Source organism: Sapajus apella, unplaced genomic scaffold (assembly GCF_009761245.1).
Source record: "Sapajus apella isolate SASKATOON/1434 unplaced genomic scaffold, GSC_monkey_1.0 scaffold6, whole genome shotgun sequence".
Classification (NCBI taxonomy): Eukaryota; Metazoa; Chordata; class Mammalia; order Primates; family Cebidae; genus Sapajus; species Sapajus apella.
In genome coordinates this window covers 39,230,040-39,302,128 of record NW_022436946.1, presented here as the reverse complement: position 1 = coordinate 39,302,128, position 72,089 = coordinate 39,230,040, and the positions used below count along the sequence as shown (strand labels likewise).

At 42.8% G+C, this 72,089-nt stretch overlaps 2 protein-coding genes across 6 annotated transcripts in view; both read right to left on the bottom strand.

Annotated features, from left to right (window-relative positions):
- The window catches only part of DDO (D-aspartate oxidase), a 26,451-nt gene extending 20,656 nt beyond the window's left edge, over positions 1-5,795 (bottom strand). The window contains exons 1-2 of one of the 5 annotated variants that reach the window (XM_032275040.1): positions 5,581-5,795; positions 2,926-3,101 (exon numbers count right to left, since the gene is read on the bottom strand). In XM_032275040.1, the coding sequence (XP_032130931.1) occupies positions 2,926-3,101; positions 5,581-5,747 (343 nt within the window). In that variant the 5' untranslated portion in view covers positions 5,748-5,795. Of the gene's footprint in view, positions 1-63; positions 120-2,925; positions 3,102-5,422; positions 5,528-5,580 lie in introns of those variants that run through there. The other 4 variants (XM_032275041.1, XM_032275043.1, XM_032275044.1 and 1 more) reach the window with 4 other exon arrangements.
- An 8,796-nt stretch (positions 5,796-14,591) lies between these two features.
- On the bottom strand, positions 14,592-63,488 carry SLC22A16 (solute carrier family 22 member 16). Its single transcript, XM_032275039.1, has 8 exons — positions 63,372-63,488; positions 47,288-47,767; positions 38,299-38,416; positions 33,628-34,159; positions 30,099-30,226; positions 26,983-27,092; positions 21,442-21,541; positions 14,592-14,983 (listed from the first exon to the last, which is right to left on the bottom strand). Exons 1-8 carry the CDS (start codon positions 63,422-63,424, stop codon positions 14,771-14,773), a joined length of 1,734 nt encoding a protein of 577 aa, XP_032130930.1. The 5' UTR covers positions 63,425-63,488; the 3' UTR covers positions 14,592-14,770.
- Between the last annotated feature and the right edge of the window lie 8,601 nt (positions 63,489-72,089).

The following is a 72,089-nucleotide window of genomic DNA, read 5'->3' as shown; positions in this document are numbered from 1 at the left end:
TGAGAATTGGGTGGGGACACAGCCAAACTATATCAGCTGGCATCTGGTGGACATACCAGGTACCTGTGTTTGTTTCCCGGGATGCAGTTCCCAGGAGTTGACCAGCCAAGTTCCTGGACCTGCAATGCAAAGGCCACTGCCATTACCACCCTAACAAAAGATGTGTCTATTCTTTTTTAGGGGTCTTTGGGCTGGAAAACACTAAGAACCAGCAAAGGTAGAGATGCCATGCTGAAAACAGGAGGGTTAAGGAAACCCATGCAAACTGGATGCTAGGACCCCAGCCTCTCCCCACTCACCTTCTGGAATGCCAGCTGGCATCTGGGCCTTCACTCTCCCCAGGCAGGACATGGAAGCCTCTTCCCTGGGAAACATGACCCACTCAAGAAGAAAAACTTAAACTGAATGACATCACAGATGTCTCCAAATAAATGGCCCTGCCCTCTTACTCCAGCAAGCTCACTGGCAACAAGCCCTATGCAAACACTCAGAAATTCCTATCTGCTGTTCAGGGTCCCACTTATAAACATCAGTAGATGGGTAAAGAATACCACACGGCCAAGAAAAACCTCTGTCATGAAAAAGGAGAACCTCATAAAACAAAAAGCCCCCACAATTTGGAGATGACAGAAACTCAGACACTACTCAGGGAGAAAGTTTTTAAAAACTATTATTAGGGCCGGGCGCGGTGGCTCAAGCCTGTAATCCCAGCACTTTGGGAGGCCGAGGCGGGTGGATCACGAGGTCAAGAGATCGAGACCATCCTGGTCAACATGGTGAAACCCCATCTCTACTAAAAATACAAAAAATTAACTGGGCATGGTGGTGCGTGCCTGTAATCCCAGCTACTCAGGAGGCTGAGGCAGGAGAATTGCCTGAACCCAGGAGGCAGAGGTTGCGGTGAGCCGAGATCGCACCATTGCACTCCAGCCTGGGTAACATGAGTGAAACTCCGACTCAAAAAAAAAAAAAAAAAAATTATTATTAGTATCTTCATGAAGATAAGGGACGACATTGCAACCCTCTAACACAAAGATGTTATAACAAAGGAAAATTCAGAGAACAAAAAAGAGCTTTGGAATATTAGAAATATTATAGTAGAAATAAAAAATTCAATAGCAAGATAAAAGAAAATTGAGAAAGTCTCTCAGAAAGTAACATAAAGAAAGATAAATAGGAGGAGGAAAAAGCTAAAAGAACTGGAGGACCAGTCTGGGAGGTCCAGCATATTAACATTTCCAGAAAGAGGGAAAAGGACTTCAGAAGGGGGGAAGTTAACAACTGAGTAACTCCAAGACTGCTTCTCAAATTGAAGAACATGTGTTTCCAGATTAAAAGGACAGGGCAATTTTTATATTCCAGATTGCTGGGGTTTGTAATCAATGGTGTAAACTCTTTGATCGTTTAAACTTTGGACATATATAACTTTGATAAAAAATAAAATTAAAGAGGAAAATGACAATAGAAATGAGAAAATGGGGACAGTGAGTATAAACCTCATTTCTGCAGTGTGATTTTTGTATCTATTTAATGCTATTTTCTTCCTCTTCTCATTTCAAGTGGAAAATGCAGAAAGGAAATGATGCATGGACTTGTTCAAAAATCAATGCACTGGCGGGGCATAGTGGCTCACGTCTGTGATCCCAGCACTTTGAGGCCAGGAGTTCGAAACCAGCCTGATCAACATGGCGAAACCAGCCTGATCAACATGGCGAAACCTTGTCTCTACTCAAAATACAAAACTTAGCTGGTTGTGGTGGCATATGCCTTTAGTCCCAGCTACTCAGGAGGCTGAGGCACAAGAATTGCTTAAACCCCAGAGGTGGAGGTTGCAGTGAGCCAGTGAGTCAGGATCATGCCACCGCGCTCCAGCCTGAGTGACAGAGCAAACTCTGTCTCAAAAAAAAAAAAAAAAAAAAATCCATGCATCTTCAGGTTTTAATACATATTGACTAACTATGATCGACTAATTACAAACATATTGATAATTATTTTATACAGGCTTAGAAGTCAGGATAATTTTAGTTCCACTACAAGTAATTTCTGACTTGATGGTCATTACTGAGCGTCAGTGGAAAGGCAGAGCCACCAATCATGTAATCGTCAGTGCTGTTCATCACATGCTTTTGCTATACATTTTCTAGGAACTATAGAGTCACACTTGCTAGCCTCCTGCTGAGGGTGGGGACATGTGGCCTGCTCTGCCAAAGAGTTATCATTGGAAGTGTTAAAAGTTGCTTCCTGTCCAGAGTGTTTAATCATAAAAGTGAGACCCTCAGAGATCCCTGCCCCTGGGCACATGCGCTGATGACAATCAGGATGACAGCTGCCCCATCGTCTTAGGTCCCTGGATGACAAGCTGGCCCCTTGCTGATGCTCAACCCACATGTAGTGTGAGCACGAACAAACCTTTGCCTTTTAAGCTGCTAAGATTTGGAGGTTGTTTTTGTCCTGCAGCATAACTGAGGCTGTCCTAAGAGATGAACCAACAGGATGTGAAAACCACACATCATGGCTAAGCACGGTGGCTGTAATCCACCGAGGCCGAGGCAGGTGGATCGCTTGAGGCCAGGAGTTGGAGACCAGCCTGGGCAACATGGCAAGACCTCATCTCTACAAAAATACAAAAATTAGCCAGGTATGAAAGTATACACCTGTAGTCCCAGCTACTCAAGGGGCTGAGGTAAGAGGATCGCTTGAGCCTGGGAGATTGAGGCTGCAATGAGCCAAGATCACACGACTGTGCTTTAGCCTGGATGACAGAGTGAAGCCCTATCTCAAAAAAAAAAAAAAAGAAAAGAAAAAGAAAAAAAAAAACAGGTATTACCCTTACACCTACAGCCAGCCATCTTTGTCGACAGAATTCCACTAACATCATTCCATCAGACATCTACTGTGTCTGACACAGGAGCTGAAGTCTCTCACCTGGATAAGTGTGAGGGATGAGCATTCCGGCTGCCACATCACTAGTGGTATCTGGAGTAAACTTGTCTGAAATGACGGTAACAGAGCATCGGGGCACCAGTTTGGAGATGCATACAGCTGTAGAGAGCCCCACCACACCTGCCCCCACAACTGCAATCCGTGCTGTGTCCATGGGCCTGTAAAGAGGGAAATATACACCTTATTTTAAGGATTATTCCATCCAGACAAAGTTTGGCCTTGACAGTCTTTGTCTTAGGTCTTCAGCCACTCAGAAGGAAACTTAGTCTATTGGTGTTTCTTGTGGGATAAAGAGGATATCCCTATAAGCTCACTTCCCATTAATTAACGGGGTATGGGCAGCAAGGACTCTACGGGTTTTTAGAGAGTAGCACAAAACCGGCTTGGATTTGCCTTTAGAACACACAGCCAGTAAACAGTTCTGCATTTGGAGGGACTTTTCTACCCATTCTTCCCCATTTCCTTTTTTCTTTTTTTTCCTGCAAGATGGTGTCTTGCTCTGTCGACCAGGCTGGAGTGCAGTGGCGAAATCTCAGCTCACTGTAACCTCTACCTCCTAGGTTCATGCAATTCTCCTGCCAAAGTTTCCCAAACAGCTGGGATAACAGGTGCCTACCACCACACCCAGTTAATTTTTGTATTTTTAGTAGAGATGGAGTTTTAGCATGTTGGCCAGGCTGGTCTCGAACTCCTGACTTCATGATCCACTCGCCTCAGCCTCTCAAAGTCCTGGGATTACAGGAGTGAGCCACCACACCAGGCCTCTTCCCCCTTTCCAAAACCATTTTCCTTATGGTTACAACCTAGGGAAGGCTGATGAAAAACCACAGAGCTGTAGTCTCTGCTCCCAGGAACCACCTGAGGAGCGGTGGTGAGGGTCATGACCCATGAGCAACTCGAAACTCAACTCTGTCTACAAACTTGTTTCTAATAAGAAGGACGTCACAGAAAGTTTCAGCAGCTGAACTCAATCTCCTCTGTCATCTGCCTCTGACACCGGCCCCTTCCCGGTCCTGGACTGGTCCTGTAACCTCAGGAGTAGCTTTTGGTCTCCTTGCCTCTACTCCCTCATCCGTAACACAGAACGGACAGATGACTTGCTCCTTTGGGTGGTAAACAAGAGAGACCCAGTGAGGTGGCCTCATAAAGGGGGCTCCTTGGGACAGTCTGAATGGAAATGCAGGGGGCAGATTGTTGAGAAACATTAAATTTACCCTGCCCCCATGGCTCCCTTGTGGAGAATACCTTTTAGTTTGTGATTAGTGGTAGGTGGGTAACAGCTGCCTGCTTGGAATATTTTTGAGTTATAAGTGAATACAGGACACCTGTTTATTAATAATAATCACGTGTTAAGAGAGAATACATGGATCAGCATCTGCTCAGGGCCTTCAGCCTGGAATGCTGTCAGCTCCTGAGGCTCTCAGCTCACTGGCACCCCGGATAGACCCACTTTGTTGTTCTACCTGGGTGTCTGCTTCTCATTGCCTTCAGCGCCGCCTGGGTGGAGGTCTTCCGACCGAGCTGGAACTCGGTAGCAGACATCCAGGAGCCCAAGCTGGGCATCCTGGGGCTGGCACCCAGTGTCCCACCCCTCACCCACGGAGCCTTGGTCCACTGTCAGCATCCCCGTCTGCCTTTGTTTCCCTGTTTTTGGCTTTCCCCATCCGTTCCTGCTCTAACTCTCTCTCAGGTTTAAACTCCAGACAGAGAAAATGCAATTGTCCCACCTGGTCATTGCCACCTCTGTTGGACAAAATTCTAGCACCAGGCAAGCTTGCTGGGCTAAGCCAGCCTCTGAATCTGCCCTTGTCATAGTTGCCCTTCTCTGTCCACAGCACAGTGGTCAGGGCACTGGGCCACATGGTACAAACCATGACCTCCCACACACAGGTTCACCTTTCCTCCAGAGGGAATGGGCGGCTTCCTCAGCAAGGGCTGTTGGCAGGACAAACGTGGGCTTGGCTGTTAATGGTCTCTGCTTTCTCTTTCAGCTCTGAAGATTCTCACACTATGAGACTTTAAAGCTCTCCAATGAGGTTTAGTGTGTTATTCCCATTCCTTGAGCAGTCTATGCATTTCTGTGTTAATTTGACTGCAGTACAGTGGGCTGTCAGCTGAGAGGGAGCAGGCCTGCCAGGGCCGAGGGAAGACAAGGGAAGGGACCCGGGCCGGAGCAGCCTGGTGGGGGCAGGCTTGAGGATGGCAGCCCTGCAGCCACCGATGCCCTAACTGGCTTTGCTGTTGCACGTCGGCCTCCCGTGTCCAGCAACTCTCTCAAAACAGCTCTAATAAACTAGGTTGAAAGGGCAAGCAATCTGTGCTTAGAATAACCAGCTGTCAGGGAGGGGGAGTGAGCCAGCAGCGCAGTATGTCCTGGCACGATGGCCCGTCACTGTCCCCTGACCCTATTCAGACACACCCCCGCACTCCCAGAGCATGGATGGAACGACCACTGAGCTGAGAGCAGGAATTCAAGTACCTGTCTCTGAAAAAGCAGTCTTGGAAGCCACCAAAGTCTCTGGCACCAAAACTTGTTTCCCGGTGCTTAGCTGATCTCGTGCCCTGAGAGACAGAGGGAAAGCGAAACTGCTTCCCATTGGTGACCTATTCAGGACATTTCCCCCTGGTCTTACTTACCATTGGCTTGTACGGCTGTCTCTGTCACCCATTGCCCTGGAGAAAGGAGCAAGTGACCTCAACCTGCCGTCTCCGTGGCACTGTCTCTGCCAAGCCCTTTCCTTTCTGGTCTGCAAACCCTCCCTCTGGCCGCCAGCCTGGGCTTTCTCCAGCTTATTTGTAGGCATGGTGAATAATGGGTAAGCCTGTCCAACTTCCGACCTTGTTTGGCTGCCCACAGCCAGCTGCCTGGCTCTGCTGGGTCAGCCGGTGGGGAAGCAGGAAGGAGGGCGTGAGGGCTGAGTAATGTTGTTGATTGATTGGAGCTGGAAACATAATTCAGGAGATAATCTAGGATAGAACCACATGATTCTTTTGCCCAGCCATCCCCAGCCTTTTAGGCACCAGGAGCTGGTTTCGTGGAAGACAATTTTTCTACGGACTGGGGATGGGGTGATGGTTTCAGGATGATTCAAGTGTATTACATTTATTGTGTACTTTTTTTATTGTTACGTTGTAATATATAATGAACTAATTATACAACACAACATAGAATTAGTGGGACCCCTGAGCTTATTTTCCTGCAACTACATGTTTTTCTCTGGGAGTAATGGGAGACAGTGACACATCATCAGGCATTAGATTCCCATAAAGAGCACGCAACCTAGATCCCTCATGTAAGCAGCTTACAGTAGGGCTTGCGCCCCTCTAAGAATCTAGTGCTGCAGCTGATCTGACAGGAGGTGGAGCTCAGGCGGTAATGCAAATGATAGGGAGCGACTGTAAACACAGGTGAAGCTTCGCTCACTCACCCACGACTCACCTCCAGCTGTGAGGCCCAGTTCCTAACAGGCTGTGGGCAGGTAGTGGTCTGTGGCCTAGGAATTTGGGATCCCTGCTTTAACCCACATATTCAAAGAAGGGATTCAGTATTTGATGGATGTCTACTGTGCTCTAGGCATGAAGCATTTTACAGTTAACAAGTTTGTTTCCAGGGAGGCAGTGTGATGTGTCAAAATAGTGACAATAGTATTTCCAATAATGTATATTTAGCATTAACCGTGAGCTTAGGCACATGTATGACACCACATATCACAACCGCCCTATGAAGCGAGTACCATTATCACTAACCCCATTCTAGAGATGAGTACATGGAGGCCCTAAGACAACAAGGAAGGACACAGGGTCTCTTAAGAGGTAAAACCAAGTCTGGGTATCTGATATCAAGGCTCAGGCTCTTAACCAAAGCACAAACTTTGGTCTCAAGAGACCTGCCTTTTTACCTGAGCAAATCACCTAACTTCTGAGTTTGATTGCCCATCTGAAAACTGAGAATGAACTAAGAATGCCTTGCCATGTTGCCCAACTCCTTGAGGCCAGTTGGAGACCAGCCTGGGCAACATGGCAAGACCTCGTTTCTACAAAAATACAAAATTAGCCAGGTATGAAGGTATGCACCTGTAGCCCCAGCTACTCAAGAGGCTGAGGTAGGAGGATCACTTGATCCTGGGAGATTGAGGCAGCAGTGAGCCAAGATCGCACCACTGCACTCTAGCCTGGACGACAGAGTAAAACCCTATCTCAAAAAAAAAAAAAAAAAAAAAGAAAACAAAAGAATGCCTGTGGCCACTTTGATGCCATGTTGTTGTAGGTCTCTGATAAATTAAGATCTGTACAATTCTGTAAGGTCTGAGGGCAGGGGGAGGAAGACGCTTTTTCTCCTGCTATGTTGAATATTGCCACAGTCACTGAATACAAAACACTTCCTGTAACTGGGTGGTGAGTGTTGTCTCCCTACACACCAAGCATCCCGTTCTGTAGCTTCCCTAGCAGACGCTCCAGCTGTGTGTCCTCTGATTCAATTCAGTTCTGACACCAGCTACCTGGAGATAGTGTCAGATCCCACAGGTTGAGGGCTCAGTCCCACAAGACTTCCCTCACTTCAGATGCCAATCGCAAGCTGCAGGTTATGGGTTTCTGACTGATGGGCTATAAATTGTGGTCTCCACAAGCCTCTTTTCAGGTTCAATTAATAATGGTTCAATTTGCTAGAGTGGCTCCAGAACTCAGGAGACCACTTTGCTTACCTTTACCCATTTACTGATATGGATGTTACAAAGGATACAGATGAAGAGCCACGGGGCAGAGAGGGCCAAGGCCAGGCATGTGGGAAGGGGCAAGGCGCTCCTGTGCCCTCTCTGGGGGCACCACCTCCAGGAAGCTCCATGTATTCAGCCATCTGGAAGCTCCCCAAACAGTGTCTTGTGTTTTTCTTTTTTTAATGAAAGCTTTAGCATGTAGGCATGATGGTTAAAACATTGGCCACCAGCGGCCAATTTAACCTTCCACCCCTTCTCCCCAGAGGTTGGGGATAGGGCTGAAAGGCCCCACTCTCTGATCTGGTCTTGTCCTTTCTAGATGATCAGCCCCCATCCTAAAGCTTACTAGAGGGTCCCAGCCACTAGACATCTCATTAGCATACAAAAGACACTCATCACTCTGGAGATTCCAACGTTTTAGGATCTGTATGTCAGGAAATGGGAATGAAAACTGAATACTTATTTCCCAGTATCACAAGTGGTATACATATTTTATTAGGCACCTACTATAAAAATCAATCAACAAACATTTAAAGAGCAGTCACTTTGTCCAAGACATACTGCAAGTGCGATAAGATATTTAAGGACTTCTGAGATGTTTTCTCCCTCAAGAAAGGAAACAAGGCAGAATAAGACTGCCCTCTAACCAACAGCACAGACTGCAGCTGCTGTGAAGGCTCAGGAGACAGAGGAGTATGGTGGACCCAAGTGGCCAGTCCAGGGGCATCAATGGGAAGTGAGGAAGGCCCCAAACAATCAATGGGATTTCAATGGACAAAGAAGAGGAGGGAGAAAAGTCTCAGGATATGGAAAGCCACAGAGGCAGGAAGTTCAAAATGAGCTGAGGAAAGAGTGAGGAGTTCACGGGGAGGTTTGCACAAGACCACAGTGTGAAAGTGCTGGAGATCCGGCTAGGATGCAAGAATGTCCTCAAAAAGTAATGGGAGCCATGGAAGAGATCTGAGAAGGCTCCTTCCCCTGGCCCAGGTTAGGACTCTTGTTTTCCTGAAAAGCAAGAAGAGGGGGAAATACTTAGAAATGAAACCCAGAAAGAAAGCTTCTCTGTAGTACTAAGAGTCTAAACATAAGATTAATAAATCCTTTATTTATTTTTTTGCACAGAGCTGTAGCACTACGACTTGAGTGAAGGGTCCTTCAGAAAAAGGATAGGAAAATTGATTTAGATATCACTGAGAGTAACTTCTAATAGGGACCTCAGGAACATCCTGGGGAGAATCAGTGTTACTGCTTTCCAGGTGAGTGGTTGAGGCCCGAAGAGCTGACGTCACCTTCCTGAGACTGCAGGGGAGCTGGGCTTCATAATCTTCCCAACGCTTCTTCAGAAACTTTGAAACTTGGGCGGCAGAGGTCCCAGGGCCTCACTTCTGCTGCATATTTAGGGTCTCCGTAGCCACCCTGCCACTCCTGCTGTGCTCTTCACGGGTGTTCCTGGTTTGCAGGGTGTTAGCCTTGCTGGTATGCCCATGGCCAGTAAATGCAGGACCTCAGCTTACATTCTTCAGAAGACTATTGAAGATACCAGGCTTAGGGGTCAGGGATTCCCACGTGTACAACAGTCTGGGGCAGGGAAGAAGGGCAGTGAAATTGCCCTCACAGGGTTAATGAGATTATAAGCCAGGCTTTAGGGAGAATTCTAGTTAGACAATGACCAGGGTGGGTTGGTGCACTTTTTGATCCGCTTCCCTGAAACTGTTAACTAATCAAGAATGAAGTAGCATGCTGACCACCTGCCCCCCCAAGGTCTTGTTCCTACAGATGAAATCTCTGACAGTGGATCTTTTTCCCAAGAATTGCTTGAGGTGTTCTTCAGAGCTGCAGTTTCAGCAGAATGGCTGACCCAGCTGGCACGGGTGAGCCCAGAGAGAGGCTGGGAATTTAAAAATTTAATTTACTTAGAGCGAGCAGTTGCCAGTGAAATGTTGGTGCACTGTAGACTTCAGACATAAAAACAGCACCATCAGTGACTTCTGGAAAATTCAGGTAAAACAGCAAGCATCCAAACTTTCAGGCATTCTCTTGGGGGAAGTTGCCAAAGAGGTTGTCTGCCATAGTCAGCTTTATCAGCTTCGATAAGAAAATACTCCTCTTCACCACGTACAAGAATTTATTAAGTGCCCCTTTGCCTGCACCGTTTGCATTTAGTATGTTTTCAGTACATAGTTGGTAGGAGAGAAAGGGCACAGGTGTGCCCCTCGGAGCAGAGCATCCAATTGAGTACATTCGGAGCATATTTTGAGTGTGAGCCTCCCTGACAACACATCTTTTAGCAGTGATTCAGGGGACAGATTCAGCTTTTGTGGGGTCTTGAAGTTTATACAGTTTCAAGGGCCCTCTTTAGAGGAAAAGAAATACAAAATCATGAAAGAAAAGAATGCCTGTGACCACTCTGATGCCATATGACAGAGGGGGAATGTGATAGAAAACCAAGTGGAAAAAGCCAGGGGTCACAGCTGATTGTAGTGAATAGATCTTACTTTTGCAAATTTACAAAATTTTACGAAAGCTTGTGTCCAAGTGGACCCATTATTAAACTCCATCACGGGAGCCTGTGCAATTCAAGGAGCCTGAAGTTTATGCATCATTAGTTTCACAGTGAGTCTTCCCTGCAGCTATCATGGACCGAAATTAACCATCAGGGCACAATGGAGACCGCAGAAGTACCTCCAGGTAGCTAACCTGCAGAGTCCACAAGGGAGGACAGCAGCATGCAGTAGGCACAGTCGGACAGTGACAGCATGTGGAGTCCTGACAGGAGGGGCCCCCATGCCCACGGGCCAAGGCCAAGACTGGGCAGGACACTCAACGAGGGTGGAGTCGCATACAGAGAACAGAGAAATAGGTTTATGAAATATCAGGGCTGTACAGAGAGGCATTAAATGATGTCGCTATATTATTTCTTTTAATATTGCCATTTCCAGAGGGACAGTGTATTATCATCCTGAATTTCCAAATGAGAAGATTGAGGTAAAGAGAGATTGGTTTGCTTAAGTGGGAAGGCTTATAGCCAGGGCTTTTTTATTGTCCTTTACACTTCGTGGCCTGTCAAAGTCAAGTTAGTGCGTGAACCTCGGTTACACAGAACTGAGACACAATGTCACCTATCTGAAGTTTACCTACTTGTATGTGGTTTGTTCTCTGATCACTCCAATGCTATGGCAAAGTACTTCTTGAAATATTTGCAATCAGAGACAGATTGGATGCATTATGACTAGGTTCCAACGATTATTGATACACATCTATACAAAACATTGATTATAGATATATCTATACAAAACATCACCATTTTCCAAGTATAAAATCAGAAGGCTACACATATTAAGAAATGCTGAAGGAACAAAAGTATGTTTGACTTCCTGCATGATAAACATTTGTAAATTTTTACAACAAAAAGCCTAATTTTTCTTCCCATGAAGAAAAAAAAAATTTTTTTTTTTTTTTTTTTTTTGTAGACCGAGTTGCCCAGGCTGGAGTGCAATGGTGCAATCTTGGCTCACTGCAACCTCCACCTCCCAGGTTCAAGCAATTCTCCTACCTCAGTCTCCTGAGTATCTGGGATTATAGGTGTACACCACCATGCCTGGCTAATTTTTTTGTATTTTTATTAGAGATGGGATTTCACCATGTTTGGCCAGCCTGGTCTTGAACTCCTGGCCTCAGGTGATCCACCTGCCTCATCCTCCCAAAATGCTGGAATTATAGGGATAAGCCACTGCACCCAGCCCCAATAAAGAATTTTTTTCCTTTTGAATTAAAATACTTTAATCAAGGTTTACGGATACAAAATCAACATATAAAATCAATCACTTTCTTTTATGCCAGCAATATACAGCCAGAAAATATAATTATTAGAAAGTTCTCATTTCTAATTATAATGGAAATTTATATATAAGAATATAACAAAAATGTATACAACCTTTATGGAGAAAATCATACTTTAGTAAAAGATATTAATGGTGGCCCAAGTAAATGGAGAGAGATAACTCATGATAATGGATAGAGGAGTCAACACCAGAAAAAAGAGTGAATTTCTGCTAACTTAGTCTAAAAATTCAACTCATTCCAGTTGAAAGCATAATAGGCAGGTTAGGTAGAATCAGAGGGGGTATGGGCTTCTAGGTTTCTGGTCAGAAGCAGAAATGTGGTTCCTGCCTGAGCAGTGGAAGCAGAAAGTGTAGGCTTGTGGGCTCCCAATCCAGCTGTGTTAGTACTGGCTTCCTGATCGCTAGGTAACTTCTCCATTTTGTTTTTCCTACACTTTCATAGCTAACTGTGCATGAAATTCCTCTCTGTTTGAATTATCTCCAGTGGCTTCTGTTTTCCTGACTAGACATTGATATAGTGATACATATGTAAATGTCATGATCTGAATGTGTCCCCTGAAAATTCATATGTGGAAGCCCTACCCCCATCAATGTGATGGTATTGGAAGATGGGGCTTTGGGGAGGTAATTAGGGTTAGACGAGGGCCTGAGGGTGGGGTCCTTGATGGGATTAGTGCCCTCAATGATGAGAGACACAAGAGAGCTTGCTCTCTCTCCACACCTGTGCACACAAAGAAATGGTCCTGTTCGCACACAGTGAGATGTCAGCCACCTACAAGTCAAGAGAAAAAGCCTCAGAATGAAACCTACCTTCCTGGCACTTAAATCTTGGACTTCCCAGCCTCCAGAACTGAAAGAAATACATTTCTGTTGTTCAAGCTGCCCAGTTGGTGGTATTTTTTGAATAGCAGCCCAAGCTGACAAAGACAGTGGGCAATAAAAATGTAAAGAAATGCCTCGACATTCATATGTTGAAATCCCAACCTTTAGCATGCAACCATATATGGAGATGAGGCCTTCAACTAGTGATTAAGTTAAAATGAGGTCATTGGAGTGGAGCCCTAATCCAACATGACTGCTGGCTGTAAAAGAAGAGGGAAAGATACCAGCCAGAGGTGTGTACGCACAAGGGGAGAAGAGGGAAAGATACCAGCCAGAGGTGTGTACGCACAAGGGGAGAAGAGGGAAAGATACCAGCCAGGGGTGTGTACGCACAAGGGGAGAAGAGGGAAAGATACCAGCCAGAGGTGTGTATGCACAAGGGGAGAAGAGGGAAAGATACCAGCCAAGGGTATGTATGCACAAGGGGATGACCGTGTTAAGAGACAGCAAGAGGGCAACCAGCTGTTAGCCAGAGAGGCATCAGAAAACCAGCTGTGCTGGCACTATGATCTGGAACTTCCAGCCTCCAGAACTCTGAGGAAATAATTTCTCTTGTTTAAGCCACTCAGTCTGTGGTATTCTGCTATGATCACCTTAGCAAATGAATAGAATATAAAAGTCAAGTCAAGAAAGTATTGCCAGGCGTGGTGGCTCACACCTGCAATCCCAGCACTTTGGGAGGCCAAGACGGGTGGATTGCATGAGCTCAGGAGTTTGAGACTAGCCTGGACAACATGGTGAAATCCTGTCAAAAAATACAAAAAATACAAATATGAAAAATACCAAAATTAGCTGGGTATGATGGCGGACACCTGCAATCCTGAGGTGGGAGGATCGCTTGAGCCCAAGAGGCGGAAGTTGCAGTGAGCCCACTGCATTCCAGCCTCGGGGATAGAGCCAGACCTTGTCTCAAAAAAAGAAAGAAAGAATAAAATGTTAACTAAGATGAAAAATTTTGATGGCAGTAGAAAAACAGCCTGAAGGAAAAGAAAAAAGAGACAAAATAAGAAATGAGAGAAAGATTCAAGAAATGTCTTCTTCCTTTTTTTTCCCATAAACTCCTATATATTTTATTTTCTTTTATAAAGGGAGAAAAAATATTGGCTTTATTTTTACTTTGTTAATGGAAAGTCCAAGTGAAGAACTAAGCAATTACCCAGGGAACTAAACTCATATACAAAGTCGATAATTCAGGTTAAATTCCTCCTTTTTTTTCCCCTTGGAAATGCTTTGTAAACTCACAACATCTATATAACTGCCTTCTTCTACTTGCCTCTGCAGTTAACAGTAATATTTCACCAATTCAAATGCAGGATGTAAGACATACCTAACAGCAAAATCTCAAGAGCAAAGAAAAAAATAATGAACTTATGATGAAACCACAGTAAAGAAAAACCCAAAACCTATGGGAAACTGACTGTAAATCTGAAATGCATTCTTCCACAGACAAATGAGGACATAATTTGCAGTTGAAATGTTCAGGATATTAATGTTTTTGGAAGACTATGGTTTTAAGTAGAGTTGGGAAAAAATGTATATTAAAAGAGAGTAAAATCTTCATGTAAGTTATTTTTTTAAAGGCAAAATTACTTACAAACGTTTTTACATTGGCCACAAATCCAGATGATACTTAAAGTCAGTTTCCTGGATGATCTGCAAACTGAAAAAGTCTGCAATGCACTAAAATGTCACAGCCTCTCTGGGCTGTGAAGGAGACTTACAGGGAGAATTTGGTAAATTTGGGAAAAATGAGAATGCCAGACTAGAAAGCTCACTCTTGGACCCCAGCAGGTGCGTGTCCCTTATCTGGACCAAACAAAAGCGCAACTGTCTGTACATCAAGCCTTCTTGCCTCAAAGTTCTGGAAAGCAAAATCATTTTTGTAGCTCTGATTTTTTACGGTTTAATTGTGAAGACAGGCATTTTTTGACAGGGCATTTCTGAATGAGACTTGTATTTAGAGCTATGATTCTCATAAGAGGGGAAAAATAACAGAAATAGAATCTGCAAGGAGGTTTGTCTAGAGAAACATACTCTCACATGCCTCCTTCTTTTCGGAAGCCGTGACGGGTGGCTCTGGTGTGGATAGAAATAGGTGAACCCCCTCGGGCATGCGTGGTGGGGTGGTGGTGGGGGAAGGCTGGGAATCAGCAACATAGAAAAACAAATGTGGAAAAATGCTTTGCAGCAATGAGAAAGCAGTTTTTAAAAATGAGAATTTTCATCTTAGTTTTTATTTCTTTTATAACACATTTGCTTTAAAACTTTCTTACAAAATTTATTAAAAAGACATACAAACAACATGTGGAAGATGAGAATAAGGTTTCTCGAATACAAAAGCAGTAAGGTAAATAATATTTCAGGTGCGAGACAGCACGCACAGCATATTTATTCACCAAGACCAGAATCCCTGGGGGTTATTGCTTCTGTTTTTTCCAGCCCAATATTATTAGTTGTGGGAAGTAATTTGCTTGAATTTCTTTCATTCTCTGACTCCAGTTTTGCAGCTTCCTCCCAAGTAGATGCCAGTCGCTTCCCAAGGGTTTCTGGAAGCTTCAGTGTTAACACTCCACTGAGGAAGGCCATAGTTCCAACAAACACCTAGAAGGAATTAAAAATAATGATGAGTGACACATCAAGAAACGCATCCATCAAATAATAGAATTTCCTGTTTTCAGAGCATAATGAAATTGAATTTGACATAACAGTTGTCATTGTGATTACTCGGTGAGACCTTTGGTTACTTGTGCTGGACTTCGAGTTCTTTTCCTCATCAATGAGACTTAATCTCATCACTCACACATTCATTCATTCATTCATGACCCACCGTGAAGCGCCTACTCAATTGCCAGCTGCTGCCTGCATTATTACTCCTGGAGGCGCTGTCCTAGAAGCTGTGGTCTCAAAGGAAAAAGACCCTTGCCCCATCTTTCCAGACCCCAGAGTCTTGTGGAGGAGACAAGCAACTGAGCCCTGGGCTAGGACACATCAAGCAGGGACTGTCTTAGTCAAGCCTGTCCCTGACCCAATAATCAGTACACTATTAGAGTTCAGGAAATGATAGGGAATGAATGAATGAATGAATGAATGAATGAATGAATGAATACAGGTTTCAATAAACCAGAATTTGGGGGAAGCTAAGGCAGTGAAAACAAATGGTTACTTTATGGGGGAGGGATCCATGTGATTTCCTATATAGTTCGGTATGATTCCTTTATTTTCCAGATTTTGACACATAAAAGGCAACCTTTTAGACTAGCGCGAAGGCGTTTGCTTTTAAAAATGTAGGTCACATTAAAAATTAAAGTCTGCATATCTATTCTCTGTTTATCATTATGAAGATGCTAGGTGGTTTTTATTAACAGAACTAAATCTCTATACAATCTGTAAAAACACAATCCATCCTTACTTAATTTAAACTCCTTTAGCAAAATATATTTGCTAGAAAGACCCTATAAAAATAAATTAAGGTATGACTTTTCTGATAAATCTTCACACTTGGTATGTTTATAGCCTCTGAGAATGAGAGTCATAAAATACATAGAGCAAGTGTGAAGTGATGCCAGACCACATCCATAACAGATGAGAACTGGGAAGGCAGTTTTTTATTTTGTTTTGCAGAGCGCTGATAACCTAATTCTAAGAAATATATGAGTAAGCTTAACCGGGAAGCAGTAGCAGAATTTCAAGTGACATTCTAAAGGAATTTTAAAGGCATTTTCTGATCACTCAAGACATGGCAAGTACATCCAGTGATCTAGAAACCCCAGGAGGGCCCTATGTCAGGGTCTGAAAAACACTGAGTAAGTCTAAAAGCAAAATAGAATCAAATGGAAGATCCAGAACAGAATGGAATTTTTCTTCTTACCTTGGTAGTAAAAACAGGTAGTAAACGAATCATACATCTCCATCTCCTCCTTACTCCCGCTCCCCTGGCCAGCTCCCCACAATCCCACAAACACCAAACCAAACATTGAAACAAGCCCCCACTTCCCCACCCTTCCCTCCTTCTGGTCAGGTGGATCCTTTTACGCTCTCCAGACCCCATCACCTCTCACCTCCTCCTCAGAGATCTCCCTCCATCAATGGTCCAACCTCCTTCTCACACGCTTTTGACCTTTTCCTTTCTGCCAGTTATTTTCCCTCAGCAAAAAGAAAAGTTCTCAGAGGGCTGGATATGGTGGCTCACACCCATAGTTCCAGCATTTTGGGAGGCTAAGGCAGGTGGATCACCTGAGGTCAGGAGTTCGAGACCAGCCTGGCCAACATAGTGAAACTCCGCCTCTACTAAAATTACAAAATTAGCTAGACATGGTGGCACATGCCTGTAATCCCAGCTACTTGGGAGCCTGAGACATGAGGATCTCTTGAACCCAGGAGGAAGGGGTTGTGGTGAGCCAAGATTGTGCCACTGCACTCCAGCCTAGGCGACAAGAGCAAAACTCCGTCTCAAAAAAAAAGGTTCTCAAAGGTTGGGTGTGGTGGTTCACACTTATAATGCCAGCACTTTGGGAGGCTAAGTCTGGTGGATCATTTGACATCAGGAGTTTGAGACCAGTCTGGGCAATATGGCGAAACTCTGTCTCTATGAAAAATACAAAAATTAGCCAGGTGTGTGTGGCATATGCCTGTGGTCCCAGCTACTTGGGAGGCTGAGGTGGAAGAATAGCTTGAGCCCAGGTTGCAATGAGCTGAGATCGCCCCACTGCATTCCAATCTCAGTGACAGAATGAGACCCAGTCAAAAAAAAAAAAAAAAAAAAAAAGACATGTTCTTGACTCTTTTATAATCTCCATGCCCACATTGCCTGAGTATTTGCCACCTGCTACCTGTGTGGCCTTGGACAAGTTGCTTAACCTCTCTGCTCCTCAGTTCCCTTTTCTGTAAAATAGATGAAACGGCAGTATCTGTCACAAAGTACTGTTGAGTGGAATTAAATATTACACAAAAGGCACCTGGAACAGTGCCTGGCTGCGGTAAGCAGCCAATACATGTAAGCTGTCATTACTGCCATTACATATTGAAAAACAAGATGTTTCTTAATGTATCATCCCTACTGCTGTTATATCTTTTAAATCACCACACCTGGCGTTTCCCCACCCCAGCCCTTCTCTCCGGGGCTGGTGACGGTTTGCTCTCCTGCCCTTTCCACCAGAATGGACGTCTCTCAAGACAGTCTGTTTCTTGCATCTCTGCTCCTTGGCACCTAGCAGGGTGGCTAGTTCAAAATCAACCCTCTGTCAATGTTTGCCAAATGAGTTAATGAACACACAAAAAGTTAATTACGTGTCCACATTTTTTAGATTATTAGAAAATAATGGCATCAGAATGAGTGACTTTTCATGTGCCTCTTTTCAGAAAAGAAAATATAAACATCTTTCAGATCAGAGTTTTCACTTCTCAAATCCCATCTCTGTCACGTTTAAGGTGTGTGACCCTGGGCTAATGATTATTTTCTGTCCATCAGTCTCCTCATCTGTAAAATGAGGAGAACAACAATATCTGCATTATATTAAGACTAATTTTTATAAAGCACTTTAAAAAGAGCTTGTTTAGGCAAGGCGTGGTGGTTCATGCCTGTAATCCCAGCACTTTGGGAGGCTGAGGTGGGCGGATCACCTGAGGTCAGGAGTACAAGACCAGTCTGGCCAACATAGTGAAATCCCATCTCTACTAAAAAATACAAAAAAAATTAGCCAAGCTTGGTGGCGCATGCCTGTAGTCTCAGCTAATTGGGAGGCTAAGGCAGGAGAATCACTTGAACCCAGGAGGTGGCGGTTGCAGTGATCTGGGATCAGACCACTGTACTCCAGCCCGGTTGACAGAGTGAGACTCTGTCTCAGAAAAACAATAAAAATAAAAAGAGTTTGTTTAAATATCAGTTAAATAAAATTAGAGATCCCATTTAAGTCCATAGTCCTTAATTGAGCCTTACAGATATTCATTTAAAAAAATCTTTATTTGGTTTTAGTCTATTTATAGTAATTTGCTTTTATAAATTTATCTATTTCATTTTTGCATGTTCAACTTGTTTTAATAAATACTTTTCCATTTTATCTTTTCTTAAAACAAAATAAGGAAAATAAGTGCTAGCACAAAGGAGATGCTTCTGGAAAAGTCCATGGCCTAAAAAGGGTGATAGACTCCCCAAAAACACCTCCCACACAGCCCATATGGTTTCTTAACCTGAGTCAGCCTGAGATAGAGGCTGGGATCTAACACCGCAATGACACATCCAAGCACTTTACTGAGCACCTGCTCCTGGGACATGGGAGACACTCATGCCAAGCCAGCAGTTCCTGAAGAGCATTATGGGTGCCCGCTGTGTGTACAAGGGGACTCCGGGGGGCACCAAGCACTGTTTTATTACTTGTGAGATTATGTTAGTGTCTTTTAGAAAAACACATAACTAGTATAACACCCATGATCTCACTGATGTTATTGTTTAGGACAAAGCTAATTTCCAAAAGGCAGTCTATTTGATTTTAAAATAGTAAGTGAATGACAGCATGGGTGGCACACAAGCTGAAGGAAACACTGCTGGTCCTAGCTGTGGGGATGCAAACTGCCCTGCTCTGCAAAGCACAGCAGCCTGACTGAGGCGACAAAGACACACGTGCAAATGATAAAACCACACTGCGAACAGAGACTGCAAAGAGGCACCTGACAAATGCTGTACAGACATGCTTGAGAAAAGGAGAGGCGGGGTCACTGGATCTGGGTGGCCTCCTGGAAAGAGGATACCTGGACCGCTACTTAACAGATACATAAGAGAGGAGCGTTCTCTTTGGAGGGGCCATTGGGGCAGTGGCATGGAAGGGGAGGGGGTGGGGTGAGGACAGGGAGGAGATGGGAAGCACGCACATAATTCAAGACGGTTCAAGGCAAGAAAAGGGGCTGAGCATGGTGGCTGAGTGTGGAGAAGGGGGGAAGCTGCATGAGGAACAGGATAGGGGAGACGGGCAGGGGGGTCTATCGGGAAAGGCCCTGGGTATTGGCTGAGTTTGGATCTTTATTCTGAAGCTGACTGGGGCACTAGGTCATGGCCGTGGTGCCGTCTATGCTACCCTGATGAGGGGAGGATTGTTAGAGACAGATGCTTGTTCTTAGGTACTGCAAGGAAAAATTAGCATTCAGACAAAATGTTTTCTTAGCAAGGCAATTTTACTTACTACAGAAAGGGTGCTCTGGTTAGCTATCTTGCTATGAGAATACAATGAACAAAGGAAAGGCAGGCATATTTATTCTTTATGCGTTGGGTCTTTACTGCTGTGTCTGATCTCTGTTGGTTGGAGCTAGACTTCACAATTTAAACTGAACTTGATAGGCTAACAACTTAAAACTTTTCTCAGTAGGTAAAGGCAATAGAGAACAAAGGAAAAGAGGAAGTCTAAATGAGGAAGGGGCATAGGCCGAGAGCTGGGACATCCCTGTGAGCACGTCCAGCACAGATATCCTGGTTAAAGTACAAGGACATAGAATGTACTACATGCTTGTGAGCATGTGTAACATCTACATAGGATAGGGCTTAACAAAGAGTTATTAGCAAAAGTAAGAAGGCTTTGAAGAAAGTTAGTCTTTAAAACAAACTATTATTTCCAGCGTTCATTATTATTATTCTTTAACAAGAAGAGAAATTTTAAAGAGGAACTTTTAACTTTCTTTTCTTTTCTTTTTGAGACAGTCTCACTCTGTTGCTCAGGCTGGAGTAAAGTGGCACAATCTCAGCCCACTGCAACCTCCACCACCCAGGTTCAAGCGATTCTCCTGCCTCAGCCTCTGAGTAGCTGGGACTACAGGTACACACCACCATGCTCGGCTAATTTTTGTAATTTTAGTAGAGACAGGGTTTCACCATGTTGGTCAGGCTTGTCTCGAACCCCTGACATCATGATCCACCCGCCTCGGCCTCCCAAAGTGCTGGGATTACAGGCGTGAGCCACTGTACCCAGCCGGAACTTTTTACTTTCTACAGGGAGAAGACAGGGAGTCACTGGAGGCTGGCTGCAGGCGCAGTTTTGAAAGAGAATGTGAGGATTCAGTGATGAATGGGTTAGAAGGGTAGGAGAAAGAAAAGGATCAATAAGAAGCAGATGCCACCATGTCATGCTTGAGGCTACTGACTTATCCTTAACTAAAAATGGGAGACAGATGTCACTGGTCAGTTCTGCTTGGGAGACATTGAGTTTGTGGGGAGACATTGAGTTTGTGGTAAGACGTCCAGGGAGAATGCCCATGAGGCTGGAGGAAACGCGTGCCTGCAGCCGGGAGGAGAGGTCACACAGTCAGGGGGCAGGGAGGAGGCCAGGAGGGAATCCTGCAGCCTGAGTCTATCAAAAGCGCAATCAGAAAAAAGAAAGGAGGCACTGGAGGGGAGAGAGGGGGAGGAGCTGAGGTCCCGGAAGTCATCCCTGCTCTCCGCTCGTCCAGCATCTTCTTCCTGAGTAGAAGAGTCCACTAAAGCCAGGTGCAGCGGTGCTCACGTGCCTTCCCAGCCTCTCAGCCCCTACCTGAGGATCTGCAAACTAAGTGTCCCTGCACTTACTCTTTGAAACCAGGCAAATAGATCACACTGCTGGAGCCCCTCAGGTTCAGGTCAGCTGAGAACCATGGGTTGCTAATGCGCTCCATTAGGCACCACAGAATCTTTTGGGAGCAGGCTGCCTCCAGAATTCACCTTGCCCAGCAGGCATTCAGTGGAAACACAGAGGCAAGGGCCGGGCCAGAGGGTAGGGACAGTTGCCCTGGGGAGGACAGAGACCAGAGCTCTCCCTTCCCTAGGCCTGGCTTCCAAGGAAGAGTGAGGACACACGCTTCTGTGGCAGGCAGAGTTGTAATGCACAGCTCAGCAGTGGTGGAAGGTCACCAATGGCCAGTCGCACAGCAGTCACCACCCTACTCACCAACTGATGAGCTGTGGATAATGGGGCTGTTTCTGCAAACCCCGTTAGGAAATTATGAACTGGCTTTCAATAAATAACAGTAGAGAAGTCGCTAATAAGCAATTAGAAACTGTGCCTCCCTGCCACCTTGGGAAGGGTCTGCAAACTGAAGCGAACCTGTGGTATGAAGATCCAAATGCTCCTGAGGTCCACGGAGAACGGTGCCAGGATGCTGGCCAGGCGGCACACCATGCTGCCGCTTCCGACAGCCAGCGACCTGGAAACAGAGGAGAGAGGCCGAGACAAGTAAGGCACAAGTGACGTGGGGAGTGAGGGACCTGCTTCCTGCAGCTCCTCTTCCACCCTCCCCAGCGAGGATAAGGGTGTTCAGGCACCGCATTGCAACGTTTCGCTCAACCTCGACGGCCCCGTAAGATTATAATAGCACATTTTAACTCGACTTTTTCTATCTTCCAATATGTGTAGGTACACAGATGCTTACCATTGTTATGACTGCCTGCAGTGTTCAGTGCAGTTACATGGTGTGGAGGATCACAGCTGAGGAGCAAGCAACACTCTGTACCACACAGCCTGGGTAGTAGGCTAGGCCATCTACGTTTGTATAAGTTCACTCTGTGATGTTCTGACAACCACAAATCACCAAAGGATGCATTTCTCAAAACATATGCCCATCATTAGGCAACACGTGACCGTAAAAAATATGTAAGCTTGAAAATAATTTTACTTAGTTTTCAAGAATCACAATACCTACATTGTGTGAAACAGTGGTGTATACAAGCATGCACATAATTCAAGATAATTCAAGACATAAAAAGGGGCTGGGTGTGGTGGCTACACCTGTAATCCCAGCACTTTGGGAGGCCAAGGCGGGCGGATCTGGCCTACATGGTAAAACCCTGTTTCTACCCAAAATACAAAAGTTAGCCGGGTGTGGTGGTACGTGCCTATAACCCCAGCTACCTGGGAGGCTGAGGCAGGAGAATCGCTCAAACTCGGGAGGCAGAGGTTACAGTGACCTGAGATCAAGCCATTGTACTCCAGTCTGGGTAACAAGAGTGAAATTCTGTCTCAAAAAAAAAAAAAAAAGTCAAAAAAAGGTAGGGGTGTGGAGGTAAGCCATCCTTCATCTGCTGTGCAGATCAGACCCTTATGTGTATTGGTCCAGGCTAATATTGAGAATAATAAGGAATTTGTTTCAGGTAGGGAGTGGGAATAAGGAATTTGTTTCAGGTAGGGAGAGAACAAAGTATCTGTATACCTGTGGAATATTCTATTTCAACTTTGTAGAGTCAAGAAATATCTTTTTTTTTTTTTGAGACAGAATCTTGCTTTGTCACCAGGTGCCAGGCTGGAGTGCAGTGGCACAATCTTGGCTCATTGCAACCTCCGCCTCCCGGGTTCAAGCAATTCTCCTGCCTCAGCCTCCCGAGTAGCTGGAACTACAGGTGCAAGCCACTATGCCCCGCTAATTTTTGTATTTTTTTAGTAGAGACAGGGTTTCACCATGTTGGCCAGGATGGTCTCGATCTTTGGACCTCATGATCCACCCGCCTCGGTCTCCCAAAGTGCTGGGATTACAGGCATGAGTCACCGCACCTGGCCAAGTCAAGAAATATCTTAATGTGCTCTTCTTTAAAGGTTACTTAGAGAAATCATATAGAATGTTAGTAAGGAAAGACTGTTCCTTTATACAAGTAAGTACTTCTTTAAATTAATGATGCCCCAACTTTTCTGGGTCACGCACATTTATAAAAAACTAATAAAAGGTATGGCATTCTTCTGAGAAAGAAATCACATATAAGTAAAGTTTTGCATGCAGTGTTAGGGTGTTTAGGGAGCTCATAGAGTTGGTTAAAGGTTTCCTATATTAAATATTTATATACTAGATTTGTTTAAGGTCATGTATCTGTGGTTGTAAACCAACAACCAATCCAACAAAAAAATCTTTAAAAAGACTATAATATTCATAATTGTAATGCACACTGACATTATTTGATTGGATTGTCACCTTTTTAGCATATAACATTCATTCACTCAGCACATGTGTGTCAAGAGTCTAATTCATGCCAGACACTGCATGGATCTGGTCCAATCTGGATTCTGAACTGGGAAAATCTGCAGCTTTTCCTGGCTGAGCAGAAATCCACCTGAGAGGCCAGAAGGGTCCCACAGGACATGCCAAAGACGTTCTCCCTGATTTAGAGCAGATTCTTCCCTGGGTCAGCCACAAGGGAGCCAAAGCTACAACATGAATTGGCGATTACATAACTTGACTCTATTGCATTCAACTAGTCTCCACCATTGTCACCCCGTAAGTGCTAGAATGTAATCTGTTATTCTGCCTGCCACGTTTACAATATGATCTGAGAAGAGTTCACAAAGTCCTTACCCCAAAATACCTTCTTCCCCTCTGCTACCAAAGCTTTACTGCTGGCAACCATCCCTGGCTAATGTTAAGCACTGTCTCCCATAAAAATTCTCGTGTATTTCACTGGGTGGCAGAAAGGGCCAAAAGATGTGGATCTGAGTTCTGATGGGTCACTAACCAGCCAGGCGCCTTTGGCCACGACCCTAATCTTGTCTGAATCTCAGTTCCAAAACCTGTAAAATGGACAGAAGATGTATTTATTTTTAGACTGCTCCCCCAAGCACTCTGGGTGACCTAGAGGGAAAGTAGGAAGGAAGCAGAAAAACTCTACTCTCAGACAGCTGGGCTAAGAGACAATTACACCGGGAGTTATTCCTCTGCTATTCTATACCCCTGGCCACACATTAGTCTGATACACTTTTTCTTAGATATATGTGTGTACCTACTCTATGTATCCATTCTTCCATCCATCCATCCATCCATTCATCCATCCATCCATCATCTGTCTACAGCCAACACAAATGTACTTACCCATCCTGGTCCACAGGGCTGCCTGCCCTAGCATTTCAGCAGGCAGGTGTGTGGGCATGGAAAATTCCCAGGGAAATATTTATGCTATCTCTTGACTAATGGATTTTCCAATTCGTATATCCCTCCTGCTTGCGGAGACAAGGAGGAGACACCTCTGGGCTGGTATTTTGTGGACTTATCTCTACAGAAAGTCACTTGCCTTTCAAACTTGTAGCACTTGACAAATAATATACTCCTAAAAGGGATAAATCCACTAGCTGAGCAGTTAGATTTTTAGAAAAATTTTCCTGTGAGAAAACAATATCTTGTTTGTGTATTTGTTGTCATTAAGATTGGGTCTTTAATAGGCTAAGAAATTGTCCAAGCTCACTAACAAATTTTTTCCCTTAGAAAATAAAAACTTGGCTGGGCATGGTGGCTCACGCCTGTAATCCCAGCACTTTGGGAGGCTGAGGCGGGCAGATCACGAGGTCAAGAGATCGAGACCATCCTGACCAACATGGTGAAACCCTGTCTCTACTAAAAATACAAAAAATTAGCTGCGCGTGGTGGCGCATGCCTGTCGTCCCAGCTACTCAGGAGGCTGAGACAGGAGAATTGCTTGAACCTGGGAGGCAGAGGTTGCAGTGAGCCGAGATGGCGCCACTGCACTCCAGCCTGGCACCTGGCAAAGGAACAAGATTCTGTCTCAAAAAAAAAGAAAAGAAAAACTTATATTTGATAAAGCAGGTGTTAGGAAAATGCCACATGGAGGATTTAAGGGTGGACTGCCAATGGGAAACTATTATGAAACTTCAGAGGGAGATCTGTAGGGCAAATGTCTCTTGGCTGCAGTGTGACCCTATTTACACTTTAAAATACAAGATCATGTTGCAAAGAAAGACTCAAAAGTCTGATGGGCCGGGCGCAGTGGCTCACACCTGTAATCCTAGCACTTTGGGAGGCCAAGTCCGGTAGACCACTTGAGGTCAGGCGTTCAAGACCAGACTGGCCAACATGGTGAAGCCCTCTCTCTACTAAAAATACAAAAATCAGCTGGGTGTGGTGGTGCGTGCCTATAATCCCAGCTCATCAAGAAGCTGAGGCATGAGAATCACTTGAACCCAAGAAGCAGAGGTTGCAGTGAGCCAAGATCATGCCACTGCACTCCAGCCTGGGCGACAGAGTCAGACTCTGTCTCAAAAAACAAACAAACAAACAAAAAAACAAGTCCAATGGAGAATCAGAGAAAGGATGGCTTCCCTTTATAGCTGGGGAACCAGCTGTGCGTCTTGCACCAGGTACTTGATCTCCCTGCTCTCAGCTGTCTTATCTGGACATGAGAGCTACAACAAGAACTGTGGTTTACAAAGAATGCTCTGTAAAGGCCTTGAAGCTCTGCTGCAGGACCCTGGAGCAAAAAGGCAGGAGCACTGGGGGGATTCCAGTTTCCCCAGCAGAGCTTCCACAAAGGACCTCTGTCCTCTTCACCACATAAAGAGTTTCCAAGTAAAACTTATTTGGAAAAGCTTTTTAAAAGCTTGAAAGTCCCTGAGGTTCCCAAATCAGTGGGAATCACATTAGACATTCCCAAAGATGGGGGGCGGCAACTTGGAGTCACCTGCAGGCTTATTAAAAATCCCAAGTCTTGGTCAGGCATGGTGGCTGACACCTGTAATACCAGCACTTTGGGAGGTTGAGGCAGGTGGATCACAAGGTCAGAAGTTTGAGACCAGCCTGATCAACATGGTGACACCCCATCTCTACTAAAAATACAAAAATTAGCCTGGCGTGGTGGTGCACACCTGTAATCCCAGCTACTCAGAAGGCTGAGGCAGGAGAATCACTTGAACCTGGAAGGCTGAGTTTGCAGTGAGCCAAGATTGTGCCACTGCCCTCCAGCCTGGGTGACAGAGCGAGACTCCATCTCAAAAAAAAAGAAAAAAAAAAAAAAATCCCGAGTCTCATTCTTGGATTGATCCAGCAGGTCTGGTATAAGGACCCAGGACTGGTATTTTTTATGAAATGCCTCAATGACTGTTATGAGCTGCCAGATTTGAGGGCCTCCAGATAAGGTGATCTTCTCAGGGAGCCAATGACTGCTGGTGTTATGGGCTGAGTTGTGCCTACCAAAGTTCAAGTGTTGAAGTCTCAACCCCCAGTACTTTATGACATAATGGCATATCTAGATAAGGTCTTTAAAGAGGTGATTTAAGTTAAAATGAGGCTGTTAGGGTGAGGCCCTAATCCAATATGGCTGATGTCTTATAAGAAGAGAGAGGGACACCAGCGGTGCACACAGAGGTAAGACCTGAGAGGACATAGCAAGAGGGCACCACCTGAAGACCACAGAGAGAGGCCTCAGGAGAATCCAAACCTGCCGACACCTTGTTCTTGGGCTTCAGCCTCCGGAACTGTGAGAAAATAAATTTCTATTGTTTAAGCCACCCAGCCTGTGGTATTTTGTAACAGCAGCCCAAGCCGACTAACACAACTGGCATCAGAACATCGAGAGACACATTGTGAGAAATTAGGATTTGAGTCAATACAGAGACTCAGTGAAAGTCTATGGTACTTGAAACTTAAAATGTTTTTGGAATAATAGAGTCTTATTTCAAGATAATTTGTTTGATATCCTTGCTAATAAGGTACAACGCCTCAGACTCAGAATTAGCATCAGCATGTCATTTTCCCATCTCAGATATCCAGGTAACTTCTATGAAAAAAATCCAGCATTTACATGTAAAGGCCAAGTACAATGAAATGACACACAAGTAAAAAGATAACAGGGAAACAACCAGAAAATAATTCATCCTTACCTTACAATGGTTGGATACAGCTCAGCTGTATAAAGATAAATGAGGCCAAACGCTGCCCCAATGGCAAATTTTCCAACCATAGCTGTTGCCACACCCAAAACATAATGTTTCTGAAAATAATTTAGCAAAATAGATCATCACAAGTAATATTTTTAAAGGAAAATATAAAATCTTTAAAATAACGATTTAAAACATTTTAATTCCTTCAGTATTTTTTCAGAACAATGAAGAGCCATATTTTTCTGTTTGAATATATTAAGCTCTACTCAAAGTCTGTAAAAGCTTTCCATCTTTATGGAATGCAGAGGAAAGAATGAGTGTGCCTCTCCTCTCCGCCCACTTTGGAGGGTTTGAACTGTGATAAAAGCCAGGTGGGAAGACTGTTTTGGAAGGAGACACGCCCAGACAGTGCCAGTGGCACCAAGAATTTCCCCACTCCTTCTGGAGCTGATCCAACAGAATGAATCAAGGAGCCATAAAAACAACTGTGGGCTGGGCACAATGGCTCACACATGTAATCCCAGCACTTTAGGAGGCTAAGGTAGGAGAATTACTTGAGGCCAAGAGTTTTAGACCAGCCAGGGCAACAGAGCAAGACCCCATTTCTACAAAATCAAAAACAAAACAATTAGCTGTGTGTGATGGTATATGCCTGTGGTCCCAGCTACTGGAGAAGCCAGGTGTTTGAGACTAGAGAGAGCTATAATCACACCACTGCACTTCAGCTTGTGTGACAGAGTGAGATCTTGTCTCTGTTTAATCTATTTATTAAAAAACAACAACAACAGCCGGGCGCGGTGGCTCAAGCCTGTAATCCCAGCACTTTGGGAGGCCGAGGCGGGTGGATCACGAGGTCAAGAGATCGAGACTATCCTGGTCAACATGGTGAAACCCCGTCTCTACTAAAACTACAAAAAAATAGCTGGGCATGGTGGCGCGTGCCTGTAATCCCAGCTACTCAGGAGAGAATTGCCTGAGCCCAGGAGACGGAGGTTGCGGTGAGCCGAGATCGCGCCATTGCACTCCAGCCTGGGTAACAAAGAGAAAAACTCTGTCTCAAAAACAACAACAACAACAACAGCAACAACAACAACAACAACTTGTACCCTTTGTGGCAGTAATTCCTGGCTTATAAAGTATCTTCAGGAAATAATTTGGAAGTGATAACTGAATTATTAGTACAGACTTTTTGTTTGTTTGTTTGTGGCTGATATATTCCTCAACAGCAAAACCTTTATCTCTACCTCAGTTTCTATTCTACCTCATGTGTTCCATTTCCAGAGGTAACTAGCAAAGACACCCCATATTCCAAAATCTCCCTCCTCCCCGACCTGCCAGCTGGATGCTGAGACCCAGGGTGGCCTTGGGGCTCACCTGTTAAGGAAGGCAGTGCCTCTGTCAGCCTGAGTCCCTGAATGACTCCGTGGACCTGAACACCCACTCACCACTGCCACTTTGGCCAACCAGGCCAACCGTAGAACTTTCTATGAGCAGGTGACAAACATCCTTTATGTTAAGTCACTGAGATTCTGGACCGTCTCTATTAAAGCAGCTAATGTCACCTTAATTACAACTGTGGATATTATTTGTTAATTAGTATTTGTATTGTGTTGGCATTATCATTTGGGGAAAATTTTATTGAAGGGAAGAAATCTGTGGTTGTGGGTTAGTGCTCTATTTCTAGAAATCTCCATCAGCCTCTTTCTCATCTTCCCTATTACTATAGAACTCAAAGGTTCTGGTGTTCCCCAACTCTTCACCAACCTAAAGGCAGCTGCCAACTACTCAACCGTCATAACTGCAAACTACTTTTTAAAAGGTGTGGATGAAGTTCCCTCAAATTGGCAGAGACCTTCTTGTCCTGAATAGTTTTATTGCATTGTGAGTTGTGTATCAATCACCTGGAAATTTAATTACATAAAATATTTGGCTCATCAATCCTAATCATTAAATAAAGTGCTACTATAAAAGGAAGTCACTCGTTAGCTTAAATTACATTTCAAACCATATGCAAAACTTAAAATGCTTTGCTCTAAATGCTGATATACTATTGCATAGTGATTATATAATCACAGGAGAACATTAAATAAAATATTTTAAGTACTGTTATAGTGACATTTTCCAAATCAAGAATTTAAAAACAGGTCTGATAACATCTTTTTGGGGCAGAGAGGAAGAATTCTGGAAGCAAAAGGTATTTTGGGGGGATGCAGTTTGCCAAAATATAGAAGTATAAAAACCATTTCAGTAGTTTCTGGGCAGCGTTTCTCACTAAGAAATTGTTTTTAAAAACAAGCTCCTCGGGGTGTTTATACATACCAGACACTGGAAACTACTAATCTCCTGCAATGAAAAACAGAATAGTGAAACTCTAAGAGTCCTGAATACCTGACTCATATCCTTCAGATGTCTCCATGGCTGCCTCCCTCATTCAGGTTTCTGATCACATGTCACCTCCTCTGAGGGGCACATCATCCTTGACCACCCTAGACAAAAGAGGACACACACCTGCCCTGTGCCCACTCGTTACACTTACGGAAACCTGATGCACTATGTGTTCCCTACATCTGGCACATAAAAGACGGTGGGTATCTGCCGAACTAATAAATAAGTGAATGTTCAATATGATGATGATGCTGGAAGGTGTGATAGACTTTCCTCACACAAAATTATTGCGTTTACAAAATACAACACTGGTCATCTCTGGGAATTGGATTGTGGACTTTTTATTTGTTGAGATGGAGTCTCACTCTACCACCCAGGCTGGAGTACAATGGCTTGATCATAGCTCACTGCAGCCTTAAACTCCTGAACTCACGCCATCCTCCCACCTCAGCCTCTTGATCTGCTGGGATTATAAGTGTGAGTCACTGCACCCAGGTCGGGCTTTTTTTTTTTTTTTTGACATTTTTCTCATTAAATTTTCTACAATTAACATATATTACTTACATAACAGAAAAATTTTTTTAAAGAAAACATATTTTAAGTATTATATACGCTGTCCAATTCATACTCTGAATTGACCTTCATACTTAACTGTAATAAGCTAAAATTCTTCCCATCAAACTGTCACAGTATAACCAACAATTCCGTAAATAAAACATACAATAACTCACCTGGGGGATCACCATAATGACACCACAAGCCAGTGCACTGCAGAAAAGGGCGAAAACCAGGACTGTTCTCCTCCCGACCTTGTCCATGGCGATGCACACGAAAGTGTAGGCAGGAATTTCCACTACACCTGTCATTGAGCAAGCAGGCCCTCTATAAGGCTAAGGCATCTGGCTGCACAAGGGGACCCTGCCTTCTAACCCACCACCCAAAAGCCATGAGTAGCCCTTTCCTCACTTCTAGGGGCCTTTAGAAACTCTCAGGATTGCTGTGAGGCAGCAGGCCCCTCCATTTTTAAACTCACTGCAGCGAGGGTAAGCATTTCCTGTGAAATGCTCTAATGCTCATAATCCACCTGGCACCTGCAAATGGCACAAAACCAGAGCCCAAATTCCCACCAGCCCCAAATCATCTCCAGAGATAAAAACTTATTGAGAAATTTCACAGCAGAGAACTATTAAGCAGAAGCAGCCGTCTGCAAGAATACTAATGGCAAGGACACGGACATGAAAAATCCAAAACAGTGGCTAATATAAAACCATGTGTGATTGTCTTTGGAAACATTTTTGTATTTATGAGATTGCCCAGTTTTTTGAGAATTTGTATCTTTGGCAAAAGTAAGAGACTATGCCATGAAGATCTAAACTTCTAGCCTGCCTAAGCTTCCGCATTCACACTCCACCCCACCTGATCCACCTGCCACTGGCCACTCTGTTCTAGGGATACTGCACCATCCCAGATTGTCATAGAGAATGGGTTTGAAGTCAAGACAGGCTCTTTCTATAAACTTGTTAGTTTGCTTCAAAAAAAAAAAGAGTAAATCTTTTTTTCTTAAAACGACTTCTCTCATAATTCCTGCTGAGCTATAATAAAACAGATGTGTCTGCTGAGGAAATCAAAAAGAAAACCAGATGTGTCATCAGAGTGCTTTTGAGAAAGCACAATACCTATGTGTAAAAATTTAGAAGCAAGATGTTTTGAGGATAACATAAAAATACAGGCAGCCTACACAGAAATAACCAGGAGTTAAGACTAGATGGATAAAAAGAGGTTTCTAAGATTTCTCTCACATTTTAGTGCAAATTTGGTTTATACTAAGAGACACATCTCAAGCTATCAATAGCAATCTACCCTGCCATTGAAAGACGTATGACAACATAAATTATAGTTGCATGTATTTAAAAGTTATTTTGCCAACTAAAATTTCTAAATTAAGGACACCTAAAGGTTGAGAGATGCCAGATAGCCAAGGCATATTAAATTTTAAAGGGGAAGCAACTTATAAAGAACAATATATAGTGAGTGATCTCATTTGTGTTAAAATATAAAACATTTATATGCACAAGCATATGGAAATGCATAGAAATAGATCTAATCAGCATGGGACTTTTGGCCTGCTTCGTTTTCGACCTGGGCCAGTTCACCCCTTTTTAGGCAACCTGGTGGTCCCCCATTCCCGGGAGGTCACCATATTGATGCCGAAGTTAGTGCAGACACCAAATTGGCATAGCACACTGCAGCCCAGAACTCCTGAGCTCAAGCAATCCCCCTACCTCAGCCTCCCGTGCCACCATGTCTGGCACAAATGCATAGAAATAGATCTGAAAAGGTACAAGCCAAACATTGTAGAAGTCACCCCTGGAAAGAATTCTGGGCTGGGGATGGGTATGAAGAAGGTGAGCAAGGAGAGAAGGCAGAAATGGAGCAATTAAATTATTCTGATGCATTTTTTTTTTCAAATGGAAAAATACAAGGAGTCTTCAAAAAGGTCATGGATGTCCAGATGCTGGATTACGCATAGATTATGCCTGTAATCCCAGTATTTTGGGAGGCCGAGATGGGCAGATCACCCGAGATTAGGAGTTTGAGACCAGCCTGGCCAACATGGTGAAACCCTGTCTCTATGAAAATACAAAAATTAGCCGGGCATGGTGGCATGCACCTGTAATCCCAGCTACTTGGAAGGCTGAGACAGGAGAATTGCTTGAACCCAGGAAGCAAAGGCTGCAGTGAGCTGAGATAGCACCACTGCACTCCAGCCTGAGTAACAGAGCAAGGCTCTGTCTCAAAAAAAAAAAAAAATTTTTTTCATGAAAAGTGCAAATTATGAAAAACCTAGGCATTGTTTTTTCAGATTTTTTTCTGCACCAAAAGAAACTTGTACTAACTTCTTAGAACACGTCTGAAGAGGAGCTAGTTTGAGGCACTGAGAAGAAGAAATCAGTTTGAAAAGCGCTCCCACTAGAGCAACATGGATTCTGCTAAAATTGAAGCAAGAACAAACATCAAATTTCTGGTGAAAGTTGGGTGGAAGAATGGTGAAATCATTGATGCTTTATGAAAAGTTTATGGACACAATGCCCCAAATAAATCATAAGTTTACAAATGGAGAACTTATTTTAAGAAAGAACAAGATGATATTGAAGATGAAGCCCACAGTGGCAGAGCAATCACATCGAAGAAAAAAAATACATCTTGTTGAGGCCCTAATTGACAAGGACTGAGATTAATAGAAAAAGCAATAGTCAATACCATAGACACCTTAATTAATCTGGCTTACAGAATTCTGACTGAAAAATTAAAGTTGAGCAAACTTTCCACGCAATGGGTCCCAAAACAGTTGTGCCCAGATCAACTGCAAAGGGCAGAACTTTCATTGGAAATTTTAAACAAGTGGGATCAAGGCCCTGAAGCATTTCTTGGAAGAACTTTAACAGGAGATGAAACACAGTTGTACCAGTGTGTTCCTGAAGACAAAGCTCAACCAAAGCAATGGCTACCAAGGGGTGGCCGTGGTCCAGTCAAAGCAAAAGTGGACCAGTCAAGAGCAAAGGTCATGGCAACGTTTTTTGGGGATGGTCAAGGCATTTTGCTTGTTAACTTTCTAGAAGGCCAAAGAATGAAAATATCTGCTTATGATGAGAGTGTTTTGAGAAAGTTAGCCAAAGCTTTTGTAGAAAAATGCCTGGGAAAACATCACCAGGGAGTCCTTCTCCTCCATAACAATGGCCCCGCTCATTCCTCTCATCAAAGGCAATTTTGCAAGAGTTTTAATGGGAAAGCACTAGGCAGCCACCTTACAGTTCTCATGGTGGTTCCTTCTGACTTCTTTCTGTTTCCTAATCTTAAAAAAATCTGTACATGACACCCATTTTTCTTCAGTTAATAGTGTAAATAAGACTGCATTCACATGGGTGCATTCTCAGGACCCTCGGTTCTTTAGGGATGGACTAAATGGCTGGTGTCTTACAAAAGTATCTTGATCTTGATGGCAATTACGTTGAGAAAGTTTATATTTTACATTTTTATCTTTCAATTCCACTTTTCCATGAACTTGTTGAAGTCCCCTCATATGTACAGGTGTTACAACATAACACTAAGAGATACCGTAGGACTATGGTTGGCAGTATTGCTCTTGGTTTTAAAAGGCCTATTAAAAACATACTCTTTTTCTCAAATTCACACAGAAACACACATAAATGGTGGAAATCTCACTTCACTGCAAAATTTAAATACACTTTAACTACTTACCCAGGAGAAAGAGGTTTAAGTATTCATTGCCTCCTAAATTAATAGAATTCAAGGAGAAGGAGTAGAATCCCAAACTCCCCGTGAACCAGATTAGCCAAACGGTAAGTGTCCTTGTCGCAATGCTCCAGTTATAAAACAGATATGATAGGTTGTGCTTCTGAACTTCAGCGGGGCTATTACCAACAGGACCTTGTAGGTCCAGCGATAAAAGTTCTGACAGTTTACAGGAGCTTGTCCTGTTCCACTTGGCTATGATGTCAACTATTTTTTGTGCCTCTTCGTATCGTCCCTCTGAGAGAAGCCAAAGAGGTGTCTCTGGGAGCACCCAACAGCACAGGATAAAGGGGACAGTCACTGTGGAGAGGATCATCTGGTAAAGCCACCAGGTCCTGACCAAGTATCCTGTCAAAGCCACCAGCAGGGTTCCAGCTGCAAAAAAGGTATGCATATGGACAGACGCCCAAGTTCGATACTTCATGCCGATGAATTCCATCACATAGACAAACCCCACCACGAGATAACCACTTGCAACCTGAAAAACAAAGAATAGAGATCTATATTTAAGGTCACACTTGTAACTATTGAGGTGTCTGACCCCACTGCAAATCACATATTGGCAAAAAAGAAAATGACAAAGACTTGCTTTCTGAAACCCATATCACAAGCATGAAATGACATTCAACCCAATCTCTCGTTTTTCTTCTTATAGGTCCTTTCATCTTCCCTCATCCTCCCCACCCCAAATAGCAAAACTTGATAGATTATTTATAATAGAAATGTTAGACACTGCCTTTCGCTTCATCTAAACATTCCATTATAATGTCGATGTATTTCTCAGTTCCTTGTAAATGAGCACATCAAGTTATCTGTATTCAGGAGGTCCTTATTGTTAAATCTTAATTGCTAAATGGAGACAAAAAGTTTACACTAACTGGTGGCAAGAAAAACAGATTTAATTAAAATTTCGTTTTGACAGACAAAAAAATAGACAAATTTTAGACTTCATGAAACGTAAAACTTCTGTGCATCAAAGAACACTATCAACTGAGTGAAAAGGCAACCTACAGAACTGAGTAAAATATTTGCAAATCAAATATTTGATAAGGGATTTTATGGAGAACTCCTAAAACCCAACAACAACAAAAATACAAACAATCCAATTCAAAAATGGGAAAAGGCTTTGAATAGACATTTTTAGAAGAAATAGAAATGTTTACCAATCATTGAGAAATGCAAATCAAAGCTACAAAGAGATATCACTTCATACCCATTAGGGTGGCTAATTAAAAAAACCAAAAAATTAACAAGTTTTAGTAGGAACATAGAGAAACTGGAACCCATGTGTCATGTGTGATTGGAATGTCTAATGATACAGGTTCTAGGAAAAACAATATGGCAAGTCCTTAAAAAACAATTACAGCATGATCCAGCAATTCCACCTTTTGAGTATATGCCCAAAGGGATTGAAAGTGGGGCCTGGAAGAGATATTTCTCCACGCTTGCTCATAGCATTATCCACAATAGCTAAAGCATGGAAGCAACCCCCAAGTGTCTGTCCACAGATGAACAAATAAGAAAAGTGTAGACCATGCATACAATGAGTATAATGCTAAGTGAAATAAATCGGTCACAAAAAGACAAATATCGTATGATTCCATTTTTATGAGGTACTGAGAGTGGCCAAACTCATAGAGGCAGAATGTAGAATGGTGGTTGTCAGGGGCTAGGGAGACAGGGAATAGAATATTATGATTTAATGGACAGAGTTTCTGTTTTGCAAGATGAAAAGTGTTCTGAAGATGCACAATGGTGATAATTGCACAACAATATGAATGCACTTAATATCACTGAACTGTACACTTAAAAACGGTTAAGAGGGTCAATTGTTTGTTATGTGTACTTTACCACAATAAGGAAAACCAGGCAAGAACTTTAGTTTGAAAATATGTCTATCTTAAATTAAAATTAGATTACAATATGTGATTAGAATATAATATGTGATCATTCTTGGAATAAACAAAGAATGAGTCCAACGATGGTTTTTTTTTGGGAGGAAAGGGCTAAAAATTTTTTCTACTAAATTATTTTACATTTGACTTCAACACAAATCATTAAGTTAATTTTTGTAAAATTATTCAAGAGCACCGCTGATTTCCCCACAGGCCTCTCATAATCATTAGATATTTGAATCATACTCTTTCAAAGGCTCATCCTGTGATTATCCTTGCAGATGTTAATTTCTTCAAAAGTTAATAGGTCTATCTCTGCCAGAGGTTGTGGGTAGGATTCAGGCAGTGTTCCCTCATTGCTTTTAAAGACTTTTTTTGTAAACACGCATCCCTCATAATATCTGCAATTTCATCTTGCATCAGAAAGTCACAAAGAGGCTGTCAGAAAGGTTGACACCAGCAGAAGGCAGGGAGGTGCTCAGTGAGGTGCTGATTACGAAAACTACTGTATTCATAATCGGTTTAACATTTTTGTGACAACAGCTTTTATTTCCCTGTGCAACTTTGTAATGGCAAGACTCAGATCACTAGGACCCTATATCCAAGAATCCAGAAGTCGCTTTTGGTAAGTGCTACTGTTAGAGTAAATAAAGATTGTGATAACTTTCAAATACTATAAGTTTCCCGGTTAAATTAAGCTGTAATATTCGTCCCTGTCAGGTTTTTCAATGCTGATTATTTCTCATGTGTCAGCTACAACTTCCTCTGTCGCTGGATTCAGAAAAGTTATATACAGATATCTAACTCCAAAACACTCTGTGACTCCACTCAGACCCATCCCTACCATTGATAATACTCCTCACGTCTTCTCTGACTCCAGCCCCTCATAGAAGCCAGAATCCCTGGAACCCTCTCTGTGGATTGCCATTGCCTTTAGGAGATAGGGCAAAATCCTGACAATCCTAAAGGTACCACCTCACCGCCTCGACCCTTCAGCCTCATCAATGCATCCCTCCTCCTATTCTCCAGACATTCTGATTTTTAACTCTTTCTCATTTCAGGGCCCTTTCATCTGCTTCTATCTTTGCTGAAATCTTCTTCTCTCACCCATCCCTCACAATGAAAAAGTCCTTGACCCTCTAGACCCTGGTGAACCCTCCAGACCCACTGCTGTTATGCCCTCACTGTCAACATTTTATTTATTTTTGAAGATGGCTGATCAACGTCTTGCCTTTCCTACTAGACTTATTGAAACAGCTGGGTTGGGTTTGCTTAGCATTACACTCTGTAGACGGATCAATAAATGCATTGAGTAAATGAATCTGCCTGCATCTCCCATACTCAGACTTTGACCACAAACCAATTTCCCATGAACATCAAAGGAAATTGTCACAGAAAATTAAGGCCACATTTCACAGATGTATTCTATGGGTTTGCGGTCTTGTTTCCTTGGCTCTAGAAACCAAAGCGGGTATTTTGCAAGACTGAAACAGATATTTTCAGAAATATCCTCTTAACATCTTCCAAAAGATGACCTTTATACTTTCTCAGTATCTGTGCCTCCGTGGAACCTTCAGTCCCAGCAGAAGGTCTCTCTCATGAAACCTCACTCTACAGTCCCAGAGTTATGTCCTCAGTGGAAGCAGAATTACTGGTTGCTATCTTGTATTCAAATCTCTCTACAGTCCCAAAGATATGTATTTACTTTTTGATGAGATACAGCACCTTCTATTCTCCTAGATTTATTTTTATACATCTTCCTTATTCTTGGCCATCTGTATGGTTTGCTAGGAACCCTTTCTATCCATGAATAAAGACTCCAAAACTGACATCCCATCTTGTTCTCTGAGGGGGTGCAGAGAGATTTAAGTCCTTTGCTTCTCTCTGGACCCTCAGACCATCCAAGCTGCTGCTTTGAGGTTAGCAAGATCACAAGTGCCTCCCCCAGGTGGAAACTTCCCTCTATTATTCTTGATCAGTGATTTGCAATTGCAAATCACTGATGCTGTTGTGTGATAGTTGGAAACCTGTCTGGAAGCCTCACTGAGCATGGAAACAGCTTCCTTGCTCGCTGGTCCATTTCTAGTAACGGTCAACATTATAACCAGGGGTGGTACCAGGGTTGTTTACACTTAATCTCAGTGAATCCTGAGAAGAAGAAGAATAAACAGAGATTCTTTTCTACAGTTTACAGACTACAACCTAAGGTTCAAAGACGATAGTGAGTGTGCTCAAGGTCATACAACTAACAAACCAATATATGACACAGCTGGTGTTCAAACTCATGCCTTTTTCACTACACTCCCGTTCCTGCTAACATAAGGGCCTAATGCCTTCCTGCTTTCATTCTTCCTGTACATATACAAGTGACTTTACCCACACACCTTAACTGTGTGTTTGCTCATGTGAACAGGCTCTGACTAGACCAATATAATTGCTCAGAAATAAAATAATGCCTTAGTAATTGTGAGATGTGGGCCACGTGCCAGACACAGAGGCAAACACAAAGTTTCTGCCTAGCCAGCAACAATTTTTCATTTTAATGAGTTCCATTCTAAACATAAGGCATTAATATTCCGTAGACAGACTTCTGCAGTGGAGTGGACAAAGATTAGTCCTTGATCTTGCTCACTAGATCTTAAATGAGCAAAATGAAGAGAGTTAAGGTTTCCTATGGAAATCCTGCAGCAGAATTAAGCAGGTAAAAAAACCAACAACTCACCATGGCAAGAAAAAAGCGAGCGGCCATGAAGGTGTAATAATCAGCTGCAAACGCCGCCGCTATTCCAAACAAAAACATGCCGCTGCTTGTGGCCCACAAGACCACCCGGCGTCCTAGCCTGAAAAATAAGAGCCACACATTGGAAGAGGCAAGGTAGCATTGTAACCATTTAAACACCCACTCCAATTCATGAAAGATAGGTGTTACCTATATACCTTGAACAGCTTAGGTATTGATTGTTTTTCTTTTATTTATTTTGAGCAAACCATGTGTTCCATGGCTTCTTTAAAAGACCAGCTGTTCAGTGGAGAGGACTTTACCTCAGCTGCTAATATACATACCTGATTACTTGTTCCCGCAGTGCCCCTTAACCTGGGGATGGCGGAAGAGAGAGGAGACTCTGTCCTCTCACTTCCAAGACTTAGGCTCTCTGTTGGATCCTCTTCCCTGCCAGGCTGGCTCTGTTCACCAAGGTTATGACAGCTCTTGCCAAGCCCCCTAAAAACAGAGGTCTTGCTAACCTCCTGCTTCTAGAATAATGTGCTTATTTGCCCTATTTTTTTATAATTGAAAGAGGCATTTCTTTGTCTGAAAAACAAATAATATTTCTTTTTTCTTTTTTTTTCTTCTGACACAGAGTCTCGCTCTGTCACCAGGCTGGAGCACAGTGGCAGAGTCTCAGCTCACTGCAACCTCTGCCTCCCGGGTTCAAGCGATTCTTCCACCTCAGCCTCCCAAATAGTTGGGACTACAAGTGCGTGCCAAATGCCCGGCTAATTTTTGTATTTTTAGTAGAGACGGGGTTTCACCTGGATTTTTAAAATCATGATATAATTCAAATGCCATAAAATTCAACCTTTTAAGGTAGACAATTTGGTGGTTTTTCATATATTTGCAAGATTGTGCAACCATCATGACTCTTTAATTCCAGGATATACTCATCACATCACTCCCAAAGGAAACTCTGTACCCAGTAGCCAGCCCTCCCCATTCCCTGCTCCCTCCAGCTCCTGACAACCACTCATCTACCTTCTGTCTCCCTAGATTTGCCTGTTCTGGACATTTCCCATAAATAGAGTCAAGCAATATGTGGCCTTTTGTGTCTGGCTTCTTTTACCTAGTGTGATGTTTTCAGGTCCATCTGCATAGTGCCATGTATCAGTCCTTCATTCCTTTTCTATATCTGAGTAACACCATTATATGGATATTCCACATTTTATCTATTCATCAGTTGATGGGTCATTTTCCTCTTCCTGGCTACTATGAATAATGCTGCACTGAACATTCATGAACAAGGTTTTTTGTGAACTTATGTTTTCAATTCTTTTGGGTATACACCTAGTAGTGAAATTCCTGGGTCATGTGGTAACTTTATGTGTAACATTTTGAGGAACTGCCAAACTGGTTTCCAAGATGGCCGGCCCATTTTTCCATTCCCACCAGCAATGTTTGTGGGTTCCGATTTCCCCACATTCTCCCCAGTACTTACTATTTTCTGCCTTTTTTATTATAGCCATCCCAGTGTCTGATTGTGGTTTTTATTTACAATTCTCTAATGATTAATGATGTTGAGCATCTTTTCAAGTACGTACTGGCTATTTGCATATATTCTTCAGAGAAATATCTATCCAAATTCTTTGCCCATTTTCGAATTAGTCTATTGCTTTTTAAATATTGAGTTGTAAGAATTCTTTATATGGTCTGGATACTAGACCCTTATCAGATATATTATTTGCAAATATTTTCTCCCTATGGGTTGTCTCTGATAGATAGTTTAAGGCAAAAAATATTGTCTGGAAATTGCAACCAAGAGGTTTGCTTGGTGCAGCAGAGGATATGCAAATAAATAAGAAACTGTCATCTTCTTCATACATCAGCCTTCTTTGCTCCTTTGCATAGTAGTGGGGATTGTTGGCCCCATGCATGAATGTTCCCCAACCTAATTTTAGCCCTGAATGCCACCTAAAACTGTTTTCACCTATCACTGCTTGCCCCTCTCTCCCACCCCCAATGTGTTCTCTCTCAGTAGATGAGCGGCCATCTCCTGCAAAGAGCAAAGACCATCAAAGAGGAAGCCCCACGACTTCCTGCTCTGTCCACTTACCAACACGACCTGCATCTGCGTTCAGCCTTGTCTTCCTCCTGCCTCTCTGAAGACACATGCCCCTTTCTCTCCAAATACCATTTTGCAATCTTAGTATCGGATTGTGCCTCTTCCCACCTCCTCTGAAACCCATCACTTCTTTTTCCTTTATTTTTTCCCTCTCCTTTGACTTCTTCCTTTCAGTTTTAGTCTCCTCCAACCAAAGACAAGAACCTTGTCTTGACCCCACTGCTCCTTTGGCCACCTTGCATCTCCTCCCTTGACAGACTTATCAGAGGGGAGTATCTCCTTCTTCAGCTCCTACTTGTTTCCTCAGCCAGTGATGACCAGGTGCAACCGGCTTTTCTGAGCTCACTTTGAAGTCACCAGGGACCTTCACATTGCCTCTCCTGCTCCTTTCTGCCTATCTTCCCTAGGGCCACTGACCATGCCTACTCATCAGGCTCCTGCTGTCCCTTGGCTTGCAAAACATCCCTCTCTCCTGGTTCCGCTTGTACCTCCCTGATGACCGACCTGCCTCAATGCTGGCACTCCCTAAAGTCCTCTGCTGCACACGCTGCCCTTGTGATTTCAGCTACTTCCCTGCCTCTGATTCCTAAGTGTGAGCTATTAACTCCCCACTCACCGTCTGGCCCCAGTTGTTCTTCTCCACTTTAATGTCCTGCAGAGTTGCAATCTCTTATTGCTGTTATAAGGTATTAACGTTGAATACCTCTTCCCTTTGTTTTTTTCAGTATAGGGGTAGGACAAGCTCATTGGAATATAAACGCATTCCCCTCTCTTCTAAAGCTGCCCTCTCCCAAGTATTTCCTGAATTGGTTAGCAAAATCCCCTTCCATCAGGCTTCTAAACCTTAATACGTTCCTCCACTTCCTCCTGCATATTGGTCATCAAATTTTGTCAGTTTAGAAATGCCTCCCAAATATGTCTTCATCTTTTCCTCCCTGCTTTTCCCACTTTCACTCAAGTCTTCACCATTTCTTACATCATTCATCCCAATAGCTCCCCAGCTGATCTTCCCAACCTCACACCGGTATACCTCGCACACTTTCTAAAAATAAAATAATCCCCATTGTGCTTTTGTCTCTTGTCATTTCCTTGAACAATCTGCCCTCCTGTACTTCTGCCACGCTGACTTTCCCACAATTCGCCGAACATGCCAGGCTGCTGCATGACACAAAGCGCTTCCTTTTCCTTGGGGCCTTCTCCATCTGACAACTTCCATTGATCCTCCTTTGGAGTCTCATAGCAGAAATTCAGAAACAGTGTGATGCAGTAGTTGGGGATGCTGGCCTGGGCTCACATCCCAGCTCCATCTCTTATTTTCCGTGTGAACTTTCAATGCTTCCTTTTCCTTATTGGTTAAAAGAAAAGGTGGTGGGGGTGGGCAATAGTGTCTATCTCACAGACTTCCTTAAATAATTAAATGAGATAATATATAAGACATTTAAAGTAGTACCTAGTGTATAAGTAAATTGTCCATAAATGTGACTTTTTTATTATTTTAAAAGCATTTACTGGCTGGGCACACTGGTTCATGCCTGTAATCCCAGCACATTGGGAGGCCAAGGCAGGCAGATCACTTGAGGTCAGGAGTTCAAGACCAGTCTGGCCAACATGGTAAAAACCCTTCTCTACTAAAAATGCAAAAATTAGCCAGGCATGGTGGCACACGCCTGTAGTCCCAGCTACTCAGGAGGCTGAAGAAGGAGAATCACTTGAATCTGGGAGGCAGAGGTTGCAGTGACCCAAGATTGTATCACTGCACTCCAAGGTAGGCAACAGAGCCAGGCTTCTCAAAAAAAAAAAAAAAAAAAATTACCACAGTTCATTGAAATTATCTGTTTAATAGTCTATATTATTCACTATTGGCTCCTTAAGTATGGGATCAGATCTTACTACTTTGCTTTTCTTATAATATTTTATACATATATAAAAATGCATAAAATATGTACAATTTCAAGAATAATAAAAATCAAATGCCTAGAAATCACAACCTAAGGCAAGAAAGAGATGATTGACAGGCCCCTGTTAGCTTCTTGTACCTCTCTTTATGACTACAAATCCCTTGCCCTTTCTAGGAGGAAACGTTTTTCTAATTTTGGTGATAACCCCTTGTTTTTTATTTCATTTTACCATTTTATAAGCAATGCTAAACAATACAGGTTATTGTTTATAAACAGTAAAAGTTAGTTTTGCAATATGATTTTTAAATTTTCTGTAACAGGATAATATCACATGTGTTATTTTATGACTTGCTTCTTTCACCAAACATTATGTTTAGGAGATTCACCTATGTGGTTTCACGTAGCTGTGGCTCATTCATTTTCATGGACACACATCGTACTGTAAGAATATATTATAATACACGTGTCCATGAGATGATTGAAGGACACCAGCGTTGTTCAAAGTGCAGGGCTGTTAGGAACAATGCCATGGGAACACTTTTATCCATGTACCTCTGTGGACCTGTGCAAGAGCAGCTCAAGGTATATGCCCCGGAATACATGGCTGTGCACATCACCAACACTACATGATACCAAATCAGTCTTCAAGGTTATCTCAATTTGCATTCACACCAGCAGGATGAGAGATCCTATTACTCCATATCCTCACCAACACTTAGTATTACAAGACTTTGACAACTGGTCAAAAATAAATGGTGTGATTATATATCACTGAAAGTTCATCTTTTCATTAGCCATTTGGATTTTCTCTTCTATGAAGTGAATTCAAATCTTTTTCCCATTTTTCTATTGGGTTGCCTTTTTCCCATTGATGTAAGTAAAAATCCTTTGATTATTCTGGACACTAATAATTTAGTTATAGGTAAAGCAAATGTTTTCTCTCTCTTGTGTGCACACATTCATGTCTTTCCTCTTTTAATGGTGTCTTTTGGTGGACACAAATTCTTGTAATTAAGTCAAATTTATCCATCTTTTCTTTCATGGTCAATGCTTTTTAAAAAAAAAATCGTCCTTTCTTCCATTAGGTTCTGAAAATATTCTCCTAAATTATCTTCCTAAAGTTGTATAGTTTTGCTTTTCACATATGCACTTTCAGTCCTTCTGGAACTGCTATCGTGCTGTAAAATTTGAGAAAGTTAATCCAATTATATTTCCTTCTATATGGCTAGACATCTGTCCCAGCACCACTTACTGATTGATCCTTTCCTTACTAATATACAGTGCTTTATGTGTTTATACTTATGTTTATGAATACACAAGTCTATTCCAGGAGCCTCTAAGGGAGGCTCAATCTGTTTGTCTAGTAATATATCTATTTACTTGAATGATTTGATTCTTAAAGTTTATAATTTTCTCCACAGAAGGCCTTACTCACTTTTTGTTATATTTATTCATTTATATTTCATATTTTTAGGCTTCTGCAATGACATTTTAAAAATTTTATATTTGTTACTGGTATATAGAAATATAATTTTAAACGCTCATTAATTCTAATAAATCATATGTAGGACTTTTTTCATGCAGATTTGTAATGACTACAAATAATGACTTTTTATTCCTCCTTCCTTATCATTATTCCTTTCTTGCATCCTTTCCTTCTCCCTTTTTCTCTTTTTCCTTGTAGCACTGGCTAGACTCTCCAGTACAATGCTAAGTAGAAGACATGTTTCATACATCCTTGTCCGTTCCTAATCTCAGAGAAAAGCTTTTAACATTTCACAATTAAGAGCTGGGTACAGTGGTACATGCCTGTAATCCCATCTACTTGGGAGGGCTAAGGCAAGAGAATTGCGTAGCTCAGGAGTTCAAGATCAGCCCTAGGCAAAATAGCAAGACCCTGTCTCTTAAAAAGAAAAGAAAGAAAGAGAGAGAGAGAGAAAGAAAGAGAGAGAGAGAAGGAAGGAAGGAAGGAAGGAAGGAAGGAAGGAAGGAAGGAAGGAAGGAAGGAAAGAAAGAAAGAAAGAAAGAAAGAAAGAAAGAAAGAAAGAAAGAAAGAAAGAAGGAAAGAAAGAGGGAAGGAAGGAGGGAGAGAAGGAAGGAAGGGAAAGAAAAAAAAAGAAAGAAAGAAAAAGAGAAATTAATTAATATTTTAAATGTCACAATTGTGTTAAATCTTATCATAGAAAGCTTTTATCAGGTTAAAGGCATTCTTCTATTTTTAGTTTTTATCATGAGTGGATTTTGAAATTCATCACATGCTTTTCCTATATGTATTGAGTTGATCATATGATTTTTGTCCTCTAATATGTTAATGTGGGCCCAAGATGAGGGTAAACACAGGGTATTAAATTTTGTTTTATACTAAGTTTATACATTAATCTGTACTGTGTAAATGATGCTGGCAAAAACACAAGACGGTTGGGTCAGAGATGAAGAACTTCATTACTTCATTAGCAAGCAGTAGGGCAGCAGCATCTTTGTGACGGTTCCTCTTACCCCCAGGTCCCACAATGAACCCAGGTGACACTTCGTGTATAGTGGGTTAAATTAGAGAGGAGGAAGACTGGATGTGGGGAATCCACTGGTTTTGTGGCAAGCAGTTAGGAAGCCTACTCCTTGTGGCAGAGAAGAGACGTTATCTCATCTTTTATAGCCACATTATTTATGTGGCTATCAAAGAACACCTGAGACTGAATAGAGAAAAGAGGTTTCTTTAGCTCACGGTTCTGCAGGCTGAGAAGTTCAAGGGCACTGGTTTCCCACAAGGGCTCTTGTACTGATCACAACATGGCAGAGAAGGTCAAAGGTGAATCAGACACATGTAACGAGAGAGAAAACTGAGGGGCATCCTCACTTTAAAACAACCTATTCTTACAGGAACTAATAAATTCCTGTGAGAATTAATCCAGTCTTGTGACAGCAAGAACTCGTTCACTCACTGCCATGAGAACAGCACCAAATCATTCATGAGTGATTCGCCCCCATAGCCCAAACACCTCCCACTAGGCCTCACCTCCCAACACCCCATGCTGGGGATCAAATTTCAACATGAGCCTTGGTGGGAACAGACAAGTCATATGTAAACCATTGCACTCACCTTTTAAGGTACTGGCTGCATAGACAGCTCTGAGAAATGGCCCACGTAAAAAGTGGTCAGGGACTTGCCATCTTGGCACATCCAGCAAGAAGTGTAGAAGACTACAAAAAGTGTAAAGAGGCTGTCTGTCTCAACAAGTTCTGCTGTGAGAATACAGACACTGGGAGTCATGGACCATGTCGAATCAATTTTTTAGATTAAGATTTTTCTGGCACTCCTAAGTCATGTTAATTCAAGCTACATAGCCAAATGAATACCAGTTAATGGTTTACAACTTCTCAAGGACTTTAAAAAATATATGTCTTGGCTGCTCTGCCTATGGAGTAGCCATTCTTTATTACTTTACTTTCTTAATAAAGTTTCCTTCACTAATATATATACATATTTCACTGAAATATATATATAATTTAACTAATATATATTTATTTATATATTATAATCTATATATACTGCATTTATCAAAGTGACTGTAAGTAAGTATTCAATATATGTCTATATAACTATACCAAGTTCAGACAAAGGAACTAAATTTATTTTCAGTTAACATGTTTTGTACACTGACCTTGTTATAAGCATTATTTATATTCTGCTTTTGTCAGACAGCAAATGTATTTTAGTACATTTCATACATGTAATTGCAAATATTTTGAGTTTCAAGAGTCAAGCAGTGAACACATTTCAACAGAAAAGGCTCAAGTGATAATTTGTATAACAGCTTGCTGAATGAAAACAATAATACCTAGCACCTTTGAACATACTGCAAGACGTATGGCCCTGTCCATGACAAAGCTGTGTAACTTTTCTTTTGACATGTTTATCAGCCTCATGAGACTGGTATACCTCAAGGGCATAAGCTATTGTCTTTAGGTCTCAGTGCCCACCACCTGCCTGTAAAATCCACAACCTTCGAGACCAAATAAGTTCATCTCTGTGCTTTGATGTGGTCCATGTTCATACAGAGACGAACTTTGCTTTATTTTAAGAATTATACGTTCATTTTAATGTAAATTTTTTAAAAGTATTGGCCATGTTATGCTTTGAATGATAGTATTCCCTCCAAAATTCATGTTGAAACTTAATCCTCAGTGCAAAAGTATTAAGAGGGGTGGCCTTGGGAGGTGATAAAGTAATGACAGCAGAGCCCTTAGCACCCTCACAAAGGGGCTCAAGGTTGAAGGCACTCTCTTGCCCTTTCATCCCTTCTTCCATGTGAAGACACTGCATTTATCCCCTCCAGAGGATGCAGCAATAAGGCACCATCTTGAAAGCAAACAACAGCATTTCCAGACAGCAGTCCTGCTGGCACCTTGATCTTGGACTTCCCAACTCCCAGAACCATGAGAAATAATTTTCTATTGTTTGTTAATTACCCCGTCTGTGATATTTTGTTACAGCAGCACAGAAAGACTAAAAGGGGCTATTATATCAAGCCCATAATTTTACAGTTAAACTGCTTAGAGTCAGGCTATTCCTCTTAAAAAGCAAGAGAAGAAAATATTCAAAGTAATAAACAGTATCTATTGAGTGATTATACATCCAGGGTACTTTTTTCTGTATTAATTTTGCAATAACTCTTTGAAGTAAGTGATATTATTTTCATCACCAGCTTATAGACAAAGATTCTGAAATGCAGGTAATTTAGGCAATTTGCCCAGGGTCCACAGCTAGTAAGTGGTAGAACCAGGATTTGGATTCAGGTATACTGTCTTCAGAGCATATCCTTATCATTATGCATCCCTAAATAATGGATCAGCAAAGACGTAGGTATTTAGATAGGAAGTATAAAAATGACAAGTTTTAAACATAATTCCATTTCCCAAGAAAACCAGATAGGAAAATAAATCCTACACTGATGCAACAATCTTAAATATTTCATTTTACCTGTCAGCAAAGTAGCCAAAAGTCACCGATCCCAGTAGGACTCCAAACATAAATAGGGGCTGGATCAGCATTGCAAGCCATTTTCGGTCACAGACCAGGTTCCATTGGGTCACTGCGGTGCTTTTCCATTTGTTCTGGTCATATATGTAGCCATCCACACAAGGAAACTCTTTCTTACTGCCAGTGTATTCATAGTCCAAACTTGATGTGTTCTCCCTCTTGCTCCTGCTACACCTTGAGAGCTCCCAGATCTCACCATTCTGCAACTGCACTGCAACATAATCTTTATGGCCTGAAGACAACAGGGCCCCAGAGTCCTCCAAGCTCCAGTTAGAGTGATTGTGGAAAACAACCCGACTCACATTGCCTGGGGGCCTACAGACATGATAAGGGGCAACTCCCATGAACACAGAAGCCAAGTAGTGAATACCACAGGAGATGTTCTGGAAGGCACATATTAAATAGAGGACTTTCTGGAATCTGTAAGAGAAGAAAAGCTAAATATTATATCTGGTCTATAGGCTAAAAAAGAACATAAGCAAATTTGAAGGGTCTTTATTATGTTTCTCTTAACATATATACAAATAGATAAACCATAGAAATAATTATAGATGTATTTATATCTATGGGTTAATGTATTACCTAGTTCCATCTACTGAGAAGGCCCAGAAGCAATGACATCCCAATAGCAACAAGCACTCCCATTGCCCAGATCTTAGTTTCTAAATACCATTCTCCAATGAGAGAAGCCAGAAAAAATGGCTGATTCTAAAACCAGGACAAGAAGAACACAAGATAAGCCTGGAATATCTTATAACACCAGAAAGTAAGGAACTACTCAGAAAACAAAAGGCTAAGGGCATATGAAAGGGTCCCAGGTAGCAACCTGAAAAAGTTCCCAATGGCCAGTTGGAAGCTGAAACAATTTGAACAACAAAATAAATCCCACAGTATATCCCAAAGCATAAAATAAATATACATGAATCCATACTGTGACGGTTAATTTTATGTGTTAACTTGACTGGATTAAGGGAAGCCCAGATAGGCGGCAAAACATTATTTCTGGGCGTGTCTTTGAGAGTCTCTGGAAGAGATTAGCATATGAATCAGTAGACTGAATTGAGAAGATTACTCTCACAAATTGAGATGGGCATCAGCCAATCACTTGAGGGCTTAAATAGAACAAAAAGATGAAGGAAGAGCAAATTTGTTCCCTGCTTGAGCTGGGACATCCATATTCTTCAGCTCTCAAACATCAGAGCTCCTGGTTCTTGGGCTTTGGAATTAGACTAAGTCTTAACACCAGGCCTTCAGTCTGGGACTGAATTACATCACTAGCTTTCCGGAGTCTCCAGCTTGCAGACAGCAGGTCATGAGACTTCTCAGCCTTTATAACCATGTGAGCCAATTCTTGTAATAAATCTCGTGTGTGTGTGTGTGTGTGTGTGTGTGTGTGTGTGTCCTATTGGTTCTCTTTCTCTGGAGAAGCCTGACAAATACAATACAGGATACTCATATAAATAAATGAATGAAAAAATAAAAGGGGGAGAAGAGACCACTCTTTCTTACATTAGAATTCCAATTACTATCTGTAGACATTCCCTGTCTCCAGGAAGTAGAGTTTAATTCTTGCAATTTACTCCTAAAGGGTGGGCTAGACTTACTGACTTGCTTCTAAAGAACAGAGTAGGAAAAGAGGAAAAATAGTAAGTTTACAATGGGGAAACCTGAAAACTTGGCAAACACCGATGTCACCAAGTGATGAAGGTTAACATCCCCAGTGACGTCATGTGGATATGCTGTAACTCTCCTATGATCTGATGCGAAGGGTATTTCGTCTCTATTGTTTTCTTTCCAAAAACCATACTCCTAGTTTAATAATTTTAAAAAGACCCCAAACTGGGAATCATCTACAGGTTACCTGACCAATATGCCTAAAGACTGTCAAGGTCATAAAAAATAAAGAGAGACTGAGAAACTGCTATAGACAATTAAAAGCAGTCTGGTGCTCTGGACTGGATCCCAGAGTAGGAAGAGGACACTTGGAAAAACTGGCGAAATTCAAATGAAGTATACAGTTAGTTAATAGCAACATATTAATATCAGTTTCTTCGTTTTAACAAATATGTTATAGTAATGTAAGATGTTAATAGGGGAAACTGGATGAAGGTCATACGGGAACTCTGTACTACCTGTGTAACTTTTCCATAAATCTAAAATTATCCAAAAATAAAAAGTTTATTTAAAAACTTTAGAAAAATATAGTCTCCAAATTAATAAACTCAAACTGACAGTGACATATTTTCTGAAATAAAAAACTGCCTCATAAGGACAATTTGCACACAGGACAGCAGGATAGAACAGATAAAATTTGGAATTCCCCACAGAATTCCAAGCCCTGAAATTAAGAGGCATAGCAGACCTTTGAGCAGGTGACTTAATTATTTAGATTGAAAACAGAATCAGTTCAGACAATCACCAACATTGCTATAAAACCATTAAAATAGGAGGTAGGAGATAGGTCCTGTCAGATCAAATTGAGGTCAAATTGTACCACTGACACATGTGATCTCCATCACCCTTCCTCCTTTGCAGACCTGCCCACCCTGCTGCATCCTGATGCTCTCTCTCACTGGAAGGTGCTTCTGACCATCCCTCAGCTCAGCAGTTCTCACACTTTTTGGTCTCAGGAGACTTTATATTTTTACAAATTTTGAAGATTCCAAAAGGCCTTTCCTTATGTGGGTCATATTTATCACTATTTATGTATTAGAAATTAAAATGAAGAAAGAGCAGAGGAAAGAGAGCGAGCCAGGGTCTGCCAGGGAGGCCACGGGAAGAAGCTGGGACAGAGAAAAGGAAAACAGCAAGAATCTGGCAGACACTGACCCCCGAGGAGCCTGGAGTCTTACAGAAAGGAGGTGAGAGTGCATCTCTTCTCACCTTACTGCTATAACAAACTGCTGACTGCCATACTGTGGGAGAGCCCCTCTGCCTTCGTGACACTGGGCAATGCTGTCAGTGGTGATTTGGGAAATTCCTGGGAATAGAGTACCAGGTGACCAGCTCATGCAGGTGTGCTGACACTCCCCTCAGGCCTGAACTGAGATGGGTGGGCACTATACTGGTTGTACATCTGTTCTGAGCCACTGCCCTGTCCAAGCAACCTCAGCCTTTGTGATGTTGTATCACCAGATCCCCCAGAAACATACCCCACAACCACTCTGACTTTGGTAACCATGGGGGACTGGCAGGACCCTGGGGAGCTTCAGGAACCCCAGAAGTCTAGCCCTCAGTGCAGATTGCTTCTAGGAGAGGGGGAGCACAGCCCACCAAAGTGCCCCCTGGGACAAAAAAAAAATGTAGACATAGCACCAGTCTCTGAAGGGGACAGTAGTAGTAGCTGGGAAGGGACATGGAAAGGGGACCATCTCCTGCTTTACCCATTCTCTGTTGCAGATGTAGAGAGGCTTTCCCTGCTGGGAGCTGGCACTGGTGCAGTTGAAGAAAAGCTTTCTAGCACTTTTCACGGTGGCTGCACCCCCACTGAAAGTGAGGCACAGTACTGCCTGGGCTTTCAGAAAAGGCAGAGCCCCATCTCCCACTCCCTACACAAAGTAGCAATGTCCCTGCAACAGAGGACAGACAAGCCACAGAGCTGACTGCTCTGGCCTGGGGAAAGAGGCTCTGACCCGAGGCCATTTTGGTGGTAGCCACAATGGAAGCATTCTCACAGACCTCAGGAGTGCCAGGAGCCACCGGACAGTGTCCATATGAACTGAGGGTCATAAGCACTGTGAAAGGAGCATGAGAGTAGTGGACTGTGTTCCTGCCTGCCCAGGAGGAAGATCTGGTACAGCCCTCTGATGACCCCCACCCCTAAGACCTCAGCACCCCCATCAAGGCAGGGGCTTCCACTCATCATCAAACAACCTGACGGTGAGGTACCTTTTACCCTTAAGCATCACTTACTGGACTAGAGACTGAACTGCATCATCAAACAAAAAACCTGCTGTCAGAAAAGCACAGTGCTAGTGTATGAGACAAGCTTCCTGAGACCTCCATATTCCTAGCCCTACAGAAGATAGTGTGTCAGCTCATACACCCCATACATCACTACAACAAGCAGCATCTGGGAAAGCCACCATACAAATGATATCCGTAAGCAGGGAACCCATACAGACCCGTGGTCCCCTGAAAGCACTCAGAAACAAAGCCAAACAATCATACACAATATATACTACAGTCACATCCTCAAGGGAAAAAAGAATATAAAATTTAAAACCTCATTCAAATGTTGGCAAAATCAAAAATAGGAAGCAACAGCTCTATATTTGTCTGTTTTCATGGTGCTGATAAAGACGTACTCAGACTGGGCAATTTACAAAAGAAAGAGGTTTATTGGACTTCCCCATGGCTGGGGGGGCTTCACAATCATGGCGGAAGGCAAGGAGGAGAAAGTCACACCTCATGTGGACGGCAGCAGGCAAAGCGAGAGCTTGTGCAGAGAAACTCCCATTTTTAAAACGATGAGATCTGGTGAGACCCATTCACTATCATAAGAACAGCACAGGAATTACCTACCTCCATGATTCAATCATCTCCCACCACGCCCCTCCCACAACATCATAACGAATGGGGAAAAGTAAAAAGCATTCCTCTTAAGAACTAGAATAAGACAAGGATTTCACTCCCACAACTCCTAAATAGCATAGTACTAAAAGTCCTAAACATAGCAATTAGGGGAGAGAAAGAAACAAAAGGTATTCGAACTGGAAAAGAAAAAGTGAAATTATCTTTGTTCCCTGATAACATGATCTTACACTTAGAAAAATCCTAAAGATTCCTTCAAAAGACTCCTAGACTTGAACACAACTTCATTAAAGTTTCAACATACGAAAATAATGTACAAAAATCAGTTGCATTTCTATTTAACACTCAAGCTGCAAACTAAATCAAAAAGTCAATCCCATTTATTATGGCCATGCAAACACACAAAATACCTAGGAATACACTTAACCAAAGAAGTGAAATACCTCTACACGGAGAACTACAAAACACTAATGAAAGAAATCAGAAATGGTACAAAAAATGAAAAAACATCCCATGCTCGTGGATTAAAAGAATCAACATCACTTAAATGACCATACTCCCCAAGACAATCTACAAATTCAATGTAATTCCTATTGAATTAGCATCATTTTTCACAGAATTAGAAAAAACTTTTCTAAAATTCACATGGAACCAAAAAAGAGCCCAAATAGCCAAAGAAATCCTAGAGCAAAGCCAGAGGAATCACATTACCTGACTTCAAACTATACTACAAGGCTATAGTAACCAAAACAGCATGGAACTGGTATAGAAATAGACACACAGGCTGATGAAACAAAATAGAAAATCCAGAAATAGAGCCACACACCTACAGCCAACAGATTGTCAACAAAATCAACAAAAATAAGCAATGGGAAAAGGACTTCTTATTCAGTAAATGTGCTGGGAAAACTGGCTAGCTACATGCTGAAGAATGAAACTGGATTCCTATCCCTCACCATATAAAAAAATTAACTCAGGATTAATTAAAGGCCTAAATATAAGACCTGAAACTCTGAAAAGTCCTAGAAGGTAACCTAGAAAAAACTCTTTTGGACATTAGCCTAGGCAAATAATTTATGACCAAGTCCTCAAAGGCAAATGCAATAAAACCAAGGATAGACATATGGGACTTAATTAAACTAAAAAGCTTCTGCACAGCAAAAGAAACAATCAATAGGGTATATAACCTACAGAATGGGAAAAATATTTGCAAACCAAACTACGCACCCAACAAAGAGCTAACATCCAGAATCCATAAGGAACTCAAACAAATTAATACAAAAAAAAGAAAAAAATTACAAAGTGGGCAAAAGACATAAACAGACATTTTCCAGAAGAACACATACAAGCAGCCAACAAATGGGAAAAAATGCTCAATATCACTAATCATCAGAGAGATGCAAATCAAAGCCACAATGAGATACCATCTCATATCATTCAGAATAGCTATTATTAAAAAGTCAAAAATAACAGATATTGGTGAGGCTGTGGAGAAAAGGGAACACTTATACACTGTTAGTGAGAATATAAATTAGTACAACTTCTATGGAAAACATTATTGAGACTTCTCAAAGGATTAAAAATAATTGATCCAGCAATCCTACTACTGGGTATTTACCCAAAGGAAAAGAAATCGTTATGTCAAAAAGACACCTGCACTTGTCTCTTTCTCACAGCACTATTCACAGTTGCAAAGCCAAGGAATCAACCTAAATGTCCATTGATGGTTAACCGGATAAAGAAAATGTGGTATATATACACACCACGGAATACTATGCAGCCATAAAAAAGAATGGAATCGTGTCCTTTCCAGTAACATGGATGGAGCTGGAAAATCCTAAGTGAAATAACTCAGAAACAGAAAACTAAATACCATATGTTCTCACTTATAAGCGGGAGCTAAACCATAGGTACACATAGATAAAAGATGGAAATGATAGATACTGGGGACTCCAAAAGAAGGAAGAGAGGGAACAGGGATGAGGGTTGAAAAATTACCTATTGGACACAATGTTCACTATTTGGATGAGGGGTTCACTGGAAGCCCAGACCTCACCATTACACAGTATACTCATGTAACAAACCCATACACGTACCCTTGAATCTAAAACAAAATAAAATAACAAAAATAAAAATAAATGCAATTCCTAAGGCAAAAAAAAAGGGGCTGGAAATGGAGAAATTTTCAAATGCTTACTAATCCATTTAAATATAATAAACTCATTATATATTAACATTAACATATAGCTACAGCTATCCAAACAAAATGAAACAAAATTAGTAAGAAGAGTGGCACTGTTCCAGTTAACATCTGCATTTACAGAAGACAGTTGGTTTCTCTTGTCTGTGTGTGCATTCAATATGATACGTTACCATCATCTAGCCTCTGGAAAACTCTACTGTACTTTCATGAGAGAATGAGAGTTTTAAAAAGACAGCTAATATCTTAGTATTGCTAGGAAAAAGTTTTGCGCTTGCAGACTTCAGAGACCTACAAGAATTCTCACGTTTTGAGAACTGCTGGTCTAGCCTGTTCCTCTCCTGCTCCTTTCTCCACGCTTTTTTCCCTCCAACCTAAATGCCGATTTTCAGTCTCTTTATCCTTCACTGCCAGCTTCTCTCAGTCCCATCTTTTTACTTGCCTCCCTCTTTCCCACTCTCATTTATGCATTTTCTAACCCTCAATTTTTCCTTCTCTTCTATGATCACAATATGCAACTGAAGTATCGTTCTGTTATTTATGTTGATTTTTTAAAAGAACACCAGGCAACTGTTTTCTATTTCTCTACCAAACCAACAACAGAAGTCCTGTAAAAGGTTGAGTTAAAGTCTCATTAGAGCAGAAACTGTACTTCAGTCACTTTAGTATCTCCTGTAGCACCCAGCACAGTGTGTAGCGCAGTGGCTATAGAATGCTGGAGAATACCTTGGGCTGAAAATGAACAGCGCTGAAATTGACTCATGCTCAGTACCTGGTAAAGAGAGATGTTCAATAGGCCAGTGTATCCAAAACTTTAGCCTTGGTTCTCCAGCAGTTAAACTTTAAAAAGTGTGTGTGTGCACAGATGTGTATGCAGACATATAAAGTGAACATATAATCACATATTCATATAATGCTAAATTAACATATTATGTATATTGAAATATAAACTTCCATTTGTACATATTGACTTGTGCACACACACATCCATATACAAAATGGGTGTTTTCTTGGTGGCACTCCAAGGGATCATCTCAACCCTCCACTGGTGAACACACCCCACTTTGGAGGCTATTGCAACCTAGTGACCCCTCCAAGTCCTCACAGATAACTGCTAGGCTGGCATATGGCCACCATTCCTCACTTCTCATAGAACCTCATGTAGATAAATAATAGGTTAAATGGAGTGAATTTCAAGTCTTGTGGCTATCAGGACACCACAGGCTGGTCATGTTGGCCACAGTTTCAAAACTGAACTCCTTCTATGGCACTGGCCCTGGTAGCTAGCTAGTCCACGAAAGAAAAATACCAAGCAAAACACAGGAAGTAAGTACTGTTCTTCTAGCTCCAGAATGAGAGAGAGCACATTAATTCCTGTTCTCAGGGTCTCTTTGAGATGAGCAGCCAAGAGAAGAGCTTGAAGCCCCAGTACTTGATGGGCTAATGGGAGCTAGCTCTTTTTTTCCAGAAAATAGTAATATGTCCCTACCAGTAGTAAAATGATCAGAAATGAGACTGGGCATGGTGGCTCATGCCTGTAATCCCAGCACTTTGGGAGGTCAAGGCAGGTGGATCACCTGCGGTCGGGAGTTCGAGACAAGCCTGACCAACATGGTGAAACTCCTCTCTACTAAAAAATACCAAAAACTAGCCAAGCATGGCGGCATGTGCCTGTAGTCCCAGCTACTCATGAGGCTGAGGCAGGAGAATTGCTTGAATCTGGGGTGCGGAGGTTGTAGTGGGCCGAGATCACACCACTGCCCTCCAGCCTGGGTGAGCGAGCGAGCGAGCGAGACTGTGTCTCAAAAAAATAAATTAATAAATACAAATCAGGATCTTGGATTGAAGGAGTGGTGCTGACCCTCACCCTGCAGGTCAGACTTCCTCGCCCCCAGCCCCTCCCCTGGCTGCCACGTCACCACAGAGCCTTGGGGTCGCTATACTGCCTGTGGCCTCATGAAGTGAGCACCTGGCATGGCTGAGTCATCCGCCCCTAGGCAGCAGGCTTGTAAGTTCAGGAGGTGTTTCTTCCTTCCCTGGCATTTTCTCAGGAAGCATCTTCCAGCCAATAAGAATGGCTCTCTTACCCTGCAGCACCATCCAGTCTGCTTCTATTGTACAGGTTCTACATGGGCCTCATCTTACACAGCTGAAGTCAATTCTCCCCTCTCCTCTCTACTCTGTTCACACCTGCCTGTGCTGCACGTAACAGCTCATTCAGCCTTGTCCTGGTCGCTGTGCATATTCTATAATACTAACATCTTAGGCTGGGCAAGGCTGAGGTGGGCGGATCACTTGATGTCAGGAGTTTGAGACCAGCCTGGCCAACATAGTGAAACCCCTTCTCTACTATAAATACAAAAATTAGCCGGGCACGTACCTGGTGGTGTGCACCTGTAATCCCAACTACTCAGGAGGCTGAGGCAAGAGAATCACTGGAACCTGGGAGGCAAAAATTGCAATGAGCCAAGATAGTGCCATTGCACTCTATCCTGGGTGACAGAGAGAGATCCTGTCTCAAAAAATAAATAAATAAATAAAATAACACGAACACCTTACATTGGATCATGCTTTAAAGCATGTTCACACTCATTATCTCATTTAATCATCTCAACAAACTTCAGAGTTTGTAAGCTTGCTGAACTGTACAGACCAAAAAAATCTTTGTTTAGTGAATCACTGATGTAATAAAATGGAAAGCTTATCTTGCCTAAGAAAACAGTTCATATGTACTAATTTTTTGTAAAATCAAGCACCTCTGTGTCTCTGCTTTGCTGAAAGACATTACACTAGTGGGTGTTACTGTCTGCTCTTGATAATACTTAAACTTGACTTCTTTGAAAGTAACCAGTAGTCAACATCACAAAGATATCATCTCTCTCAGAGTTAATCAGTTTCATGTTCAGCACTGTCTATAACTGCAAAACATCGAAAACTGAAATGTCCATTGGCAGGAGACTGGTCATGGAAATTATGGTGAAAGTACAATAAAAGTATAGATACTCCTAGGAGATGCCAGAGAGAAAGGTCAGCATGCAGCGTTTAACTAAAGGAGCATTCCAAAGGTCCAAACCAGACTGAGAATCAGCCCATCCCGATGATTACAGTGTGGCTTGTTGTGGACCAGCGTCTACCTTCTAGACACCACGGCAATAAGGGGCATGGGAATCAAGTTCTCTTGAAACTAAATCCTGTTGAGGGCCTAAGAGGCATCCTATAAAAACAATCCCATATGAATATGATGAGAAATAGAACATAAATCACGCATGTATGAGGCACATATTTATAATTCTTTGACTCTCATCACTGAAATTTCAACTCAGCAAATGACAACACAGCCCCTGCAAACAGCAGACATGTTTAACCTGGCTAAAGTTTACCTGAGGCATTTGGGTTTGTTCCCTGACTAGTCTCATCACCTGGAGCTGCTCCGCCATTGAACAGCTCACATTCTGACCATCACCTCCCACCCTCTTACCTCCCTCGTCCTCGTCCTCGTCCTTCCCACTGACCCCATTTCCAGCACCATTCAGACCTCCAGTCTTCAGATCCTACCAGCTTCTTCAGTTTGTTGCTACCTTCCTGGTTTCAGATTTTTTCTTCCTCAGCCACCTGACCCCACAGTCATCACCAGAACTATTCTCTCTTCCCCTCTCCTTCTCTCTTTGTCTCTTTTTCTCTTGTATACACACACACACACACACACACACACACACACACACACACACAGAGACACACACACCCCAACACAGCACCCACTCTGGCAGGCCTCTGAAGCTAGGATTTGTCTTTTCTGCTCCATTCTTAGCAGTTGTGATGCAAGAGGTCTAAGGTGGGGTCAAGGCCTCTACAAGCCTAAGAAGCTTCCTAGGAGATGCAGGTACGGATGAAAACATTGCCCCAGGATATCTAGTTTTCTGGTTTAATGATATATTGATACAAGGTTTGACATTCAAAATATTGGACAATCGTGGAGCAACTGGAAAGCCAATAAACAGCTTGTGAGGGTGTCATTTGTTACAACCACTTTGCAAAACGACCTGGCAGCTGACCACATGCACGCCCCATGACAGCATCTCCTAGGTATATACCCAGCAAAATGCAAGTACAAGTACAGCCACATACCACAAAACGTTTCAGTCAATGATGAGCCACATATACAACAGTGGTGCCATAAGATAATATTAACACCATATTTTTACTGTACACTTTCCACGTTTAGGTACACAAATACTTCCCATCGTGTTACAACTGCCTACGGTATTAAGTACAATAACATGCTGTGCAGGTTTCTAGTCTAGGAACAGTGGGCTATGCCACAGAGCCTAAGTGTGTAGCAGGATGTACCATCTAGGTTTGTGTAAGTACAGCCTGTGATGTTCATACAGCAACAAAACCACCTAACAATGCATTTCTCGGAAGTAGCTCTGTCGTTAAGTGACACATAACCGTACCCTAAATGACATATGCAAGAAAGGCAAATTATAATACGCCCAACCTGGAGAGAGTCTAAACGTCTGTTGACAATAAATGAATAAACCATAAAATACTCATGCCATTAAATACTATGTAGCTATGAAAACTGACCAACTACAGTGACACACAATATGGGTGGATCTCACAAACACAGTGTGGAACAAAAGAAGCCAAAGAGCACGTACTTCTCACCCCACTTATGTAACATTTAGAATGGTTGATGTAAGGACAATAGTGAGCTTGGGGGACAGGGACAGAGGGAAGAGATGACTTGGGCAGGGGTAACACGGGTGTGTTCACTGTATGACGATTCATTGGCTCGTAGATCACGGTGCACACTTCTCTGCGTATATGTAACATATCAATTTAAAAGTTTTCTATCTACAGGGCCCAGGGAGAGGGAAAAGTATTCAGCAACGCCCCTGCCGAGGAACAGCTGGTGTCAAGGCATGCCTAATCTGTCCACAAGGCGCCTGCCAGCTGGACTGCAGCCCTGGGTGGCCACCTGATCCGTATTGACAAGGGGGCATTTTTTCTGAGCAACAGAGGATCTACCCACCTTCCCACTGGATGTCTCCACCTGGAATTCCCACAAGGAACTCAAGGTAAACCAATCTCAAACTGAACTCTATATCTAGCCCTGCCCCACCTGGAGGGTAACTTTCTGAGTTTAGGGTACCATCACCCACACAAACTAGAAATCTGGGGGCAAGGGACATGGGGTGGGCTAGGAGGGGCATGCGGTCCCTTTCACTTCTCCTTCATGCCGTAGGGCCAAGAGGTCCCATCAACTCCATCTGCTAATACTGTCCTGTCCTCCCTGCCCACACTCGCGCTGTGCAGACCCTTTTCTCTCTCACCTGGGCTCTTACAAGGTCCTCACTGGCCCCTTTGCCCTACTTGATACCCAAACTCTGCAGCATGACATACCGAAACACTCGTGGAGATGACTGTAACCTCCTACCTCTCTCACTCTCATATTTTATACCCCAGAAATAATAAACCACTAAGTGGCCCCCAATCAAGCCATGCTAGTTCACATAAATACGCTTTCTATGTGCTAGAAAAGTCCTAAGCAATCCTTCAATTCTAACTCCCCTTTCCTTTTTGCAAGAATAAGCTCTTGAAAAAAACAAACCCTATTTCTTCAGGCACCTAGCTTTTTTTTTTGAGATGGATTCTCACTCTACCACCCAGGCTGGAATGCAGTGGTGTGACCTTGGCTCACTGCAACCTCCACCTCCTGGGTTCACGCAATTCTCCTGCCTCAACCTCCCAAGTAGCTGGGACTACAGGCACCTGCCACCATGCCCAACTAATTTTTGTATTGTTAGTAGAGATGGGGTTTCATCATATTGGCCAGGCTGGTCTCCAACTCCTGACCTTGTGATCCACCTGCCTCAGCCTCCCAAAGTGGCATCTAGCATTCTAACACATCACTCTCTCCTTTACAAAGATTCTTGGCCCTCAGAAGTGTCGTTCATGTACCCAACCTAGGGGTCCACCAGGACAACCGGCTTATAGATACAACAGACTAATGTAAAAAGAATCACACAAACACAATCAGCAGAAAACCTAGAGGTGAGGAAAATCAAGGGCAACCAGAAGCCCCAGGGAGTGGACCCATGCAATCTGGGTGACAGATGAAGAAAACTGCTTTCAGTCCTAGATTATATCATTCTGCATAAAAGCATAACTGATGGAGCCCATTGTGGTTAAGAGGATGGACTCTGGAGCCAGACTGCCAAGGTTTGATCTTGGCCTTGTTACTTACCACCAGGGACCATGAGCAAGACCCTTATCCTTTCTGTGCCTCAGTTTCCTCATCTGAACAATGGGCTTTGTGGGAATGAAATGAGTTAACACCTGGAAAGCACACCATAGCTGTACCTAAGTGGTAGCTGTTAGGATGTTCATATGCTGAAGTCAAAAAAGAAGAGCCAGAAAAGCTCTATATATTGAAAAACAAAACCTACCTCTATCCATCAGTGAAGGTCTCCCACAGGTTCCACATTCCAACTCTCAACTTTTAAACTGTCTCTCCTTTTATCCTGGGACAACTAACTTAGGGATCCAGGTTCAGATTCTCCCAATACAGATGCCTGAGTCTCAGTCTCCTCAATTTCCTTTCATAGGGGGCTTAAGCTGTGAAGTTTATGGCACTATGATATGGTTTCAGAACCAATCTTGGCATGGTATTTTAATTCTTCTCAGGTATCCTGTTTTCCCCTCTTCAAGGTGACTACAGTAGTGCTTCCTTACTCTAGAAATGACCAATGAGAAATGAGAGGAAAACAGGGTTCTCTATGTTAGGGGTCCCCAAGCCTCAGGCCATAGATCAGTACCAGTCCTTGGCCTGTTAGAAGCTGGGCCGCGCAACAGGAGGTGAGCGGTGGCCACCCCGCGTTACTTCCTAAGCTCCGCCCCCTGTCAGATCGGTGGTGCATTAGATTCTCACAGGAGCATGAACCCCACTGTGAACTGCATATGTGAGGAATCTAGGTTGCATGCTCCTCGTGAGAATCTAACTAATTCCTGATGATCTGAGGTGAAACAGGTTCCTCCTGAAACCATTCCGCCGACCCCACCACAGGTCTGTGGAAAAAAATGTCTTCCACGAAAGGGTTCCTGGTGCCAAAAAGGTTGGGACCACTGCTCTACCTAACACTTTCACTAGGTTTCCTTAAAGAAAGGACTAAATAATCATCACGATAACTTCCCTTTCTGTTTATAAAGAATAGAGATCACTTAGAGCAAATACCTGAGAAAACGGGGGTACTGTATTACAGTCATGCTGTCTTCACCTTCTGCTATGTAAGCATTGGTTTGTTACCCTTTTTCCTCCTGTAAGCTGCTTTCACAATCAACCCTGCCACTAATATGGGAACTCAGGTAACAATGATAGCCGTGACTTACTGAATAGTAAGACTTTTGCATACATTATGGTGGCCAGCTAAGAGCTGTCTCCTCAAACCCATTTGCACCCTCTTAACCATGGTGAGCTGTTGCCATGGGGGAGTGGCTGCCCCAAGCACAGACAGGGAGCCCCATGCCATGGATGACAGAGCTGCCCCACCTGCCTGGGTCCCTGAATGACCTTGTGTAACAGATCCTGCTGTGGGCAGTTACTGGAGAGGTACAAACTTCCAGTTGAGGAATCTGTTTGATAGGGCACCTTAGTCAAACACCAACTGATATCATTAACCCAGCTAATCCCTAAAAAACACAGGGTAGCTAAGATGTTAGCTCCTCCTACCTCACTGAGTTTCTGTGAGGATGAGAAACTGCACGTTGAGTCCTCATAGAAACATTTCACTACTCCTCTTTGAAAACATTTGTGCTGCTATTATTAGCCCCGTTTTACAGATGAGAAAGTGGTAAATAAGATGCTCAAGACCATAGAGTTAATGTGTGGTAGCGCCAGAAGGGAAACTCAGACATCCAACCTTAGAACTTTTAACCACTGTGCTATTCTGCCTCCAGAAGAATAAAATGAGCTCATGCATAAAGGGCCTGGCCCAGCCAAGGGGCCGCTACCTAACCGTGCTCAGGAGCACATCATGGTTGAGGGCTGTGGAGGTGATGGGCATCCAATGACATCTAATTCTGCCCTGCTAGTATTAGAATTGTGCTTAGGCAGAAACTTTGGTTTTCTCAACTGTGAAACAAGGGTGATACACCAACCTCATAAGGCTGTAGTGAACATTAAAGGAAGTAACATGTACCAACGGCTTATGACCGAGCCAGGCACAAGGCAGCGCTCAATGATGCAAGCAGCAGAAGGAAGCAGGCGAGAGCTGGGGCTTCCTGCCTCTTTCCTCTGTCCTAACTGTTCCTTTTTGCAGACATTGGGAATCAAAACCAAAATGGCCGCAACCTTCCACTGTGAAGAACAGCACCACATCATCTCTTCACTAAGCCTGATTCCCATTTTCTGCATAGGAAACTGACACACAAAGTATCCCCAGAATCGCATCAGGGGTACGCAGCAGGCCAGGATTCAGATGTAGATCCAAGCCTCCGGCCACCACGCTGCATGGCCCCTCACCCGCCTGCCTCCCCTCTCAAAACACTCTGAGTCACACAGAGGAGCTCGGTACGTGAATGAATGAATGAATGAATGATTTAAAAATTTTAAAATCCATTTGACAAATGAAAAGAGGGTGTACGGAGGTTAAATGTGGTTCCACCATGCGTTGGCTGTGGGCCCTTGACCCCGCCAGCTTCAGTTTCCCAATCACGAAAATAAGGATTTGGACACCTCCTTGGCAGGGTCCCTGTGAACATTAATGAAGAACTGTGTGTAAGCACCCGGTATAGTGTACCTGGCACATATTAAGTTTCAATGAACGGCAACCAACTCTGACTAACGGTTGTCCCTGGGGAACACCTGCCAGGCACAGACAGAGAGCCTAGGGGCGCGGGGCGGAACGGGGCAGCAAGCAGTCTAGGGAAGTGGCGGCGGATTCGAGAAACCGGCGGCCAGTCACAGGCACCCCCTACGCGTGCGATCCGGTCCCTCCGGGGGGGCCTCCAGCATCGGCTGCCACGGAGAGCACTCGCCAGGTCCCACCTGCCCGGCAACAGGCGCGCCCCGAGCGAGCCCAGCGCCTCTGATCACCTGCCAGTTCCCGCTGCCCGTCCTAGGGGACAAGCCCAGCTCCGGACCGGCGTCTGGACGCCAGAGTCCGGACTGCGCGGGGGAAGGAGGTAGTGGAGATGTTTTCGGATCGCGAGCGCCGCACTAGAACCCCACCGCAACTGAAAGAAACAGACCCCTCCCGCGTGGCGCCCCCTCCCCACCCCGCCCTCTACCTGCCGTAGTGCCCCACGTGGTCAAAAATCAGCTCGAAGTGGCGGGACCCCATGCTGCGGCGGTGCACTGGGCGCGGAGTTATCGGAGTGCCGGGGCCTGCTGGCAGCGAGCCCCGCCCGCCCTGCGCGGAGGGCGCGTGGACTGCCCCGAACCTCCCCGCCCGGCCTCCTGCGCTCCCCGCGAGTCCCCGGTGCTCGGAACAAGCACGAGGCTGGACTCTGTTCCTCCCTCCGTCGCTCGGTCCCTTTGTCTCCCCAAATATCTTCGGCTTCTTCCCGCCTCCTCCCCGGGCGCTGTGATCCCCGGAGTCCGCGGTCCCAGGGTGCCCACGCCCCAAGCCCCGCCGCTCCCCCGCCCGCCCTGCCGCCCAGCCTGGCTCTTGACACCGCGTCCCGCGGGGTCGCCACGCTCGAGGGAAGCCCTGACGCCTCGGAAAAGTTGTCACCAAGAAAGAGCCCAGGGTGGGAATGCAAGGGCCAGGCTCGGTCTGGGGGCCGCAAGAACGTCCAGCCTTCGGCGTGACGTCCCTCACAACCGTGGCTCTCAAACTTTCATGCCTAAGAATCCACTGCAGTACTTGGTTTAAAAGGTACATTTAGGCCAGCGCGGTGGCTCAGGCTTGTAATTCAGCGCTTTGGGAGGCTGAAGCGGGAGGATTGCTTGGAGCCCAGGAGTTTGAGACTAGCCTGGGCAACGTATAGCGAGACCTATATGTTTCTAGACTCCATTCCCGTTGAAGCAGCCTGCCTAGAGTACAGGAATCTGATTTTTAATCAGCAGACCACGTCGTTCCCAGCCTTTGGAGTGGACAGAGGTTTAGCACATAGCCAACCCAAGCAGAGGGTGATCTTCCTTCTGGAAAGTAGCAGGTGCATGAAATTTAGGGAAGAAAGATCAGCGGCGGGTCCGCACCCTGAAGCAGAAAGCCGGTTTCCGGCTACATCCACAGCGAGAGTTGCCTTCTCTAGTCAGCCTGCCGGTCACTGGCTGCACTGCCAGTCTGCTACTCCACGCTATAAGACCACTAGACCTTGAGCTCCCAGAGAACAGGGATGCATTCTCTTGGTCACTTTGGTAGCCTCAGTTCCAGAGCAAATGCCCTCTCTTTGAATTTCTCCACCTCATCCCGAAAATCTGAGCACACATATCGCTTTCTCAGAGAAGTCCAACAGTTTGAGGGCCAGCATAGAGGTCCACCAGAGCAGAGCGTCAAGAGCGGGTCTGATGGCTCCGAAAAGCACCAGGATCATGCAAGGCTGTATCAAACATTTTACTTTGACCAAAGGACAAAGGGAACTCCCTGTATACAGTCTTAAAGCAGAAGAGTGACAAGAGCAAATTCGTACTTGAACAATATTTGAAAGAGAGGAAAGTCCATTTCCCAAAGCGCTTCCCTCCCCTACTTGTCACAGAACCTGTAATAACACCATTAAAGATTGACTTATTTTTGTTATGCACAATCCTCTCTAGACATTCTCTTCTGAAACGTAAATACTCCTAGGAGGATTAATCCCTTAAGTAATAAGCAACTTGGAGTGGGTTTTTTAACTAGGTAGTTTCCTGCTAACTAGAGAGACATAAGAAAGCCTAAGTTCTTCAGGTGAGGAATGCTGGAGGGATACCAGTGGGGGAAGATGAGAGGGTACTGAGGAGTGGTGTTGTCATGGGCTGAGCCTAGGAGGGAAGGTGGGGCCCATGGGAGCCAGTCAAGATGCCATATTGCTTCAAAGCACCAAAGGGAGAGTTACCTGGAAAAGATATGGAGAAACTGAACTTTGATATGAACACTATTCTAATTACACCAGATAGAAATGACACTACATGGATAAAATGGACAAATTCCTTGAAAAATACAATCTAAGAACACTCAAGAAGAAATAGCCAGAATAGGCCTTTATCTGTTAAAGAAATTAAATATGCAGTTAAAAACCTTCTGAGATAGTTTGGATGTTTGTCTCCTCCAACTCTCGTGTTGAAATGTAGTCCCCAGTGTTGGGAGTGGGGCCTGATGGGAGGTGTTTGGAGCATGGACCCTTCATGAATGGCTTGGTGCCATCCTCCCCAGTAATGAGTTCTCAGTTATGAGTTCACACAAGATCTGGTTGTTTGAAGGAGCCTTGAACTTCCTTCCCCTTTTCTCTTGCTTTCTCTCACCATGTGACTCACAGGCACCACTTCTTCTGCCATGACTGGAAGCTTCCTAAGGCCCTCATCAGAACCAGATGCTGGCACTATGCTTCATGTACAGCCTGCAGAGCCATGAGCCAAATAAGTCTCCTTTCTTTACAAATTATCCAGTCTCAGGTATTCCTTTACAGCAATGCAAACAGACTGACACATGTTTCCACAAGGAAAACCCCAGGGTTGGCAGGGTGCAGTGGCTCACACCTATAATACTAACACTTTGGGAGGCTGAGGCAGGAGGATCTCTTGAGCCAAGGAGTTTGAAATTAGCCAGGACAACATGGTGAAACCTTATCTCTATAAAAAATACATAAAGTTTGGCCAGGCATGGTGGTGCATGCCTGTAACCCTAGCTACTTGGGAGGCTGAGATGAGAGGATTGCTTAAGCCTGGAAGGTCAAGGCTGCAATGACCCATGATTGGGCCACTACACTCCAGCCTGGGTGACAGAGTGAGACCCTGCCTCAAAAAAAAAAAGAAAAAAGAAATGAAAAGAAAGAAAACCTCAGGGTCAAACATTTAAAGTAGAAATAATACTGATTCTACACAAACTGTTCAAGGGAGCTGAAGAGAAGGAGATACCTCCCAAATCACTGAATGGTCCAGCATTACTCTGATATCAAAACCAGTTAAGACATTATAAGACAAGAAAACTATATACCAATATACCTATATGAATATAGATGCAATAATTCTTGACAACATTTTAGCAAATTGGATGTCTCTTTATATTTTAAAAGGACAATCCATCATGAACACATGAGATTTATCAAAAGAATGCAAGAGTGATTTAACATCCAAAAATCAAGCAATATAAATTACCATACTAGCAGACCATATGAAAAAACATATACTCATCCTAATCAATGCAAAAAAAAAAGCATTTGAGAGAAGCCAGCACCTTTTGATAATAAAAACACTGAACAAAAAATAGAAGGGAATTATATCCATCTCATAAAGAGCTTCGAAAAAAAAAACCCATAGCTAACAGTATACTTCATGTGAAAAACTGTATGTTTTCTCCCAAAGATTGGGAGCAAGGCAAGGATGTCTGTTCTCATAGCGTCTATTTGGCCTTGTATGCAGGTTCTTACTAGAGTGTTTGGTGGGAAAAAGGCATTCAGATTGAAAAGGAAGAAATAAAACTGTATTTACTCGCAGATGACATGATCATATATAGAGAAAAGCTGATGGAATATACTTTTAATATCTACTAGAATAAGTGATTTTAGCAAAATTATAGAATATAAGATTAATATACAATAGTCTACTGTATTTCCATATACTAGTAAGGAACAATTAGAAATTGGAATTTTTTTAAATACCATTTTCTTCTTTTTTTTTTTTAATTTATTTGAGTAGTGTTTGAGATAGGGTCTGACTCTGTTACTCTGAAAGGCTGGAGGGCAGTAGAATGATCATAGCCCGCTGTAGCCTCAACCTCCCTGGCTCAAGTAATCCTCCCACTTCAGCCTCCTGAGTATCTGTGACTTCAGGCATGCACCACAATGCCCAATTAACTTTTAAAATTTTTATTACTTTTGTCTTTTTCCCTCTTTTTCTAGAGAACATGGTCTCACTATATTGCCCAGGCAGGTCTCCAACTCCTGGGCTCAAGCTATACCCCCACCTCTGCCTCCCTAAATGATGGGATTACAGGCATGATCCACTGTGCCCAGCTGTTTTTGTTTCTTTTGTAGAGAGGAGGTCTCACTATGCTGCCTAGGCTGATCCTGAACTCCTGGATTCGAGCAATCCTCCCACCTCAGCCTCCCAAAGCCATGCTGGGATTACAGGCATAAGCCACCATGCCCAGCCTAACGTACCATTTTCAATAGCACTAAAAATATACTTAGGGATAAATCTGATAAAAATGTGCAAGATCTGTACACTGAAAACTAGGTATGAACATGTATTGTACAACTTGCTCTTTCCCTTGAACATGTGTTTGTGAAATTCATCCATATTGATACATGCAGCTCTAATCAACTCTTTTTCATTGCTACATAATAACTCATTGTTCCAATAAATCAGAATTTACTTAACCATTTTCTTATTGATGGACAGACAGGTTATAGCCAAAATTTTACAACAGCAACACTGCTATAAACTGTCCCTCTGTACATATTTGTGAGTATTCACAATGCTCACAAATAGCGTGATATACCTTAGAAAAATACCTTAAACTAGATATACCTTAGAAAAACCTAAAATATTAAATATTGCCAAATTGCTTTCTAAAGTGATTATACCAATTTACCTTCCAATTAAGAGAGTATAAAAGTTCTAATTTCCCCACAACTTAGCTAACACTTGGATCATCAAACTCTTAAAGACTAGTCCATTTGAGAGATGTGAAATAGTATTACATTGGGATATTAATTTGCATTTCTCTAATTAGTAGTGAGGTTTTACATCTTTTCATATATTCATTGATCATTTGAGTTTTCTCTGCTGATAATTGTTTATTCATATTTTTTTAACCTTTTTCTATTGGGTTATTTTTATTTATATTGATTTGTAAGTGTTCTTTGCAGAATCTGGATACCCATCTTTTGTCAGTTATGTGTTATGACTAATTGTATTTTTGATCGCTTTAATGTGTCTTTTGACAATCAAAAGTGTTTTTTTTATTTTAATGGTGCCAAATTCATAAATATTTTCGTTAAGATTTGTGATTTTGTGTCTTATTTTAAATTTTTTTCATTACCATGAGGCCACAAAAATATTCTCTTCTATTTTTTTCTAAAAGTCTGTATTAGTTCCTTTTCACATTGCTATAAAGAAATACCTGAGATGGGGTAATTTACAAAGAAAAAAATTTTAATTGGCTCTCTGTTCTGGAGGCTGTACAGGAAGCATGGTGCTGGCATCTGCTCAGCTTCTGGGGAAGCCTCAGGAAAATTACAATCATGGCAGAAGGCAAAGGGGAAGCAGGCATGTCACATGGCCGAGTGAAGTAAGAGAGATAAGGAGGGGCTACACACTTTTACATGTCCAGATCTCACAGTAAGTCACTCATTATCCTGGAGAATGGCACCAAGAGGTTGGCACTAAACCATTCATGAGAAATCCACCTCCATGATCCAATCATCTCCCACCAGGCCCCCCCGCCAACATAGGGGATTACAATTTGACATGAGATTTGGGCAGGGACACAGATCCAAACCATATCAAAGTCTTAAATCCACTGGAACAGATTGATTTGTTTGAGGTAGAGATCCAGTTTTGGTTTTTTCTCATATAGATGACAAATGGTACCAGCACCATTTATTGACTATTCCCTCCTTTTCCTGCATTACCTCCTCTGCCATCTATAAAGTTTCTATTTATGTATGGGTTTATTCTGGCATCTCTAACTCTGTTCCTTGGGCCTACTTAATTACCCCGGTGCCCATATGTCTTTATTATTATAGCTTTACACAATTTACTTCAATCAGTCTTTCACCCCTTGTACTTCAAAATAGCTCTTATCACAATCACCATGATATCCATGTTGCCAAATTTAAGTATTAATTCTTAATCTTTATTTTACTCAATCTCCACTTTTAAATAATAATTATGTCAAAAAGTAAAATCATAACTCACATGCAAATACAAAATGAACACATGTAAATTATTTTACTTGCTAATGAGGGAACCAGTAACATGCTACAACCAGTTTAAATAAGTTAATGAACCTCACAAACAAAAGCAAAAAGGAATGCTATTATAAAGTTACAAATATAGTCACACATTGCAAAACAACATTTCAGTCAACAATGGACCCCATATATGTTGGTGTTCCCATAGGTTACAATGGAGCTGAAAAATTCCTGTTGCCTCGTAACATCATAGCTGTCCTAATATCATAGCACAATGCATTACTCACATATGTGTGGTGATGCTGGTGTAAACAAATCTACCATACTGCCAGTTGTATAAACGCATAGCACATACAATTATGTACAATGCATAGGACTTCATAATGATAATAAACGACTGTATACTAGTTTACATATTTACTATACTATCATCATTTTAGAGTGTACTCATTGCACTTATAAAAAAAAGTTGGCTGTAGGCTGGGCGCAGTGGCTCACACCTGTAATCCCAGCACTTTGGGAGGCTGAGGCAGGTGGATCACGAGGTGAAGAGATCGAGACCATCCTGGCCAACATGGTGAAACCCCATCTCTACTAAAAATGCAAAAAATTAGCCAGACGTGGTGGCACATGCCTGTAATCCCAGCTACTTGGGAGGCTGAGATAGGAGAATTGCTTGAACCCAGGAGGCGGAGGTTGTGGTGAGCCAAGAATGCGCCATTGCACTCCAGCCTGGGCAACAAGAGCAAAACTCCATCTCAAAATAAATAAATAAATACAAATTAAAATTAAAAAATTAAAAAATAAATAAATTAAAAAAAATAAAAAAGTGATCTTACGTGAGATTTCTTATGGAATAGAGTTCCAACAAAGCCAACTTTAAAAACCTATGTGAAAAATAATTATTCTTGCTTTTTATACAAATAATCAGGCTGAGTATAACAAAGCAAATAAGTCATACTATGATTTGTTTTTAGTAAAAGTGACAGACTGGAGAGAGAAAAAATTATGTTTTAAGAACTATGGTACATCTGTTATTAGATTCTAGCCTCATCAGTTATCTTTGAGGTTTTTTTTTTTTTTTTCTACAATCTAGATTAACTCTGCTTATTCCTGTGAACCACCTAGTGATCTCTGGCTGCTGCTCAGAAGAAACAAGAGGGATGAGTAACGTAAAAATCTGGATCAATATTCTAATTCTGGGCACATACTGGAATCATCTAGCAACTCCATATCAGCTTGGTTTCAACAGTTGCCCAGTTCATGGAAAGGCTTCTTACTTCATTTACTTGGGATAATTTTGCTTATTTAGCTTTACTCTTGTGAAATATATTGCTGTTGTACTCTATGTGTAGGAATGCAGGATAAGTTTACACACTGTTCGCTTAAACTGAACACTTATTAAACCTCCAGCTATCTCCTTTTGTCAGAACTTAAAGGTTATAAATGACCCTCGCCAATGCTTTCTGACTGAGCTCCTCTCTACCCCAAATGCAAGAGACCCTAATGGCAGAACTTCAGCATGAAGTTACAGAAGATGGATCTTCATCCCTCTGCAACCCTCAGGATTAAGGGTTCTCTTATAAAAGGAAGGGAGAAAATGTCAGAGGTGTTTGAACCACAGCAAGTCCATCTTGAATAGGGGCTGGGTAAAATAAGGCTGAGATCTGCTGGGTTGGACTCCCAGCTGGTTAGGCATTCTAAGTCACAGGATGAGTTAGGAAGTCAGCACAAGATACAAGTCATAAAGACCTTGCTTATAAAACAGGTAAAGAAGCCAGCTAAAACCCACCAAAACCAAGATGGCAATGAGAGTGACCTCTGGTTATCCTCACTGCTACACTCCCACCAGCACCATGACAGTTTACAAATACCATGGCAATGTCAAGAAGTTACCTTATATGGTGTAAAAAGGGGAGGTATGAATAACCCATCCTTTCTTTGGCATATAATCAGGAAATAATGTTTAAAACAGGCTGTCAGCAGCCCTCAGGGCTGCTCTGCCTATGGAGCAGCCATTCTCTGTTCCTTTACCTTCTTAATAAACTTGCTTTCATTTCACTCTATGGATTAACCTCGAATTCTTGTGTGAGATCCAAGAACACTCTCTTAGGGTCTGGATTGAGACCCCCTTCTGGCAACAAAATCAGTCAGGTGCGGTGGTCATGCACCTGTAGCCTCAGCTACTAGGGAGGCTGAAGAAGGAGGATCACTCGAGGCCAGAAGGTTGAGGCTGCAGTGAGCCAAGATTGCACTACTTCACTCCAGCCTGGGCAACAGAGTGAGACCTGTCCACAAAAAAAAACAACAAGAGTGAATTATCACCAGCCAAGCAGAAGGACAGGAAACGTGTCTCAAATTCACCTTCCCAAAAGTTTGGAGGGTAGAGTTTTTAGGTATAATTTGGCTGGCAGAGGGCTAAGAAATGGGTGCTGCTGATTGATTGGGAATGAAATACAGGAGTGCCCAAATTGTCTTTGCGTGCTGAGTTAGTTTCTGGATCCGAGTTTCTGTGTGGGTGTCAGGTTCCTTGATATGAATCACGGGTCCAGGTGGAGTCAGTTGGTTGCCAGAATACAAAAGTGTGAAAAAATATCTCAGAGATCCATTTTAGGTTTTGACAATAATGATGTTATCTGTAGGAGCAATTGGGATTGGGGTAGTTACAAATCTTGTGCCCTCCAGCTGCGTGACTCTTGAGCTGTAAAGGGCTTATAGAAAAGCAAACTAGGGAACAATAGCTGGTAACCATTTAACTACGCCTACATTTTATTGGAATTCAGGCTGCTCCCGTAATCCTAACCTTGGGGACTTTCCTGAGTCTTACAAAGACAGTTTCAGTTCCTGCGCAAGGAGATTAGTTTTGGGAAGAGGCTGTTATCTTATTTTTAAAGTTAACAAAGCGGATTAGCACCAGCTATATCAGATTTCTCTCACTGTCATAATTTT

Coding starts and splice junctions, on each gene's coding strand:
- SLC22A16 (XM_032275039.1), bottom strand. CDS start 63,424: ATGGGGTCCCGCCACTTCGAGCTGATTTTTGACCACGTGGGGCACTAC. Junction 47,768..63,371: donor CACGTGGGGCACTACGGCAG/GTAGAGGGCGGG, acceptor CTTCTCTTACAG/ATTCCAGAAAGTCCTCTATT. Junction 27,093..30,098: donor TCATTATGGTGATCCCCCAG/GTGAGTTATTGT, acceptor AATTATTTTCAG/AAACATTATGTTTTGGGTGT.